The sequence below is a fragment of the Gopherus evgoodei genome, chromosome 4, assembly GCF_007399415.2.
Source record: "Gopherus evgoodei ecotype Sinaloan lineage chromosome 4, rGopEvg1_v1.p, whole genome shotgun sequence".
In the NCBI taxonomy this organism is placed as follows: Eukaryota; Metazoa; Chordata; order Testudines; family Testudinidae; genus Gopherus; species Gopherus evgoodei.
Window position 1 is genome coordinate 21,219,910 of NC_044325.1, and position 72,089 is coordinate 21,291,998.

A 72,089-nucleotide genomic window follows, 5' to 3' on the forward strand; every position below is an offset into this window, starting at 1 on the left:
GCTATCACAGGTCAGACTGTCTGTCCCTCATTTTCAGATGGTGAGAGCCACATTACCCACATCTGATGATGCAATTCAAGTGCTTGTGCATCCAAGTACCCGATGGTGTGTGTGCAAATGTAGGTTTTACCAATGCAAATGGTGCACAGTAACAACCAAATGTGAAATTTTAGAGCCTCATATTTGAATATGTGGCCTCTGACCTTTGAGACTGAACTGTGAGAAAAAGGATTTTCATTTCATTGCATATTTTCAGGAAAAAAAAATATTTTTCTTTAACAATTTTCAATTCCAATTAAAATATCAGCAATCTGAGTCAAGTGCCTTTATTCTTCAAGCAGGAGTGTTCACAGATTTGCTAGCTTTACAAGTAAAAGAATGGTACTGTATATCTGACCACTCATTTGTGAATGATTATAATTTGTATTACAATAGCACCAAGGAGCCCCAGCTGAGGCCAGGATCCCATTGTACTAGTCACTCTATACATACATAGGAAGAGGCAATCCTTGCCCCAAAGATCTTATCATCTAAACAAGGGTGGCTCTAGAAAAAGAGGTGAAGTGATTTGGCAAAGGTCATTCAATATGTCAGTAGAAGAGGCAAAATATAAACTGCAGGTCTCCTGAGACCCAGTCCTGTTCCCTACTATCTGGACCACAGTGCATGTTTGTGAGAAGTGCAGATGCCTCTCTTTAGAGGAGGATCTGTCTTTCAAAATATTCAGCAAGATATATCCAGGTTCTACATCTGCCACCCACTGCATTGCAGCTTTGAAATTCCTATCCAAATGGTGACTGTGTTGTCAAAGATACATGTCAGAACTAGTGGGTGGATCAGCTCCTGTTATCTCACTGCAATGGCTGAGAAAATGTGCTGTTGGCATGCCCTCATGTTATCTGGTGTTGACAACCATTGCACCATCGTAAGGGAGAGGGCAGCAGGTGTTCCAGTCCAAGCCTGTCCAATGGGCCAGTGGTTTTACCCACACTCATGGCCGAATCTTTGTATTCCTTGAGCACAAGCAGTCCAATTGTGGCTGGTGCATCCTTTGCGGGCGCAAAGAGTAAGAGGATCCTTGTGTCTGTTCCCTCCTTGGAACAACTGTGAGGTGACCAGGCAAAACATGGTCCTTTGTCTCACATGACTGTCCATCACTAAGGTCTAAAAAGCATAATCCCCAAACCCTCATAAGTCTCCTGTCCACTGCATAGCCCCGGCAAAGACTGCCAGGATCCCATCTTTAAGCTGCATTGTCTCTGTACTCCACCGACCAGCCCAGCACCATCTGCACCGTTGAATGGGATTTCTCCTAGTGATTAAATAAGTGTCTTTACCTAGAGTGTGCACCATAAATACCCAAAGCAAGGACTGTACACTGACAATGCCATATTTCATACACTACTGGATTATCCTTGGCTTCTTAATATTCTATAGATGATAAAGGATCTAGATAGCTTTAAAACTGTAATCTGTCTTTGGAGCAGAGATTCTTATTTAGTTAGTGTCTGTACAGTGCCTACACGGTATTGGCTTTGTGATCAAGAACCTTCTGGTCAACCACTTGACTGAGCTCCCCATCAGCATCGACGAGTGCCTTACAACACTCCGCATCCAATTGGTCAATAAGTCATTTGCCACTATCATTAATGCATGTGCACCAACACTTGATGCTGAAGATGAACAGAAAGAATCCTTCTACACTGACCTGGATAAAATTTTGTCATCCATTCCAAAAGAAGATAAGATAATCCTCTTAGGGGACTTTAACACAAGAGTTGGCTGAAATTCTAATATATGGAGTAGAACCATTGGGAAGGAAGGAGTGGGCAAGACCAATTCCAGTGGCATCCTTCTACTCAACAAATGTGCAGAGCATGACCTTGTGATCATAAACACAATCTTCAGACAAACCAACAAATACAAAACCACTTGGAAACACCTCCGCTCAAAACAGTGGCACTTCCAAGACTATGTCATTGTAAGAACACAGGATCTAAGAGATGTCCAAATCAGCCTTTTCATGAGAGGAGCCGATGATTGCTGGACTGACTACCACCTGGTGAGGTCAGTCATGTCCATCAGGATTGCACCAAAACATAGAAAGCAATCCAAATCACGCAGATGGCAATACAAAATCCAAAGATTTCAATCCTCAGTGCACCAAGAGATCTTCAAAATACTTCTCAGTGAAAAACTGACCATATGCAGGCCTGGAAATGACAACACATGTGTCGAAGAAGACTGGGAAGCCCTAAATCAGACCATCCATCAGCTCTGCTACCCGCTGCCATCAGGTAGCACTAGTTCAGGGGTCGGCAACCTTTCAGAAGCGGGGTGCCGAGTCTTCATTTATTCATTCTAATTTAAGGCCAGTAACATTTTGAGAAGGCCTCTTTCTATAATTCTATAATGTATAACCAAACTATTGTTGTATGTAAAGTAAATAAGGTTTTTAAAAGTTTAAGAAGCTTCATTTAAAATTAAATTAAAATGCAGAGCTCCCTGGACCGGAGGCCAGGACCCAGGCAGTGTGAGTGCCACTGAAAATCAGCTTGACAGCCCTAATTTTATTAAAGGCCATTGGGAAAATGTGCCACCTTCGGCACGCATGCCCTAGGTTGCTTACCCCTGCACTAGTTTGACAACAACAACATTGAGATTACAGCCCCTTTGGACAGAAGAGAAAAGCTTTCTGTGACTGGCAAAACCAACCACTATCCGGTCAGAAGCAGAGCTCTTTCCATTAGCTCAAAGCTGAAGTTCAAAGGAGGATCCAAGAAATCAAAAACAAATGGTAGGAAGACAAAGCAAAAGAAATCCACACTTTCGCCAACCCACCAACACCTGAGGAAGTCTGCAAAGCAATTAAACAAATGAAGAACAATAAAGCACCAGGTCCTGGTGACATACCAGATGAAGTACTTAAAGTTGGGGGGAGAAACACTGACTAACAAGCTTCATTTGCTGCTCCTCAAAATCTGGCGCACCAAAGAAATCCCTGCTGACTTATGTTACATCGTCACCATTTTCAGAAAGGGACACAGGGCTGACTGTGGCAACTATCGAGGCATAGTCTTCCTCTCCATTGCTGGGAAGATTCTTGCTAGAATCTTACTGAATCACCTGCTCCCTCTTGCAGAGGAAGTATTTCCAGAGTCCCTGTGTGGCTTTAGACCAGGGATCGGCAACCTTTGGCACACGGCCCATCAGGAAAAGTCACTGGCAGGCCGGGATAGTTTGTTTACCTGCTGTGTCTGCAGGTTCAGCTGAACACAGTTCCCACTGGCTGCGGTTCGCCATCCCAGGCAAATGGGGGCTGTGGGAAGAGGCATGGACCCAGGGATGTGCTGGCCACTGCTTCACACAGCCCCCATTGGCCTGGGACAGTGAACTGCGGCCAGTGGGAGCTGCAGTCAGCTGAACTTGTGGACACTGCAGGTAAACACACCGTCCCGGCCCACCAGTGGTTTTCTCTGATGGGCCACGTGCCAAAGGTTGCCAATCCCTGCTTTAGACCATCAGAAGGCACCACCACCATGATTTTCACCGGCAGGAAGATCCAGGGAAAATGTCAAGAACACCACCATGATCTGTATATGGCCTTTATCGATCTGACCAAAGTCTTCAACTCTGTGAGGCTCTGTGGAAAATCATGTCAAAGTCTGGCTGCCCAAGCAAATTTATCATCATTGTAAGACTCCTCCACGACCAGATGACTGCCTCCATCCTGTGCAGTGGCTCTATCCCTGAGCCCTTTGTCATCCGAACTGGTGTAAAACAAGGTTGCGTGCTGGCACCCACCCTTTTCTCCATTTTCTTAGCAGCTATGAAAACTCTATCCCAAGACCATCTACCACAGGGCATTGGCATCCAATAGCAGACTGACAGCAACCTCTTCAACCTTTCTTGTCTCCGTGCCAGAACTAAAGTAATATCAGCAACAATAACTGTACTCCAATATGGAGATGATTGTGCTGCAGTTGCGCACTCAAAGGAGGATCTACAAACAGTCCTTAATTCCTCCTCTGGAGCTTACAAAAGCCTAGGGCTAACTCTGAACATTGGCAAAACAAAATCTCTCCACCAGGTCAATCATCAGACCCAGCAAGGAAAATCTATATCGACAAAGAAGAACTGGAAAATGTAGACTACTTTGCCTATCTTGGCAGCCATCTCTCATAGAGGGAAGTCAAATGTTGAGATTCAGCACAGAATCCTTTGCACCAGCCTTGCCTTTGGCAGACTGTCTAGCCAGGTGTTAACAATCACAGCATCAGAACACATACAAGACTTTTAGTTTATAAAGCAGTGGTAATCCCATCTCTCCTCTCCATGGCTGTGAGACTTGGGTGACTTACAGAAAACACCTGAAAAACGTGGAACGCCATCACCAGCACTTTCTTCAGAAGATCCTCAACACTAATGTCAGTGTTCCCACAGAGGCCAACATCTTCAGTACGGAGGCCCTGATTATCCAGCACCAGCTGCGGTGGAGCGAGCATTGTGTGCGCATGCCTTACATACGCTTACCAGAACAATTGATGTATGCCCAATTCACTAAGGGAAAAAGGAAATGGGGAGGCCAAAAGAAATGCTTTAAAGATACCCTCAAGAGATGTGGCATTGATACTGGGAGACAGCAGCCTAGGATAGGGATAACTGGCAAAGACTTGTCAGAGAGGGAACATCCACTTTTGAGGAAAATTACCTTGCCCTGGTCACAGAAAAATACCACAAAAGAAAGAAAGGACAATTGTCATGCAGCAATCATGGCCCAACCTGCCTTCCCACACCACCTGCAATGTCTGCCAATAAGCCTGTGGCTCAATGATCAGACTTCTCAGTCACCAAAGGACCAATGAAAAATAAAACCCGTGAAAGAGATCATCCTCAACCTCGAGGGATCGCTGATGGTATAGTGCCTAGGAAAATGGGGCTCTGATCTCTGTTGGGACCTCTAGGTGCTACCACACTATGTGTGCTAACTAATAATAAGAAAGAAAGGGGACTATCGAAAACACACGCACTAAACCTGTAGGCAGATTAATACTTCCTATAGTGCTCATCGCTCTCTGCTAGAGCTATAGATTCAGAGCAGCCTGCCCCTGTGCCAGGTCAAGCATGAGATATAGTGTCTGAGCAGGTGGAATTCCATCCCTTGGTATGCTTGAGCGATCCTATGAGCAGTACAAAGCCCTAAATGACTCCCAATATTGCAGCAGGGTGATGGGCAAATGCCACTCTGTAGCTGCCACCTGTTCAGTGGAGTCTTGCGGAAAGCTTGACACTTGGGAGGGTCTTTGAATTGTTTTTCTTTCATTTCCTCAATCACTGTGATTGAAGCTCACCTTTAGTTTTAATCCGGTAATGCCAATAAATGCCCTTGGGCAGTAGGATTCCAGACACTGCTCCTCTCACCTTTGCTGCCTCTGGGTTATTACTCCCTACAATGGCAATTATTGGTGCTGAGGAAGTAACAGTGGAGTCCACCAGCAGAATCCTCAGTGAAAGAAAGCGATGCTGCATCCACTCCTTGTTTCTTTTCCCTTAACAACGGGCCTTTTGTGGCTTTGAGCCTGTTTCATTCCCTAATTTTAATTACTTCACCCTTTTTTTCCTCAGGAGCTTTTTCCAACTTGTTTTCAGGGATATTTTCCTACCCAGTTCACCTGGCCTCCGATAAAGAAAATGAGTCAGGCCCAGAAAGGATGTCAGGAAGTGTGACAATTTCACAGACTCATTTGTTTTTGTTTTTTGTTTTCAGTATTCAGCCAGCTCAGGGCCACTTTGACATTAGTAAGACAATATCTTAACTCGTTAAACACATGCCAGTTTTACACCATTTGCAGACATGCTACATTTATTTTTGTTCCACATGGGAATTCAGTCCACACAGAACCCTATTTTATCAGGCCAGTCCCATAGGACTTGAATTTGGAGGTGGGTGAAAGAGGGGGAGAAACCACAGCTCTTCTTGAATTAAATTGATTGATCCAACACCATCTATGGAGGGAAGGAGAGGAAAGCTACCTTTGTTCAATGATGAGGTCTGGGTTTTCCAGCTGAAGCCTGGGTTTTCTGTTGCAAATAGTTTGGGTTGTCTTTAGGTTGAGTTTTTTGCATAATTATTTTGCATTAATACGTTGATCAGTGCTTTCATGCTGTGGCTGCAGGGTATTTGGTTTAAATTGTAATAACCGGCTTCCTTCTTTTTCACTTATCTAAATCTTCCTCTTTTCTTCCCTGGGAATAACCAGATTTAGCTGTCACTGTGTGTTTCTATCCAGCAACACAGGAGCTCTCATCAGCTCTGCCTGTCTGCCCTGAAACCTGCACACAGAATGCCATGAGCTGCCGCCGACTGCAGTTACATGCCTCAGAAAGTGCTTTTCTCTACAGTCAATCTGCAGTGCCCTCAGGATTGGTTTTCTTCTAAATTCACTTTGGCAAAGAGAAATATCATCTGCTGTCATAATGAGACACTCTGGTGCATCAGCAATTCTGGCTTGGAAAAAAAGTAACGAATAGTGACATTTAAAACAGTGGTTGGAAAAGCAAATGCCAGTGTCTTCATTTGCCTAAGTATTAGTTGTTTGATGGGATGGTTAGTTAATAAGAATTGGCTGTAAGTGTGTATTTAGGAAAGGTCTGGAATATTCATTAACCTGGGAGGTAATATGTCCGATCCTTTGGGATTGGTAGAACCTTTTTCATATGATGAATAAGATTTTCAGTAATCTTCATCATTTTGACTTGAGTCCGAGGCTGGGTTACTTTAAGGGAATTGTGGTGTTGACTTCTGAGCAACCTGTGAGGTATATTAGAAGCTGTTTTGTGCTGGCTTGATAAATCTAAGTATTGGAATATCCACTAGCTTTGGGGATTGTCTGCCTCATTCTTTGCAGTTCACCCTAACAGTGACTCAGATGGCTCCCCTGGAATTCCAGTCACAAGCTGTCACACTGTATGTCTTCTGAGGTACATTTGAGACTCTCCCCTTCATTAAATAACTTCAGTCAATTATGAATATAAGTTTTCCTAAATGCACCTCGTACCTTTGTAAAATGAGATGTGAGATTTCAAGAGCAAGATCATTTTGTGTAGAGGGGTGTTCATCTCTCCCTTCCTCTTGCTCTCTCTCAAATACAATGTTAAAAGACAGGAAGGATCAGGAGCATCAGTGCAAGTAGCAACAAGGTCATCAGGGTTTCCCCCCACCAACCCAGCCACAACAGGTTTGCTTTCAACTAACCATCCATTTAGTTCTAGCAGCAGGATTTCCTCTGCCCCCTCAATGGGTATCTATTCCCTCATAGAGTTTTCATTTTAGACTTGCACTAAGAAAAAGAGAACCAGAGCCACTCTATTGCCAAGTTGGTTTTGCTAACAATAAAGACAACTGCTCCAAGTTAATCTATCACATATCATCTCTCTGCTCATTGTGAAAGTCTTTCATTCATATTAAGACAGAGCATTTATTGATAATTTGTTTGCATCTGAGCAGGCAAAGCCCTGCAATTAAATGCCAGGGTTTGTTTTCTTGGAATGCACCAGTTTGATTCATTTTTTAAAAATGTTCTATATGATTAGCTATCTCTGGAGGAAGTATCAGAAATGTCCCCTTTCGCTATCAGTCACCAGTAATGAGTATGTACTGCAAAAAAAGGTCATTAAGCATTTGCTGGTGTTTTAAAATGTTTGTACTCCTCTATGTGTTTGCTTTTCACAAACATTTGAGCAATTCTGCAACTTGTGGGTAGACCCTGGTGCCCTGGTGAAGCCATAGAAGTTCCACACACAGGCCAATGGGTCCATCCAAGTGGTACAAGTTTCAGATCAGGGGTCTTATTGCCATGAATATTCAGAGAGAGCAAGTTTCAAAGTATCATGTGTGTGAATTCAGGGAAACTGAATTTTAAATTTGCACTTACAAGTTTTTGCAATGTTAATGCATATGTACCCAGAGAAACAATACCATGTGACTTACCTAACCAATCACATCTAAGAAATACAGTTTGAATTTAGAATATCAAATACTGAATACGTCAGTAATACATGGAGTTAAAAACTGTGGGAAAAACCATCAAATTCTATCAACATAAACTTGAGGAAACCATAATCTGCTTACATATATTCAGCAAGCAGAAAAAGAGGCTAAGGACCCAGTGAAGTAAATGAGAGTCATTCCACTGATTTCAATGGGTTTTGGATCAAACCCTAAATTCATTGGATAAACTATTTGTTTGAGAACTGTTCTTTCATCTCTAATAGGAACACACCATAATATAGACATAATAAACCAGGCAGAAAAAAGACCCATATTCTTCCCTGAAAGCATGGGACTCAATCCTTAGGTGCATCAAAACTGTGATGAGTGCTGCTTGGGTAGGCATGGTGAAAAGTAGCCCCTCAGTAGACTGTATGGTTGGACTTATAATGAAGATGTCTGGTTTTACAGATTGCCAGATGTGAAGAAAGGTTCAAATAAAAGCTTCTAAACTCTAAAATATGTCTCTATATAATTTATTGCAGGTATGGTATGGTATGGTATGGTATGGTATAAAGATGTTATTGGCATTAATTTGGGATGATCCAGGTAACTGACTCATGGTTTTCACTACTGATAAGATTTAGCAGAACCACTCTCTTTTCCAGACAACTATTTGCTGTCCAAAAGGTTTGGGTTAAGCAATGTGTGTGACATACTGAACACAACTCAGTGTGCCATGTTAGCCGAAGAATACAACCATCCGACATGCTAGCCCTTTGGAGATGGCTGACATGTATACGATTCGTTCTCTTAAGCATTCGTTTGGGGCCAGGCTGTTCCACCCTTGTGTACATAGAGTCGTATTTTACTCCATAATTAGAGTTATTGTTTTCTATGATGCTTCTCCCAAGGTAAAGCAATGCGCTACATAATTAAAGGTAGGGCACATATATTTTAATTTGATATTATATATATATATATAGAGAGAGAGAGAGAGAGAGATTCTGAGGTCACAACAGTGACACTCAGGAATAACTGTTATTAACATTAATATAACATTAGTATAAAATCAATATTAGTGAGATAAGAATCAACCTGTATATGTTTTAATAACCAAAACGCTCTCCATTTTTCCTCGGCGACATTCCTTGGTGATGTTCTAGCGCAAACTAGGTCAAAATGGGCCAGGTTTCTGAGCCCATAAGCATCTGTAAACTGGAAGAGCTACATACACAGAGCATGCTGCTCTTCTCCTCTTCAAAAGTTTAATTCAGTGGTAACAATCAAAGAAAGAGGCCTTTTTTAATGAACAGCCCCTCTGCCTGCATATGAGAATTTTAATTTTTCTCATTTCCACCAGATGCTGCAAATCATTTCTATACTGTTCCCCAGTGGGTAGAAGCAAGCTCTGTATCTGGATCCTTGCACATTCCTATTGTATGCAAAAAGATTGATGGGATCAGTAGAAGACTTATCCAGGGGAAAAGAAGGTAGCATTAGTAAAACTCTCTCCTTCTCTACCTCCACCATTAAGGCATTTACTGGGAATGCATATACATAGCTTGTGGAATTGTCACTAACACCAGAAATTAATGAGTCCAGCATCAAACACCTTGCTTCAAATCAATCTCACTAACTCCCCCTAGCATATGTCTTACACTTGTATTATTCCAGCTTCTCTTCCGCTGGCTGTTTGGGGACATTTAAATAACAGCTGAGGCATTTATTGAGGACTTTTGTTTTAAACTTCTGACAGGGGGTTTACCAGAAACAGTCATGCAACTCTTAGCAGATGAAACAGTACGTTTAAAAGTAAACCAAAACTGGAAATATACACGAACTATGGGAGAAATAATAAATAAACCATTTCATAAATGGCTACCAATGCTTACTGTGCAATGCGGAGCTACTCAGCTCACAGCTAAGATTTCATCATACTCTTCACTTCTGAATACCAAGATCATAAATTATGTTAGAGATCACTAAACACCCCAGCATTACTAGTCAAGGGCTACAACTGGCATCAGATTAGCCCATAGCCTGGTCTTTTATTATTATCCAGAACTATTATGAGCAATTGACAAAAGAGTGTTCAAATGGAAATTATGCTGCCATTCCCTATATAATAATTAACCGTGTATCTAGTATAGGGGTGGCTTGGAAACAAAAAAATCTGTTCTGTGAAAAATGTCAACGTTTCAACAACTGTTTTCATTCCTCATCAGAATGAAAACTAGACTTCTCCAAAAATTGTCATGAAAAAACATGAGAGAGAGCGAACGTGCATACACCATTCCAGAATAGCCAATAGCTCAGTGGCTTGGACCCTCATCCAGGAGGTGGGAGGCCCAGGTTTACGTCACTTTACCTGATTCAGAGCAGGGATTTCAACCTGGGTCTCTCATACCCAGGTAAGGTGGCCTAACCACTGGGCTATGGGCTATTCTGGAGTGTCAAGCTCTCTCATTCCAGAAATTCCATCCTGGACCTAAGAAACCATTTTAATGAAAGTTTTGTCAAAATAGACATGTTTCCATTAAGTTTCAGTTTCAACTAATCAGTATTTTCCGACTAAAAAACATTTAAGCAAAAAATTCCTGACCTGCTCTAATCCAGTAATTGTACATTTACAAAGAAACTCCCTGTTCATTGCTTATCTTTTCTCCATCAGTCTGACTCCATATAGTCTAAATGGAAGTCTCACAGCATCTGAGCAAGGTTAGCTGGTTCCAAATATTAAATGATCAACCAGAACATATCGCTAGCAGGAGCTCTGTCACATTTGCCCAGCAGCATGTGACAGTAAGGTGATGACAAGCCAACATTCCCACATTTGAGTGTCAAACTCTGACAAATCCAAATGGGCTGGATTAGCACAATCCGGGTTTTCATCACATCACAGCTGCAACTCCTATGAGAATGTTTAGAAATTCTCCGAGTATCAGTGTTGAACTGGTGTAGCTCCGGTGGCAATCGCAATAGTGGGGCCATTAATGCAGACCAGTCACAGGTATTTTTACCACCACATTGTCTAACTCTACTCAGTGTAGGTCATGGTCTTTGCAAACACTCCTGCTACGCGGCATTGATGGAGCTGCATTTTTCCTGCCCATCTAATATGTGAAAATCTATCCCACATTCTCACATGGACAGATGCTCACTATGAAAGGGGATTTGGCTAGATACTGGAGGTTTTAATCAGTCTCCATAGAAATTTTACACTTGGGTGGTTTTATGGTGATACATTTCATATTTTTGTTCATTTGCTTCCAGTAATTTCCTATTCATGAATAATAAGCAACTCAAACCAATCCAATGTTTCTATAATTAATATTTCAAAATATTTCCCAGTTTGAGCTTATCTAGTTCAATTTTAACTACAATGAACTCCAATTAACAAAAAAGTGACAAATAGTGAAATCAAATTTATTTTCTGATGCTTATCCAGACAGAAAAGCAACCCCCCTAAATATTTATCAGAAAAGTATTTAAAAGCATCATCAGTGGCCCAAATTTTAAGGTCTTTAATGATAAAGTATCTGATAGAAAGAAAATGTTCTCAGGTCACTTTTCTTTTCCACAATTCCTATGTATGTGAGTCAGATGTGTAATTCCTTTCTAGTTCACAAAGAAAAACATATCCTCATTTAGTTATAAATGTAATCGTCATTCAAGGCATGTGGATGATACATCTGAATTCTATTGATATGCTGGCATGATGATTCTTTTTCTCAGAACAAATTCCGGCACACCTCTTAATGATTTATTCAAAATATCTATTAATTCAGCAGTAAGAATTCCAAATGCAGTGAAAAACAAAAAGCCTCAAATCTCTTAGGTGCCAATAAAGCCAAAGTAAAATTAAGCAAACCTTGCATTACCCATGTAACCATACATACTGCAATATTTAAAGCTGGAAAATGAAGGGAGTAGGAAAAAAGAATTTTGCAGAAGAGAAAGTAAACCTAAGGGCCTAGTCCAAACTCCGCGAAAGGCAAAGGAATTTTTAAGAAGCAAAGATCTAGTACAGTGCAAATAGGCTTAGCCAGTTTTCATTCACCCGTCACAGTAGCTATGAAAAATACGGCTTTACCTAAAGTGCCAGGCTCAGACATTTAAGGTACAAGACAATGTGAAATGTCTGTATCTGTTGGTTAACATGGCCTGCTCCTACCCATAGTTCAGCTCTTGTCTCCATCTACTCCCCTTCGCTAGAGCCCAAGGAGGGCTCTGTACTGATTCATTCCTCCCTTTATTTCTTCCTCCCATTCCTGACTCAGGCTACATCTACACTGCAGCTGGGGATGTGATTTGCAGTCATGTAGATATACCCATGCTAGCTTTAATCTAGGTAGCTCACCAAAAGTGTTGGCACAGTCTTGCAATGCGAGGCTGACACTTTTGGTGAGCTAGCTAGAGTAAAACTAGCATCATGGGTCGTCCACACAAGCTGCATGTTAAACCTCCACTTGCAGTGTAGAAGCAGCTTCAGTTCAGGGGTGGCTCTATGTGTTTTGCTGCCCCAAGCATGGCAGTCAGGCAGACTTCAGCAGCATTTATGCGGGAGGTCCGCCCCAGTCACGCGGATTCGGTGGCAGTTCTGTGGGAGGTCCGCTGGACCCACGCCTTCACCATATCCACTGCCGAATTACCACCAAAGCCGCGGGACCGGCAGACCTCCCACAGAAACGCTGCCGAAGGTGGCCTGATTGCTGCCCTCACAGCGACCAGCAGCCCGCCCCCCCCACGGCTTGCTGCCCCAGGCACATGCTTGCTGCGCTGGTGCCTGGAGCCACCTCTGCTTCAGTTCCTTGTTTTACTCTGTCTTGTATAATTGGAGCAGTGTCCTCTCTGCTTCAAATCATATGCACAGACACCCCAGCATTCCACCTATAAAGATTGCACCCTCCTCTATTCTGCATTGCATTGCTCTGTACCCTTCATGCCTTCAGCTTATAAGGTCCTTAGGGCAAGGATTTTACTGTTATTTCTCACATTTCAGCCACTGCCCAATGCTTAATAACTTGAACGGCAGCTGAGGCCAATATATAGATTTATTATCAATTACAAAACAATTTTTCATGCCCCAGCCTCAAAAATTACAAAAAGGATGTTCCATGCAATAAAGGGTAGAGCTAGACAAAAATGTTCATGTGAAATGTTTTACCATCACAAAATGCTGCTTCATTAAAATCAAAACATTCCAGTGGGAAGGTGTCTATTTTGATTAAACCTTTGATGGGAATCAGAGGGTTCTACAGTGGAGCCAGGACCCAGCTGTTCTCAGTAGCTGCTGCAGAGCTAGGAAGCCCAGGAAGATGAGACCGGAAATTTTTGAAAAATTTTGTTTCAAATCTTCCAAAATGAATTTTTTTTAAAATGTCATTCCTAAGGAAAATGTTGCATATCTGACTTTTCATTCCAGTTCAGAACAAAATCTTTTTTCCTTCTTTCAGAAATACAAAATTGTCCGTGGGAGGGACATTCCATTTCCAACAACTCTAGTAAAGAGTAAAGCAAAAAGCTTCTCGAAACAGTTCCCTCTGTTGGCGAATTCTGGTGAACAGACCCCTTAAAGCCAGCCTCTTACACGTGTTCATTTTCTCGCTTCTCTTTGCAGTCCCATAATCTTACCATATTTTTCTCCCAGAAAATGCTTCTGTATCAGGGCCCTGATTCAGTGACTTAAGCATGTGCCTAATTTTCAGCATTTGAGCGACTTCAGTGGGTATACTAAAAGTCAGGCACAAGCTTACGTACTTTGCTGAATTAGGACCCAGATACCAGCAGAATTACTAATGCATATATTCTCAGACAGAGCCCCCTCTACAAAAAAGGTACAAGAAAAGCTTTGTGCTTTACGTTTCCTGTTCTTTTTGGTAAAAGGTGTCCCATAATTATTGCTGGGCATGCAAATAGCATAGGACACTATAAGTAATGGTTGCTGAGGCAATACTTTTGATTCAGGTCTTTTCTTTGGTATTATTTATTGCTGTCTTTAAAAGTTGCCATTAACATTAATTAGGCCAACAGAGCTGCTGACTGATACACACAGTATGGTAATGATCCAAGTGAAATCACTGCTTCAGGAGTTCTTTCCAATATTTTTTTTCTTTTGGAGTATGCAAGACAGGCCAGGGCAGGCGTACAGGTTGTATGAGAGAAACCAGTGGCCCAAATGTGCAATCTTTCCTCACTCTGGTAAGCAGTAGTGCTTTCAAGAGGGCTAGTTGTATTAGTAAATGCTCACAAATGGGAGGGTGGGAACAGAACAGCATGGGTTTTGCTGATGTTCCAGGTAGCACATTTAAATACTTCTTATTCTTAAACAGAATCCAAAAGGCGACTGACAAAAACCTGGACTTAATCACACAGACACTTTACATTTTCTCAACAATAATTCCAGATACCAAACAAGGAAGAGAGCTGGTGTGCATGTGTGTGTATACTGAGCCACAAAGTAACCCTATGAAATAGTGGGTTTGCAGAAAAACTTTTAATTTTTATTCATTATTACCTCCAGATCCCCCAAGACCATTTACTTGGGCTTTGCAAGGGACTATGTTGAAGCAATCGTGCCCCTGTGAGGAGCTATGGGAATTTTAAAGCTGTGACATCGTGATCCATATGTTTAGTTTTATAAGAATCTAAACAAGCAATGAAAGAAATGTACAGGATCTGTTTCCTGATAGAAATGGACTCTTCACAGTTATCTACTATGAAGAGTTCCATATGGTCCATCATTTAAATGGACCATATTGGAACTTGCTGAAGGAAGAAAGGCTGGCATAGGTGCCGGAATCTTGGTGCGGATCCTGGTGGTTCTGCTGCACCCCCTGGCTTGAAGTGGTCTCCATCATATACAGGGTTTACAGTTTGGTTCAATTACTCTCAGCACCCCCATTATATAGATTGTTCCAGCACCCCGGAAGAATGGTACCCTTCTGTTTATCTGCTCTGCCTCTTAGCTGCCTCCAGCAGACTTCAAAGGCCACAATTCTGGGTCCTTCTCCCCAGCTCCTCATGACATGAGAGTATAACTTCTTCTACCAGATACCGATATTGCCATCCACACACATTCAAAAAACACGAGTCAGCCTCCAAACACAAGATTGAAGATCGGTTGACTTTTAAACCAAAAATAGTAAATTTGGGGATTTTTTTAATTATTTGGCTTTCTGGCTTTTGAGCCTTTCAGGTGCACTCAGGTAATATTTTCAAACTTTTCTCCACAAGCATCAGAGCTAAAAAACTTACTTTTTTTTAAAAAACGAAAGCTGACATTTTCAGTTGTTACTTGACTCCATGAGCTGTGGCTTTAAGAAAAATACTCCATATCATGAGACTCATGCTACAGTCATGAGTTGGCAACACCGATCCTAAGCATTCCCTGGCCCAGGTGTATGTGATACATGGTTACAACAATCCCGCTCTTCTTAGTGAGCTTTCATCCTACCAGCATCCCCATGACCTCTACTTCCACACTCTCAACACCTAGCTGTACTGTTTGTTACTTTATAAAAACAATTTGATTGTATTTTATCTCTTGGGGACTGCTCTTCACCCTGTCCCCAGTCTCACTTGACAATAAACAGAAACTTTTCATGTATAACTAAGTACCATCCTCCATTCGCTTTGATTGCCAGAGCAAATGACATGTTTGCACTTCACAGGACTTTGGGGATGTGAGGTAAAGTGTGAGGTAATAAAAACCTCTGTATATCACACTCCTCATCTCACCCATCTGGTCAATCTCTAAGCTTTTTGATCCAGCTACTGCCCATACCAATCACACATCTGTTGCACCAAGGATACAACTCTAAGGTTCTTGATGTTTCATACCAGGAATACAAGCTCATTTAACAAAACAATTACTGATGCAGGGACTGATTCTGCTCCCTATGTCAGGGAGATGAATTCAACAGGAGCTGCAAGCAGTTCTTTCTATTGAAAAACTCCAACTACAGGGGCTGAGTGATGGAAAACTTCTTTTCAGACATGAACAAAACTCACTTAGGAAATGGGCAGATTTCCAGAGGAACACTCAGAAGGCGACAAGATTCCGCATCAAACAGACTTCTAATGCAGCCTTCTCAGTCGGGGTGGAAGGCAGGAGCACTCACTATCTGATGAAAACAGTAGCTCTTGGCTTATCAATGAGCTGTGAACCACTCAGATTGTTACCAATTTAATTACACTCCTGGTTGCTAATAGCACAATTTTCAGCACAAAATTATTTTGCAATTATTTTGTCATCAAAAAGCATCTCATGCAAACCCCCTCGTTTGGCTAATGATGAGGCAGCAAGTGACTCTGCGTATGACAACGCCAGGATTGGTTTCTTTTGTAAATGAGAAGATTCCTCCCTCCCAGGTGATTCCCCTTTCCAGACAAAGACTCTGACAAATGTTCAATTGCAGAGGGATATATATTGCCATTAATGTTATGACAATAACTCTGTATCAGAGCTTGATCATTTTTGCTCAAAATAGTCAATAAATTATTTAGTTTGCAAAATGTCATTATGTGTGGGGTTTACTTAATTGAATAGAATAATTTATGGTAAAGCCTAGAAAAAAGATCAATGCAGATGGCATGCAAGAATGATTGAGTTTCAGCGAAGGCAATTTGATTTTTATCCCTCATTATAATAATGTTAAAGGGAAAGCATCAACTTTGGGAAAAATCAATATTTGATGAGTGCCTAGGCCATGAATTTTAACTAGAGGTAGCACTGAGGTAGTAGTAGGTGTGAATAATTAATAACTTCCATAGCCTGAACAAATAACTGTTTTGTTTTGGTACAAATGTCTATTACCCAGAGATTCTTCTGCACTCATAAAAGATAATTTGGTAACAAGTTCTTGGCTTGTAAAATTTTATTTTTTTAATTATCTAATGTGATCCATGAAGAAGTTTTGTTCCATGTTTTCTACAGACTTTTACAGGAGACAGAAGAGGCCCTCCCCCCCAAAAAATCTTGATTTGCTGAGCAAAAGGAAACATGCTTCTCATATTTCAGGTTTCCCTTGTGAAGAGGAAATTTTACCTGTTTTGCAGACAAGAGATAAGCAGGGTGCACAGAGGCTGAAAGCAAAAAAATGTTACATCTTTAATGAAAAAAGAAAAAAAATGTAAATTCACTCTGTCCACAGACTTGTACATGGAACTGCAATTTTTAGTCAGAATTGTGCCATAAACTCCACAGCCCTGCAGCAAAACAGCAACTGTAAAACAGAGAACATACACAACAACTTATTGTGCTTTATTGAAAGAAAATATGAGTAAAGTCAATATGAATCTGTTGAGGGGGTAGGGACATCTTCATTTTTGCTATGAAAAATGTTTTACCCCATAAACCAAAACCTAAAAAATAAGTTATTGCCGGTAGATTTATGTCCCTTCCTTACACCAGATATCACTTAACTTTAGGAGAATCCAAGGAATGGATTTTTGTTTCAAGGAAATACACTGAAGGCTCCGTTCTCTCCACCATGCATGGCCTCCTTTAGGGCTTGATATCCATAATGCCTCAAAATATGGACCAGATCCTGGCCTCTAACTCTGTCCCATCCTTTTGTGCCATGCTGAGAACATAAAGGAGATGGAGAGCTGCCTTAAAAGGGTTGCCAAGAATTCCCCTGATGTAGGCCAGGGTATTGAACCTGCCCCAGCACTCACTACCCTCAATAATCTACACTGATTCTCTTGCTCCTTCTTACACTAGCTGGGGTAAGTGAGGTGATGTGCCTTCGCAGATAAAAATCTTTCTAGGATTATTATAAAGAAGATTACAAAGGGTCTAATGCTTCACATTATACCAATAAGCTCCTGCATTCCTTTTACACTGTAAAACAGGTACAATATGGTATACTGCTTCTCAGTTAAACTAAGCATGAAGAAGTTAGACTATCACAGGAGGTACAATGAACAAAGTACATTTCAACACCATTTTTAAACTGCAGAAAGAAAGGGTAGGATCCTCAGCTGGAGTAAAATACAGCATCTGAGGCTCTCGTCCATACAGTCTAAAATGACTGGCCTGGTTGATTTACTGGAGAAGCACTAGGGCATAAACAGTGTGTTTCTACTAACCGGAACTAACCACAGCTCTTGACAGTTTTCTACATACATGATTTCATGGGTCACATACCACTAATATTCATTAGACATGTGTGCCTACCAAAGGATCCAGTACTAGAGAATGTCACACACAAAACACAACCCTGACATTCTTACACAGATTTTCAGCAAAGTAACAATTTCCTTGACCTACAGATTCAACAGGTCACTGATTTTTTCCATTAAGCCTTTGGTTCAGGGTGAAGACACTGACTGCAGCTTTTCAAAATGTCATATTAACATCAGCTGGTGCAACATATTAGGCCTGTAAATACTAAACAGAGATAACAAAAGAGGGAAAGATTACTTGAAATGAGCTCAGGAGGCGTGTAGCTGTCCTCACTGCAGACTTTATGTACAATTCCTCTATGTGACATACACTAAAAATGTTTACAATCAACTTGTTAAAGTTTCCTCTTATCACAGAGAACTATCCCATATGTGGGCTTGATAGGAAGCATTCTTCACAGCCAAAATGTATAGGTTGGAACAATAAAGCAATTTCCCACAACGTTTGTGAACCTTCTTTTCCATGGTCTGAGCCTCCTGGTTGTCATTTACTTCTAACTGTCATATATAGCCCCTTTAAACACTCAGCCTTTCCTTCCCAACCTCAAACCCTTTCTCTCTGTGTAGCTGGATCTGAAAGAGGATTGATTCAGGTACAGCAATGTTTAAAAGGGTAACTCAGTTAAAAACTCTATTTACCCATTTGTTAAACCCCATGTCATTACTTTTTCCTACTGTTAGTTTTCACTTTTCCCTCTAACTCTGAAAAGTCTGTTAGAATTACCTCTACTGCCACTTCATTCAGGGACACCATTCCTTATTCTCTGTAAGTACTTCCATTAAAATCAACTGGACCACTAGCAGAATAGGGTGCTACTCAATACAAGGGAATTTGGCACGTGGGCTAAAGTGAATTCTATGAGACACATTATATTCTCAATTAGATGGGATTAAATTCAGAGTAACTCTATTTAAATCAATTTGCACTTGCGTTATTGACAGCAGAATTGGTTCCAGAATTGAAAAAATGAAGGCGGATACTTGAACAGGAGAAAATGGAAGTGAAAGATATGTTAACATGTAAATTCACACTTCTATTGATTATGGGCCAGATCCAAGGCTCATAAAAGTCAGCGAGAGTCTTTACATTGATCTCAGTGAACATTGCATTAGAATCTGTTACAAAATTCACTGTCCCAGAGCACCTCTTCACTACACAGTGGGGCATTTCTGCAGTTTTGCCTCAGTTTTCCCTTACTCCATCCAATGCCTTCAGGACTGTTTCACTGACTTAGCCCTCTGGCTAAGTCATATTTAGTACCATCCCATCCCGGGTACCCATGTACAGAGGCCTTACACTCATACCTGTAAATGCTTCTTCCTCCCCTATATCAGGCCACACCACATTCCTTCTTCCCTTTGATTCCAAGGATCTGCTACAGCCCTCTCACCAGAGAGCATTTTGGATCCCCCACACCTTAGGTCTAGGAGTTCACAATAGTCCAAGGCAAACCCTGGTCCTCTCAATGGCTTCTAGCTCTAGGCTCACACAGTCTCCTTCCCCAGGCCTTTGCCAGAAGAGACCTAATATCTGTTGTCCCTCAGGTCTTCCACTGGAGAGACTCCCTGCTCCACCCAGTCACTTCTCAGCCAGCCCTCGACAACTGGCTCTGGCTCTCAGGAAGGAGCAATCAGTCCACAGTCCTTTCACAATCATCTGCCTACTGCTGGGCTTTCTTCCCTTTATATTCCACACCTTATCCAAGTATCAGCCCCAGACCACCCGAGCCTTAAAGGGGCAAGCCTTCCAGTCACAGGCCTGGTTGAGGGGGAAGGACAAAAATGTACCAGAATGTTCCAGACTTCTCCAAAATCTTCAGTTACAAATCAGCACAGCATCACTGAAGTCATTATCTTATATCTAAATGGGCAACACTATCTACCCAGGCGCCAAACAATACTAGTGTTGAGAGCAAAGACCCTACTTCATAGTTATCAGACCTCTGAGATTTTTGTTTGGTTATTGACAGGGCTGGATCTAGGTTTTTTGCTGCCTCAAGCAAAAAAAAATTTTGGCTGCCCCCCCACCCCAGCCCTGGGCCCTCCTCAACCCGCACCCCTTGCCACCCCAGCCCTAGGCTCTCTCTTCCCCCCACCCCACAACCACACCCTCTGCCACCCCAGCACTGGGCTCTCCCCCCTACCCCAGCCCACCCGCACCCTCTGCCGTCCCAGCCCTGGGCTCCCCACGACCAGTGCTGACTCCACCCGCTTCCCCATTGCTTCCAGCCAGTCCAGCACTGGCAGGGTCATGGTAAGCAGCAGGGCTCCCAGGCCGCGCCTCAGCCCAGGGTCCCACCAGCCAGGGCTCCTATCTCCAGGACCGGCCAGAACTCGAGAGGGCAGAGCCGGGGGACTGCTCCAGCAGGGTGCTGAGAAGCCAGGGCAGGGTAGCCCCAGAGGGAGCAGAGTCCCGGAGAGCGGGATGCAGGCCCCGCACGGCAGCGTCCTGCTCTCTATGGCCCCACTGCTGCTGCTGCTGGCCGCCCTGCTGCAGTCCCTGGACAGCTCGGGCCGCTTCGCTCAGCCCCAGCTGTAGCGCTGTGGAACGGCCGCCCTGCAGCCCCAGCCCGAGTGTCCCCAGCTCGGAGCCTGCCCGGCCCAGCCACAAGGTGTGGGCGCTGCTCCCCTGTGGCACAAACCACAGCAGTCCCAGGGTGCCCCCCACACATGACCGCTGCTGCTGCCAGGGCCACCCAAACCAAAAAAAAAATTTTTTTTTAAATGGCCAGAATGCCGCCCCTGAAAATGTGCCACCTCAAGCATGTGCTTGGTTTGCTGGTGCCTAGAGCCGACCCTGCTTATTGAAAGAATAAAGAAAGCTCTGCCAGCTCATGACATTCTCCTGCCTCCATCCCCTTTTCTTCTGCAATAGCCACAGTGCCTCTCAGTATGCCCCTTTCAGCTTCCTGTGGATCCAGGTGTACTGGATCTTCTCCTCAGCAGCTCTGAGTCTTTGGGGAAACATCAGTGCATTGCTTCTCACTCCTACTTTGTTTTCTTGCCACTGATATTCAGAATATTAGGTTTCCTGTTCAGTTGTACCCAGACTTATTTCTTTTGGCCCCAAGCTCCCGTGTAATTTTATACCAGTGTAAGTCCTTGAATGTCATTAGAGTTACACTGGCTGTAAACCAGTATAATAGAGTGGAGAATTAGGCCACCTGAAGCCAAATTCTTGCCTCTGCCCCAACTGCTTTGGACCTTCCAGTGGAGGGAAAAAAACAGAAAGCTTGTGTAGGGGACTCTCCAAGTGGCATATGCAGGGCCAGCTCCAGGGTTTTTGCCACCCCAAGCAGCAAAAAAAAAAAAAAAAAAATACAAGCCACGATCACGATCTGCAGCTCTACCGCTGCTGCTTCAGTCTTCAGTGGCAATTTGGTGAGCAGGCCCTGGGCATATGGCCAGAATTGCAGCTCCTACACCACAACCCTGCCAGCCTTCAACCTGATGTGTATGGCCAGGGAGAAGAGTACACTGTCTGGACAATCTCTTGCTGCAGCGGGCATAAGAGCTTAACAAAGAGCAGGATTGGTGGTGCGCAAGAGTGGCGTGAACCTCTCTCCTCTTGTTCTGAGCCAAGAATAGCTTGGCAGGAGCAGAGAATCTGGTCCTCTGTCCTGCAAGATGGCTGCATGTGCAAGGCTGTCCCACTGACAGTAATTGAACTTTCTGTCTTTGATTGATCCATGGAAAGGAAGGTAGGGAGTCAGCCTTGGAAATAACATTTGTCTTGTGAGGCCTTAGACTAGCACAACATAAGCCTAAAACCTGAAAACAGGTCTAAGCCTGAAATATTTTTTAGAGAACCTAAAGAAATGTGAATCTCTGTTGATCAGCTCACACTTTCATTAAATGCATCTATTCTGTCTCTCACACACTGTGCCTGTCTCTCTCTGTGAGACATTTCTAATGCGCCAATCACCTGGGTATGTATGTGTCAATCATACAAATATTAACAGATTTCCTCTCAAATGGAAGATTATAAACTCTTACTTCTTCCTAAAAAAAGCCTGAAGATTAATTATATCTATTTTGCTCTTTGGTGAGGATGAAAGACAAATGTTTGACTTATTTGCTTAAGAATTCAGAAAGGAAAGTGGATGTATATCTATATTTGAGGGGAAGGGTAGCTTTTTCTGCAAGGAAGCTGAAGTGTGTAAGGCTATTGGGAGTTCCAATAGCCTGTTTCCCTATCACAATACTGATCGTGACGCCTGCAGCATTTTAATAGTTACTGACGCTTCATAGGATCAGTTTTAACTTTAGAATTACTTCAACTTTGGGTAAAAAAAGTATTTTCCATCATGCTCATCACAAAACTCCATGTACAGAGGGCCCAAGTATTAAGGTACTGTGATGGGGCAAGGCCAGATGGCTACAGTAAAGCAGTAAGGAACAGGTATGTTAGCCCCAGGCTAACCAAATCCCTAGTACCATGATAACCAAATGGCAGTTGCTCCAGGTTAATCAAGACACCTGGGGCCAATTAAGATCTTTCCAGAAGGCAGTGGAGATAGCTACACTGATTGGGCCACCTGAAGCCAACCAAGGGCTGGCTGGAACTAGTTAAACGCCTCCCAGTTAGTCAGTGAGATTCGCGTGTGAGGAGCTGGGAGCAAGAGGCGCAAGGGGCTGTGAGTGAGTGAGTGAACGAACGAACGAACTGCTGGAGGATTGAGGAGGACAAGCACTATCAGACACCAGGAGGAAGGTCCTGCGGTGAGGATAAAGAAGGTGTTTGGAGGAGGCCATGGGGAAGTAGCCCAGGGAGTTGTAGCTGTCATGCAGCTGTTACAGGAGGCACTACAGACAGCTGCGATCCACAGGGCCCTGGGCTGAAACCTGGAGTAGAGGGCGGGCCTGGGTCCCCCCCAAACCTCCCAACTCCTGATCAGACATAGGAGGAGTTGACCCAGACTTCCACCAGAGGGGAAGATCACTGAGGTGAGCAAATCTGCCAATAAGCGCAGGACCCACCAAGGTAGAGGAGGAACTTTGTCACAGTACCAAAAGATGTAATTAGGCATCTAATAGGATTTTTCAGATTTCAATGGGAGTTAGGAAACTAGGTACTTCTGAAAATCCCACTAGGCGCCTATCTATATGATAAGATTCCAAGATTGTCACTCTGTAGCCTAGAATGTCTTTTTAGTCAGTAGGAAGTGGTGAAAACAGCTACAAGTATGGTTGAGAGCTTTTTTTGATTGACTCTGGTGATATTCTAAACATCGCTGGGATTTGCAGTTTGTTACCGTCCAATTTTGAAGGTCTCAGCCATTTTGATTTACGAATTACACACTTGTGACAGTAAGGTATGTGTCTATGCCATGCCAAGAGTCCTAGACCATTGTGATATCAGAGGTTCCTCAACCAATCGTGACTCTTACCCTAAAGGCAGTTTGCAAATGCATACAACAATTTTCATTGGTTGTAATGAGTCAGTGATATGAGGGAGATTGCACAAATGGTGGATTTGGCCCAACTGCCACAGTTCTTAAATAGTGATTCACCACCTGTACAACTCAATACAAGCTCCCCAATGCAACCCACACATCCACCCAAAAAAAAATCTATACAAAATCTCTCAGCACAACCCCCAGACACAAATCAGCACAACAACCTACACAATAATATAACCAATACACACAATAACCCAAACATGCATAGCTCCTGCTCCTTGCCACAGCACACCTCATTCACCACGTGCACAAATCAAGAAAAATCGACCACCACAATACACTCACTCCCCTATCTACCAAAACTGTAAACTTGAGTGGCAACATGCAAGTTCTCAGGCATTTCAACTTTACAAATTATGCCCATACAACAGAACGGGCTTTCAGCTACTAGTATACTTTTAAAAATATGGCCCAAAATACTTTTTCCCAACCCCTTGCCCGACAGGCTCTTACAACTTTTCAATGATCAGTGGTCCACTTTTCTCTTATAATTCAACCTCCACCCATACTTGTGAGCCTTCCAAGTAAAATCTGAAATGGATTCACAAATTTTCATATGCCTAGTCTGCAAACCTGAAAACTCAGCATCACTTGACTAATTTGATTCCCCACCCCACCACCATATAGCTTCATCTCGTTGCAAATCCATATTCAAGCTTGATGGGTTTATGCACATTCTACACAGGTTCACACTGGATTTCCAAGAAGTGCAACTATTGGCCATATCTGAAAATACAGTGTGACTACCTCTTCATGTCATTTATCCCAGTGAAACCAGATGAAACTCAAATGCACCATGAATGGTACCACTCCTCCCCCAAAAAAACCCTCAGATATCTAGAAAGTACACACATAAAATATCCCAAAGGCATTAAAAGCTCTAATAACTAACTGCTGGTTCACATCCACAGATCAAACACAAACCAATAAGTACATTTTAATTTTGTGCAGAAATTATCAGACATCTCTAATGTAGACTATCAGAGGCAACATAATGGCAAAACCTCACATTTACTTCCCCCATTTCTTCTGCTTTTGCTGATCATTTGTTTTAAATGGATCTTCATTCCTTAACAGTAGTATAGGTGTTCATTGCTTTTCTTTACTTTTCTTTTTTTTTTTAAATAACTGACACTTATGAGCAACCTGCCAAAAGCCTGGGTATATCTTAAAGAATAATCCAAATCATAGCCCTCTTCAAAATAATACCATGTTTTACCCCAAGCAATACTGCATGCAAAAGCGGACATCTGATTGACAACCATATTAATTTTTAATGCTTGTTTTGTGGTTTTAGCTCTTGCACAAGACATTTTGATTATAATATAGTGTTCAGTAAAGGCACCTGTCAGTCAAAGGGACAGGAAAACACAAAAAAGATGGAGTAGGTGTACTGGAAACACTGAGGACTCAAAATAAAGCAGCCTCATTTTGGCTTTCAATATGGATCACCACAAAGGCCAAGCAATAGAAGTGAACCTGCAAGATGGCTATAGCCTGTCTGCAAGAAAAATCAAGGTTTCATATTTGTTGAAATGAAAGACACAGAAGCAGCTTCTTTTAGAAGCAGAGGAGACCTATGTAACAATGTAGAGCTAATATGATAGCCAGACCCTGGCACTCACACTTTTATAAAAAAAAATACAACATTAGGCATAATGAACCATGACATTTGGAAATGAGTATTTACAATGGACCCGAATATTCAGCCAAGGTGCAGTTTGGCCAATGGTTACCTCTGTTACAATCCAGAAGTGCTCTGTAGATGTCATTAATATATGCATTAGCTCAGGGGTCCCCATCCATCGAAATGCCGCCAACAAGCTGTGTCATTGACAGGCATATCCACCAAAATGTCACCGATTTTCGGTGGCAACGCCTCTGGATGATGCTATTTCTTGGTGGCATTTCAGCAGCGACACCTATTGATGTTGCCACTTGTCGGCAGAATTTCAGCAGATTCGGTCCTCCGTGGCTCATTGTCTGGCACCCACCAGACGAAAAAGTTTGCAGACCACGGCATTAGCGAAACACAACTTATGCTTTAGTCAAACAATATTGGGCTCGAAATGGGGTAAACGGGTGAAATTCTATGGTCTGTGTTATACAGAAGGTCATACTAGATGATCTAATGGTCCCTTCTAGCCTTAAACTCTATGAATCTATGAAAACCAGTCACCTATTTTTATTAAAAAAAATATTTCTTCACCTAGCATCAATTTAAAAGGGCTCTGATGTCATATGAAATGCATTTTAGTTGAGTGGACACAAATATATTAATCCATCATTTCTGTGCTTTAAGACAAATAGGCAGACCTCCAGTTCAGGGTGAGATTTTCAGACAGATTTGAAAACTAGAGCCTTAGTTTTCTGTTGTGATTTGCCTTTCACTCTCCTGGGATTGTATTTCATAAAAAGTTGTTCTAAATCTTATTGCTTAGTAGGTTACAATAAAGTTAAGGCTGAGCCATTGTGATATTTTGGGGATCACTCAGACCAGTAAAGGGTTTTGTCACCATCTTGGGTGTCTTAATGCTATGTTACTATGGCTCAAATACCTGGCACCAGTAGCCAGTCTAAAGGCTTCACCCTAGCTTTCACCAGCCTACATACTCCCTGCAGGGTGACCTCAACAGCCCTCCCAGTCCCGAGTTTCCCCAGATCCGTCTACTCCAAGTTCATAACTACCAAACACTTGGACTGTTCCACTCTGCTTCGTCACAACCCACGCCCAGTTATCAGTTCATTTTGGCACATATGCTCCACCCAGTTTGCATAACAGAGACTGGTGTTGACTAAAAATAAACAAAAGGTTTATTTAAAGGAAAAATCAGAAATTCAAAGATGAAATAGTAAGGAACAGCAAAACAATAAACAAAGGTGCAACTTCAGGCTTTACACTTCTATATTAATGACATTCCTTTTTCTAAAGTAAGTTATCTATTGCCTTTGAACATTTTCTCAGTGCACCCCTGTCACAGAAGGTTGCTTTGATACAACAAAGAAGATAAGCCAGTGAAGGAATTCAAAGAGAGAGGTGACCTGGTCAAAGTGACAGCATAGGAAAATGCTCTTTGTATTAGAATTCTGAATGCAGGGCTGGCTTTAGCAAGTGCAGGGCCCGATTCGTACTCACTCGGCGGCACTTCAGGTCTTCGGCGGCACTTTGGCAGCAGGTCCTTCACTCGCTCCGGGTCTTCGGCAACACTCAAGGACCCGCCGCCAAAATATCGCTGAAGACCTGGAGCAAATGAAGGGCCCGCCACCAAAATGCCACCGAAGACCCGGAGCACCACCAGGTAAGTAAAAATTAAAAAGGCGCCGGCATGGGGCCTTCTTAGGTGTGGGACCCGATTTCGGGGAATCGGCCTAAAGTTGGCCCTGTCTGAATGGATATCAGCAGGGCAAAATGGCATTTGTCGAGGTCAGGACGTTGGAGTAATAGAAATGCAAGACGATGTGAGGCTGAACAAGAGACAAGATTTTTAGCTGCGTGGGTGACAGGAAAGGCTTTATATTAGAGAAGTTACGCAGAGAGAACCTGCAAGGCTTCGGCTTTGGCTATACTAGAACCTGAACAACAAAAGTTCATGGGTTTGGGGGGAAAAAAAAAACACACCCCGAACGACAAAAGTTTTGCTGACAAAAAGCACCAGTGTGTCAGCAGGAGCGCTCTCCTGCCAACAAAGCCGCCACCGCTCGCTGGGGGTGGAAGTTTTTGTTGGCGGGAGAGCTCTCTCCTGCTGACAAACAGTGGCTACACTGTGTGCCTTTCAGCAGTGCGGTTGTAGCGGCACAGCCATGTCGCTAAAAGGTGCGTAGTATAGACATAGCCTTAGACATAGCCTGGATGTAAGGACCTCGCGAAAGGTCAGAGTTGAAGATGACACCCAGGTTATGAGCCTGAGTGACAGGCAGGATGGTGGTGGTGTCCACCATGACTGAGAAAGAAGATGAGGGGAGGCTACAGTGAGGGAAGATTAATAGCTTTGTTTTGGCCATATTGAGCTTGAGTTGAAGGCTAGACACCCAATTAAAGGAGTTCTTCTTCGAGTGATTGCTCATATCCATTCCAGTTAGGTGTGTACACGCCGCGTGCACATTCGTCGGAGAAACTTTTACCCTAGCAACCCAGGCGGGTCGGCTGGGCACCCCCTGGAGTGGCGCCGCTATGGCGCCCCATATATATCCCAGCAGACCCGGCCACCCTTCAGTTCCTTCTTACCGCCCGTGTCGGTCGTTGGAACTGTGGAGCGTGGCTTCGCTGACCTCCACACTCTCTAGCAACTCATTTCGCTTCATTGTATATAGTAGTTATAGTTAATCGTTGTAAATATATATATATAATTATTAGTCAGTTAGTTAGTTAGTGTTATTAGTGTAATTATTAGTCGTAGCTTGAGGGGATCGGGGACCCCTCCCTTCCCCGCACCGGGAGCCGGGGCTCATGCCCGGTTCATCGGGTTTCAAGCAGTGCTCGGCTTGTCACAAGCCGATGCCAGTTGGAGACCCCCATGACTCCTGCTTGAAGTGCCTCGGGGAGTCGCACTTATCGGCTAAGTGCTCGATCTGCAAGTCTTTCAAGCCGAGAACCAAGAAGGAGCAAGACATTAGATTAAGACAGCTCCTTATGGAAGCGGCCCTGACACCTCCACCCTCGGCACCGAGCACAAGTCAGCCGGTAAGCAAGGGCACCGCCACGGCACCGAGCGCTGCCAACAAGGCCGGTACCGAAACCGGCTTCGAGCCGCTCCCTCTCCCCGAGGTCGAAGACGGCGAAGGCGCAAACCATCCCGACAGCAGCTGCCTCGCAGCCAGAGCCTGCGCCAAAGACGGACCGCCCGGCACCGATACCTGCCGCGGCACCGTCTAAGCCGGTACCGTTAACTCCGACCCCATGAGGGCCGTCGAGTCCGGCACCTGGCGGCTCCCCGGTGCCCACCGCGGTAGAGCCTGCTTCACCATCTACCCCGGAAACATTTGCCACAGCGAGGGATCTGATCGCGATCATCGATGCACCACTGCCCTTACCCCCGGCACCGCCGGTGCGGGTACTACACTCAATGGGCAAACCGACCCTGACCAGACCAGCTTCGGTCAGCGTAGCAGACCGGCACCGCTCCAGATCGCGGTCCCGCGGATGCTCTGCATCAAGGCGTCGCTCATATTCTCAGCGCCGATCTCGGTCTCGGCACCGGTCAGACTCCCGGCACCGATCACCTCGGCACCGTTCAGACTCCTGGCACTGATCACCTCGGCACCGCTCACGCTCCTGGCACCGGTCAGGCTCCAGGCACCAGTCGATGTCTCGAGCGTCAACCCGTTACTCGCGGTACCGCTCCAGCTCACGGCACCACAGTGGGTGCCGCACCTCCAGGAGCCGATCGAGACAGAGGGACTCGAGATCTCGGTCGACCTCCCGGCACCGAGCCGGTCACAGGTCCCGGTCTCGCTCCCGACATCATCACCAATACCGACACCGGTCACCACAACCCAGAGGTGTAAGGTCTGTCGGTACCTCGGCGCCAACTTTCGCCACTCCACCTTGGCCGTCTAGAGGCACGTCGGCATCCTCCCAGGCGGGTAGCTACTACGAACAGGACCAGGATCCCGAAGTACCGCTGGGAGTGTTCCAGGACCCCCGCCTGCAGAACGTGGGTGCCCAACAGTGGGGTTTTTGGACACCCTGGGCATATCATCAGACCCAGGGTGGCCCCGTACCCCAGACCCATTCTACCACCTCAGAACATCAGGTACCAGAGGCCACTGTCTCCCGCCCCCCCGTGGTTGAGTCGGATAAACAGCTGCCACCGGACTCCCCGGGCCAACTCGAGCAGGAACCAGTCCAGGAGCAGGAGACCGCACAGGATGCCCTCATCCTCCTCCTCCTCGCCAGATGAGGCCGTGGCTGGGTCTTCGGCGTCAGGACCCCTGCCAATAGACCTCAGGGCCCACCAGGACCTCCTCCGTAGAGTGGCCCTTAACATCAACCTACCTGTGGAGGAAGTCCCAGAGGTTGAGGACCCGGTAGTGAGCATCCTCTCTGCGGATGCACCTACCCGAGTAGCCCTCCCATTCATAAAGACTATCCAGTCCACCGCCGATAACCTGTGGCAGTCGCCAGCCTCCATCCCGCCAACAGCTGAGGTAGTGGAAAGGAAGTACATGGTACCCTCTCGGGGGTACGAGTACCTATACATCCACCCTCCTCCCTCCTCCCTAGTTGTCCAGTCTGTCAACGACAGGGAACGGCACGGCCAACAGGCACCGGCCCCCAAAGCCAAGAAAGCTAGGCGAATGGACATCATGGGTCGCAAGGTGTACTCAGCTGGGGCCTTGCAACTCCGTGTGGCCAACCAACAGGCCCTATTGGGCCGTTATAACTATAATATATGGGCGGAGGTGGGTAAGTTCTCTGGGCTTCTACCCCAGGACTCACGCCCGGAATTTAACGCATTTTTGGAGGAGGGTAAGAAGGTGGCCAGGACCTCTCTACAGGCCTCCCTCGACGCGGCCGACTCAGCAGCCAGAACCTTGGCCTCGGGAATCACCATGAGGCGCATTTCCTGGCTTCAGGCCTCCACCCTACCCCCGGAACTACAATATACCATCCAGGACTTGCCCTTTGACGGGAAGGGTTTGTTCTCGGACAAAACGGACTCCAAATTGCAGAACCTTAAGGACAATAGAGTCATCATACGCTCGCTGGGGATGCATACACCTTCCACCCAGCGTAGACCCTTCAGGCCCCAAGCAAGACGCACATACTTCCCACCCCGCCAGAGGCAGGACTTCAGTAGAAGGCGTGGCCAGGGGGGCCGCAGACACCAATCCAGCTCCCAGGGAGGCCAAAACCAAGGGCCCTCCAAGGCACCACCGGGCCCCAAGTCCGGCTTTTGAAGGTGCGCCCGAGGACGGCGTACCAAACTCAAGACAGGATCCTTCCCCTACCTTCTCAAACCGCCTCTCCCACTTCCTCCCAGCGTGGTCCCGCTTAACTTCAGACTGCTGGGTGCTACGCACGGTGAAGCAAGGATACCACCTGCAATTTGCTTCCTCCCCCCCCTTCCCGCCCCCTTTCCCAGTCCCTCTTCAGGGACCCCTCTCACGAGCAAGCTCTCCTGCAAGAGGTTCGTTCTCTCCTTGCAGCAGGAGCTATAGAGGAGGTACCTCTAGACGAGAGAGGAAAGGGGTTCTACTCTCGATATTTTCTGATCCCCAAATCCAAGGGAGGTCTCAGACCCATCCTAGACCTGCGGGGCCTCAACAAATGGATGCTCAAGCTGAAGTTCCACATGATCTCCCTGGGAACCATTATCCCATCCCTGGATCCTGGAGACTGGTATGCTGCCCTCGACATGAGGGACGCGTACTTCCATATTGCCATCTTTCCACCGCACAGGAAGTACCTTCGCTTCACGGTCAAACATCAGCACTTACAATTCACAGTCCTACCCTTCGGCCTCTCCACAGCCCCGAGGGTGTTTACCAAGTGCATGACCGTTGTGGCCGCCCATCTCCGTCGGCAGAAAATCCACGTGTTTCCGTACCTCGACGACTGGCTCCTAAAGGGGTCCTCCCAGTCGCAGGTGCGGCAACATGTCGAGGTGGTTACAGACCTCTTCTCCCAGCTAGGCCTGTTTCTCAATGCCGAGAAGTCCACCCTGGTCCCCACACAGAGGCTGGACTTAGTAGGCGCAACCCTGGACTCTACTCAAGCCAGGGCTTACTTACCTCAGCCCCGCTTCCAGGTTATCGCCTTGCTCATAAGGAACTTGCAGGCCTCCACAGTCACCTCAGCTCGCACCTGCCTCACACTACTGGGGCATATGGCCGCATGTACTTACGTAACGAAGTATGCCAGGCTCCGAATGAGGCCCTTCCAAACGTGGCTTCATTCCGTATTCCGCCCGGGCAGGGACCTCCTAGATGTATTGGTGACGGTCCCCTCAGACCCTCTCCGCTCCCTCGACTGGTGGCTGACCCTATCCCTAGTGTGCGCGGGGATGCCGTTCCATCCAGAGCCACCGTCAATGACTCTAACAACCGATGCATCATCCCTGGGGTGGGGGGCCCACCTAGGGCACCTATGTACCCAGAGCCTCTGGTCGTCCCAAGAGCTGTCACTCCACATAAACATCCGGGAGTTGAGGGCAGTCCGCCTCGCCTGCCAGACGTTTCACCGACGTCTGCACGGCCGTTGTGTTTCCGTACTCACGGACAACACAACGGCCATGTACTACATCAACAAACGGGGGGGAACCCGTTCGTCTCCCCTATGTCAGGAAGCCATTCGACTCTGGGACTTCTGCATAGCCCAATCGATAGATCTGGTGGCATCCTTCCTCCCAGGAGTCAGGAACACACTGGCAGACAGACTCAGCCGATCCTTCCTATGCCATGAATGGTCGATCAGACCGGATGTCATCCATTCCATCTTCCAGAGGTGGGGATTTCCCCGCATAGACCTCTTCGCGACCAAGTCCAACAGGAAGTGCCAGGAGTTTTGCTCCTTTCAAGGTCTCTCTCCCGGGTCGATCACGGACGCATTCCTCCTGCCATGGACCCACCACCTATTGTATGCCTTCCCTCCGTTCCCTCTGGTGCACAAGGTCCTGTTGAAACTACGCAGGGACAAGGCACATCTAATCCTGATCGCTCCTGCGTGGCCAAGACAGCACTGGTTCACTGCCTTGCTGGACCTGTCTGTGGACCCTCCAATCCCCCTCCCTCTCCACCCAAACCTGATCACTCAGGATCACGGCAGGCTCTGTCACCTGGACCTACAAGCCCTCCACCTCACGGCATGGCTCCTGCATGGCTGAATGCGGCGAAGCTCAGCTGCTCCGCACCGGTCCAACATATCCTCCTTAACAGCAGGAAGCCGTCCACTCGCTCAACGTACAAGGCCAAGTGGAAACGCTTCTCTTGCTGGTGTGCTACTCAGGGGGTGAACCCTACGCAGGCCCCGATTCCCACGGTCCTAGACTACCTCTGGTACCTTAAGCAGCAGGGCCTGGCGACATCCTCCTTAAAGGTGCACTTAGCGGCCATATCCGCCTTTCGACCAGGAGAGGGTGGCCGCTCCATATTCTCCCACCCCCTAGTCACTAGATTTGTTAAAGGCCTGGAGCGTCTCTACCTCCCCGCACGCCGCCCTGCTCCCACCTGGGACCTTAACTTGGTCCTAAACAGACTCACGCTTCCACCATTTGAGCCACTGGCGACTTGCTCGCTCACGTACCTGTCATGGAAGACGGCCTTCTTGGTGGCCATTACATCGGCCAGGCGGGTCTCCGAGCTGAGAGCTCTCACAGTGGACCCACCCTACACTGTTTTCCATAAGGACAAAGTACACCTGAGACCCCACCCGGCGTTCCTCCCTAAGGTTGTGTCTACCTTCCACACTAACCAGGACATCTTCCTCCCGGTCTTCTTCCTGAAGCCTCACTCCTCTCGGAGGGACCAGCAGCTACATTCCTTAGACATACGCAGAGCGCTCGCTTTCTACATTGAGCGAACAAAGCCGTTCCGGAAGTCTCCTCAGCTCTTTGTGGCGGTCGCAGAACGGATGAGGGGCCTACCAATCTCCTCCCAGAGGATTTCCTCCTGGGTGACTGCATGCATTCACGCATGCTACGATCTAGCTCGTGTCCCCTCTGGCCACCTCACGGCACATTCCACGAGAGCTCAAGCATCGGCGGCGGCCTTCCTGGCGCACGTGCCTATCCAGGAGATATGCCGTGCAGCGACCTGGTCATCGGTCCACACATTCACCGCACACTATGCACTAGTCCGTCAATCAAGAGATGATGTGGCCTTTGGCGTAGCAGTTTTAAATACTGCCACATCTCTCTCCGACCCCTCCGCCTAGGTAAGGCTTGGGAATCACCTAACTGGAATGGATATGAGCAATCACTCAAAGAAGAAAAGACGGTTACTCACCTTTGTAACTGTTGTTCTTCGAGATGTGTTGCTCATATCCATTCCAAACCCACCCTCCTTCCCCACTGTCGGAGTAGCCGGCAAGAAGGAACTGAAGGGTGGCCGGGTCGGCTGGGATATATATGGGACACCATAGCGGCGCCACTCCAGGGGGCGCCCAGCCGACCCGCCTGGGTTGCTAGGGTAAAAGTTTCTCCGACGAACGTGCACGCAGCGCGTACACACCTAACTGGAATGGATATGAGCAACACATTTCGAAGAACAACAGTTACAAAGGTGAGTAACCGTCTTTTCTTAGCAAATGTCCCTATTAAAAGATTGGGCTTTTTTTACTTTTGTAGCAGCTCTCCCCAGATTAAATGTGTTCCTCTGCCAATGGGTGTTTGTATTTAAATACGTCATCAGAAACAGTGTTCATCTTATTTATGCCAAACAAAATAAACAATATAACAATCTAATCAAAGTACTAAAATGACAGCCTGATTATATCCTATAAATCATAATGTAATTAGAACCAAATTTTCCATTAGCATGGAATTAAAACTAATTTCCCCTTGCAGTATTTACTCCAATATTCCCCAGATGCAAATTCAGCCTCAGAAAACATTTAGTAAAGAATGGTTTCTAATTGTTTCCTGATTTTGTACGTTACATCATCAGCTGTATTCATCCTTCTAAACAATTATTCTAAACAATGTCTGACTATATGACAAATGTATTAAAGATTGGGAGAGCCAAAGAAACACTGCTGAAATTATTTAGGTGCTCAGATACCTTGGACAGAGAGTCAGAACTTTTTCCTTTCAGCATCTCATTTGGGGGGCCAGATTCTTTGCTAATGTAAATATGTTTAGCTCCATTGACTTCATTTAAACCAGCTAAGGAACTGGTCTTTCCTTTCCCAGTAAAGCCTGCTCCTGACTTCATCTCAATTGGTGTTACACTCAGGGCTGGTCTATACTATGGGGGGAAATCGATCTTAGATACGCAACTTCAGCTACGTGAATAATGTAGCTGAAGTCGAATATCTAAGATCGGATTACTCACCCATCCTCACCGCGCAGGATCGATGTTCGCGGCTCCCCCTGTCGATTCCAGAACTCTGTTGGGGTTGATGGAGTTCCGGAATCGATATAAGCGCGCTCGGGGATCGATATATCGCGTCTAGATGAGACGCGATATATCGATCCCCGAGCAATTGATTTTAACCTGCCGATACGGCGGGTAGTCTGGTCGTAGCCTCAGACTGACAGACAGCAAAAGGTGGCGGAAGCTCTATGTTCAATTTATCTTAAAGAAACAGGCTAGCAAAGTAGCTCTGTCGCCAAAGGAAATTCCTCTGTCATTCTTCAGCCTATTAACAGTTTCTTCATTCAGTGTCACATCCACTGCCCTAGGCGCTTCCTTCCCCTTTTCCTATTGAAAAAGTTCCTGAATTCCTGCAGCATATGGCAGCATGCACATTGGGAAATTGAGCAGTGAGACACTACCTCACTCAAGCCCAGACACAATCAGATTTTCTTGGACTATAATTTCATTTGCTACAAAGGTTTTCTTAATCAGGAATGAATGTTTCTATCCAACCAAGACTTTGTCAGCATAATATGCTCTTGACCTTGAGCATTAATTGAGTCTATTTGACCAATGACCATCCTCAGTGAGTTTCCATGCTTTGAAATGAAGGTAATGAACAAAGAATTTAATATACATGTTTTTTTAAAAATCACCTAATTATATTAAGAGAAATAAATTATAGAATTATTATACCACAACTTTAATCACCACATTTCCTTTCTAGGAAGGATGTTACTTTGAGCCAACAAAAAGGTAATTATACAGAAAGCAACACTAAGAGACTAAATGGGACATGATTTTGCATAACACTAAATGCCTGTCTGAATCCTTTTGTGTTCAGAAAGAAAATGCTGGACTTGAAAGCGAAAGTCATTCTTACAGCTCCTGCTCACTCTCTTTCAGAAGATATGGTCTCTTTAGCTACAGAAGACAACCAGATGACTTGCTAATATATATGAACAGTTATTTTCGTACCCTCTTTCTTACTTCTGAATGAGGGGTTTCCACCTCTTCCACACTGAAGATTTTTTCTTTATTGGAACAAACCACAAAAGAAACGTAAAATGTCCATTCTGGTTAGGGTTGTGAGGGAACACTCCCAGGGCAGATGCAGCTGTTGATTAAAACAGAAGGAAAATGCTCTTGTGGATAAGGCACTGGATTTTCAGCAGCCCTGGCCCCCACACTCCCCCACCCAGTCCCAGCTGCAGCGTTCCAGGCTGCCTACACACTTACCTGCCACTGAGCACCCCCTGCATAGGTGCCAGTGCTGGACCTATTGGCTCAGAGGCTGCTTCTGCAGCCAGGGAAGGAAAGGAGCCACCTGACCTGGGACTGGCTCCTCTCACAGGGCACTGGCATTGAAGTCATACTCATGCCCTGCAGCCAGAGCCCCTGGACAGGGGCCTATTGCTGTGGGTTGGTCACCCTGACCCATCCAGCCATGATCTCAGATTCATCCCGCCCCAGTTCTTTCCCTAGAAACTAGGGAGGGGGGGGGTGCCAGAGGGCACACCCATCTGCAGAGCCCGGGGCATGCCCTGCACAGAGATATGGAGTATCTACAGACAAAGAGGAGCTAGGGCACCTCTTTGTTGTGCCCTGGTTCAAGCCACAGACTATCTATGTGATCTTTTGGCAAATCATGCCAAAATTATGCCTCAGTTCTCTTTCTGCCAAATGAGGACAATCCTTCCTTTCTCCGATCCATTGTCTGGCTTGTCTATTTAGATTGTAAGCCTTTGGGGAAAGTGCTTTCCCTTACTCAATGATTCTAATGTCCCACTCAAACTTGCTTGAGTTTTGTTGGTGCTACCATAACTCACATAAATATCCGATATCATCATCTACTACTGCTATTTTCTCTCACGATTATAAATCATTATCTCATCTCACTTTCAGCAACATGCCTGTATTTTTAGCAGGTAATGAAAGATATTGTTTGCGAAATACAAGGGATAGTCAACCCAACACATACGGTAAAGAGATTTGGAATGGATAGAGTGGAGAAAATCTCCACCTTTCCTATTCTCTGCATTTTTCATCTGTCATGGACCCAATTCCCTCTAAAAGTGTCCTTGTGATAGGTCCCAACTAGAGAGGGTCAAGAAAGGATAAATGTTTTCTGATTTTTTTTCAAAATACTACAGCATAAAGAAAAAAACCAGAGTGTATCATGGGAGATGTAGTTGAGCTACAGAGCTAGGCCCACAGGAGAAAACAGGAACATAAAGGTCCCAGAACTCCAATTCCCATGAGGCATTACATTGGCTTAGGCAGATGCAGAGCTTAATATCAAAAGAAAATATTTTGTCTTTATTTTTCCAGTAGAAAATTCCACCTACAATTGATCTTTTCCCACAGAAACTCTTTATTTCAACAAAGCCCCATTTTTCAATGGCAAAATGTTTCATTCAAAAATTTTGACCAGCCCCAGAAATTCTTCAAAATATTTTTCATGTTTCCAAGTAATGGTTCCAAGCAACATTTTGTTTCCCTTTTTTAATGTTTTCCCCTTTTTCAAGCGGGGGGGGGGGGGGGCAATTTAAAAAGCCAGAGGGAGAGAACAAAGAGCATTACCAAATTTTTAAACAATTTTAATTAAAAATTTGTTACAATTTCTGTCTTGAAATTGTCACTAAACTAAATGAAAACATTTCAACAAATGAAATTTTTCAGAAAAAAAAAGTATCCTTGAAACAATCTTTTTCCAAACCAACTCTAGTTCCTACTTTAGTGATGGGTGAACATAAAAGGATCAGAGCCAACTGCTGCTATATACCCCTTTAACTTGAGAGGTACAGGCCCATACTTTTACAATCAGGTTCCATCCCCTCCGAAAGCCACTGTGCAGAGTAATTACTTGAGGAAGCATGTACAGGGGAGCAAGGAGTGAGAGAACAGATGGAGTGGGAATTGAAATGTAGAGCAAAATTAGATAGAGATTAACTTATTTCCTGGGAGATACAAATACTTATCACACTAGAGAGTTAGAAACAAGTACTTCTCATGTAAGCAGTTGCTGTTGTCAGGTAGGGCAGCATCTATGAGTCTCTCTCAACAAAATGAGCTCTAGGTTATAAAAAAGATTTTAGAACCCCTGATTTACACCGTTTTTGCTGTCTGGCATTGCATCAGATATTCTCAAACTGGGGGCATGCCCTCCTCATGGGGCACAGGATGTATTCAGCGGGGGTGGGGTGGATGAGAAGCCACTCTGCCTTCAGAGCTAGGTTGCCAGAAAGCAGCAGCTCCTGGTCAGCCACCTAGATCTGAAGGCAGTGCCCTACCAGCAGCAGAGGAGAAGTAAGGGTGGCAATGCCATACCATGCCATGCTTACTTCATCACCACTGCTGGTAGTGGAGCTGCCTTCAGAGCAGGGTGCCCGGCCAGCAGCCACTGCTCTTTGTTCTCCCTTCAGAACTGGGCAGCAGTATGTGTACTTGTGTGGCAGGAGCGGTAAATGACTAGAGACACAAAGAAGGGAGGCACGGTCAAATCAGTTTGACAACCATTACATTACATGACACGACATTCACTCCACAAGGCACAAATTCACACTTTTATGAATGGTACCTGAAATCAACACACTCAACCTTACGCCCATCTCGTCCCTTTTTCCCCAATCAGCAGAGTTGATTAATTAGCAGAATAAGAGGTTTTTTGCTCGTGTTATGGACAGTAACTCAGAGGGAAGGTTTCTTGAGCTATTGCCTAGCCTTAATGCTATTGCCTAGCCTTCTCCAGCTTGAAAAAAACCATATGGATCCTTTAGTTTTAATAGCCAGGTCTCCTCACCTGCCATGGAAAGCCCCTGGCATGTGTGTGTGTTTCACTGCAAAATGCCACCTAACTTCATATATTTGGCATTCAGCCATCCAAGTATTACACATTGCTCTGTATCATTGCAAATATTCTCAGGTTGAGGACACTGTTTTGTAAACCATCAGCTGAATGTTATTTACATTTAGCTTCTTTGCATTTACATGGAGAGGGTGGGGGAAGTGGGGGAGAAACAGATCAGTGTATTTTCTAAGCACGTTGTCCTTAACACCAAGTACATTAACATCCAGCACTGAAATCTGCAGCAAATTCTCTTTGTGAATAGGTTGAGTCTCAACCACACACATAGGCATAAAGCATTTTTAGTGAACTTGGTCCTGAAAAGAGGGATTGCCAATTTTAAAATATGTATTATGATCCAGCAATATAAAATAACATAGACGTCTTGGATAAATACTCCATCATTTAAAATCCCTTGACTATATTACCAGCTAATCATATACTCTAGTCCAGCTTTTACATCACATCTAGTGCATCATACCGCCTGCAGTTACTCATAGTGATTATCATAAAGATGCTATGTTTTCCTGAAACATATCATTAAAGGGAATTTCGGGACCAAGCTTTCAAAATTCATTGTTGCCAAGGAGTCGCAGGTTAGAATAATGTGTTGGAGAGTTAGTATATCATTCTGCAAGTTTTATTTTTTTAAACATGAAAAAAGTACAACAGGACAGATTATACTGTAGAAGGAAATCATAAGGAGTTCTGTATCACTGCATGCAAATAGAGATGGGCACATGGCAACCTATCATTGAGAGGGCATTTGAGTAAAAAGGTTGAAATTCTCAAAGACTCAGCTGACAGAACCTCATTACATTTACTCTCTAAACACATATTGCTCTGGTTACTGGCATTGCCACAGATTTCAGGACTGAACTTCCTTGTTCTGTTGTAACTTGCTTCTCTGAAGAGAGACAGATTCCATTTCTAAACTATCAGAAGGCACAAGAATACATTATCATGATAGTTGTTCCAGCTAACAGAACCTGCTTCTTACGAGGCACAGGCGCCTTCACACAACAGTGTAACACACAGGGCTCAGGTTCACACGACAACTTTGTTAGGTAGTTTTCTGAACAGAGTAAAGCTCTGTCATAAAAGATTATGATAAATGTGTTTGTGTCGCTGCCATCACCCAATGATTTTGAAGTGTTTATTATACACCAGATGTCTTTGCAAGGATTTGGGTTTCAAAGAGACATGGGAGGTAACAGAACAGCATGAATTCTAGGACAACATATTGTGTGACTCTTTCTCTATCTGTCACAGTAATGATAAGGAAGAGCAGGAATGCAGAGGTATTTGCTCCTCTCCAAATATAATCATGGTGCTCTGAAATACCTAAATAACAGCTTTGAGTCTTTGTGGCTTTGAGAATCTTGTTGAGATGAAGGAAAATGATAATCCTTGACTGGCCTAAATTAGCTCAAGACCACAATGTAACAAACCTGTCAGCGACAAAGCTTATGTCTTGTGACCTCAGTGATGTTCTTCTCATCTTACATATCCATCATCTCAGGTGCCTCTCTATGTGCTGAGCAACAACTCAGCAGAACAACAATGAATGCACATCTCAGCCTCCCTCTAAAACTACAGAGTGATGAAGAATTTAAGGCTACATTGTGTAAGGAGAAAGACTCATAGCAAAGCACAAACTGTGTGAAATTAGTAAATTATGAAAGTCAGTGAGAAAAAAACACTTTAATCTGGAGACTTTCCAGGAAGTCCAGGTGAATTGTTTAATTTGCACAACCTAATACTTTCCTAGGTCAGGGAAGCCATAAAAGAAATTAGCAGAAACTGCTTGAGGTCTCCCTCTTGGAAAATGACAGAGATCAAAGCCACTCCGTCTATTTTCTCTTCAAAAAATGAAAATGAACTGCTTGAATTCACATACAGTTTATGCTGTTTGTGACTTTACTAGTTGAGCCATTTGCCTTGACTGACAGATGCTTTTAGGATGGTAACATAAATGGCTGGCCTAATATCCCATGTCAGGGTCTATTTTAATTGGTAAAAAGCAATCATCATCTTTGCTGTGGTCAGGTCATTGCCTGAATGTCAGATATCAAATTAACACATATATTAAAGTCCCCATCAAAAAAGTTGTGTCTTTACAGCCTATAAAAAATAAAGTAGGGTGTAAAATTTACTGAGATTCAAGGGTAAAATCAATTCATAATGAGGACAATTGTATCTAAGTCCTGATCTGCAAAAAAAAAAAAAAATTGCAGGAAATAAAAACTACCTATTAAAGTTCAACACTGATCCACCTAAACCACAAAATCCTTGGATTTGATTGTACCCTTAATTAGATATTGCTGTGGCTGTCAACAACAGAAACAAATTTAAACAAGGCTAAGTGGTCTCTAGATTGGATGCCAATCCCCCACATTCATATCAATTAGTCACCCACCTGTGTTATAATGTGCAGAATTTTATTACCTTATAAAAAAGGCAAATGTAAAATGCCTTGGGCTGTTGCCTTTAATTCCCTTTTAAAAAAAAAAAAAAAAAGGAGGCAAAGGCTGTGCATACCTATTCCCAAAATGCTTTATGACTTGCTAATTAAGTCTTATGAATATGTAAATTCTAAATATTCCAGTGGATCTTTTGGCTTTCTTTTCAGCTCAGTGTGCTAATAGGACCAGTTATAAGAAGGCAAACGGTTCAGTGCCATTTCTTTTTATGATGATGAACAATGACAGTGCAGTATACCATTGGACTGACTACAACATGGCACAGTTAGTGCCTGGCAGTGTCTTCTCCTTCGTTAGCATTTTGCACAGTTTAAACAGAGCAAAGTCATCTCTAGGACTCTAGAACAGATAAAGCAAAGTAGGAATCTAACATTTCTAGGAACACAGGAATTGCCACACTGACTCATACCAGTGGCCCATTTAGTCCACGATCAAGTCTCTAACTATGGCTGGTAACCAGATTCTTCAAAGAAAGATGCAAGAACCATGCAGTCTATTCCCAAGTAAAGTTTCATCTTAAGCCCCTAGAGGTTGGTTTACAATGCAAAGCATGAGGGTTTGTGTCCCTTCCTAAATTATTATTTTAATATTTACTATTAAAACTATGGATGTTCTTGTTACCCACTTAAACATCACATACATTATATTAATCCTGATAAGTTTTTGGCCTCAGTGATATCCAGTCATGCATTATATTTCCTTAATTTTAAATTTGCTGCTTTTTTACTATCTCCCAAAAATATATAGCTGTCCATTACCCAGAGACACAGTGGTACGTAAGTGAGTCTACTAGATTAGCTTCAGGTTGTTTACAGTACCTTTGGATATAATGCTTCAATCAGTAGTGCCGCCTAGAGAAAAGTTTGATAAATAGAGAACATTAGAGATTTATGGATTATATCCATGCCTAATGTCAGGGAGTGAGGTGGAAAAAACAACATAATGATTAATTCTGAACACCGCAGAATAATTTCTGTCCAATTTTGAAATGCTGCCTGTATCCATATTCTACCTGGAGAGTGTGAAATCAATATACGGATGTTGCTGTAAAATTAATGACCTCTTCAGTATGTTGTTTTGATATTTTTATTGTGGAATATCTGATTTGTCTTTTCCCGAATTACATTGAACATTGATATACAATGGTCAACTAGTTTGGACCCATAACAGAAGAAAAATCTAGAATCGGTATTGTCCCATGTACTGACTTCTATATAACATATTTTTCTTTTTCTCTAAGAAAATATATATCAAAATTAAGTACAGTGGCTTACTTCAGTTGCCATTGTGAGTTCTAGCGGGATACAAAATTAAGTCAGTATTAGTGAAAGTAGATCAGGTTAGGATTGGAGGCTAACATAATCATGTTGGTTTTGCAGATAAGGATTTAGAAGTGTTGCAATATTTTTCCCAAAGCTCCTAGAGGATATCTGCATCCATTTTCCCAGGCCATGCAAGGTTTTCAATACTACACGTTCTTGATTCTTACACTTTTGAGGCAGTTCCGCAGAGAGTATGGTATGTGTATCTCCAGGGCGGGAGGGGTGTTAAGTCCTGCATAGCTCAATAGATGACCACAGTGTAAAAGGAAGACTTACTTCTGAAGTGTCTGTATTAAAGGACTGTTTTAATAGTGTGGTACAGAGAAAGCATCACATACTATGTCCATAGGAATTTTGCTCTTGAGAGCTTCATATAGAAGGCATTTTATAGGACTAGATTCTCTCCAGTGAAGAGCTTCCCTCAGCACCAAAAAGCAGAGAGGAGGTATCTGGCTTCCCTGCTTCTCAATGCCAGACCCAGCTCCACCATGATTTAAAGCAGCCACTGGACTACTTTAAGTTGTGCCACTGGTGCAGGGTCCATAATGTGGCCCATCACCAGTGGAGGATTGTCATAGTGGAACTCTGTACTGCAATGTTGCCCAGATGCTCCAAACATACCTCTTATGCTAGGCACAGATACAGGACCTAGTTGCAGTACCTTTATACCAGCAGGAAGATCCTCTCCACCTGTGGAATTCTCTTCTGGGTATTTGCATTCAGATCACAGTCCCTTTACGATGCCTGAGCAATATAAGGGGTCCGCAACACAGTAGAGAATTTGTCCCATCAACTCAAAGTATATCCTATCATATTGATGACGGAGCATATCATAGTTAAAATATCTGTAATTCAGGAACCCTAAGCCTTACTGCATGGTGAATTTATTCCCTTACCAACTATTCTCTTAAAGCTGACCTGCAAAGGTGTTTTTAAAAATTGGGCTTGTGCTCTTTTATGATTTATAGCAAAGGCCTAAGAGGTTTCTTTAAAAAAACATTTTTTTTAAAAAGTGAGGGAGCTCTGCTCAGTTTTTGCCCAAGAAATATCATGTCTAGTATCCCTAGAGGATATTGTGAGCGCTCTGTCTAAAGCAAAGATATCTGAGTATCACCCAACACTCCTGGGAGGAAGGACAGTGCTATTATCCCCACTTTACAAATGCGGACCCGGTGCACAGAGAGGCTACATAACTAGGACGTGGTCAGATAGGAAGCCCAGGGTGAAGTGAGAAACTGAACCCAGAACTTTCAAGTCCCAGGCTAGCAACCAGCTGCTGGGCCATCCTTCTGACACCTAACCTGAAGGGTGGGGAGTACCAATTCTTTAATAAATATCTTTTCTCTAAAATGTTAATTGTTTTTCATAACACCATTTAATATCAGAAGGCCAGTCTATCTAGAAATCCCTTCCCCCACTCATTTGTTCAGCTTGTAATCAGTTCTCCCACTCTCCATTCATCATAGTCTTTACAAGGACAGAATGTCTGACGTAAAAAAACCACTATATCATACCTGCTTTACCTACTATTAATAAAACCAGAAAATGGCACAAGATTTTTCCCTCCTTTGCGGACAACCTTAAAAAAAAATGTTTAGGCCTAAAATCTTGACCCCAGTACCTGGCTAAGTAGACAGGCCAGTCACTGGGGACATGTGCAAAGGCCAGGAAAGGAATCCTACACCCAAGTTAATGAGCAGCTGTGAGACTATTTAATAGAGGTTACTTCAGTCCAATAGCTTACATAGCCCATCCCCTCAGGAAACCAAGGTGATCTTCACAGCTGATCCCCTGCATCTGCCCATGCCCCACTTCCTAGACGTTGCCCTCAAAGTGCTTGCAACAACTGGGACTCTATGCCACACATCCACGCTTTGCAGAGATTCTCCCACTGGCTCTCCAGGGCCATGGAAAGGAAGAGAAATAAGTAAATGCTGTACTCAAGGAGGGGAATATGAAATAGGTTTGATATGAGACCTCAAGTCACTGTGAAATAAGTTTACAATACAAGAGAACTTGCTGCAAGTCAGGCATTTGCAGTTAATATCCCAGCACAGATATACTTGGAACGGTAACAGCGAAAGTTAAAGACTGCTTCCCCAGTCCTCTGTCAGTCCTTTTGGGGCTACAAAGAATTCCCTTGCTCAGGGAGTGAAGCAGTGCAACTCATGAGCAATATGCAGCAATGGAAGGGCTGTACTATGGGGGGTACCAGTGCCATCACACAAACTCACACTACAAGGACAGAAGAACTAAGCTGAAGCAGAAAGGCCTCTGCATGAAAACAGGATAAATGAAATTGCCTGAAATCAGATTTTAATCACAATTTGGATTGTCTGTTCATTTTTCCATTGTGCTACTTGCTTTCACAGGTAACATGAGCCCTTAAAACGTAGCAAGAAATCGGAAGTCTAACAACCCACTATAGATGTATTATGTTTGTACTGTAATGTGTACTATATGGCACAAAATATCTTCTGTGCAAGCCATTAATATGTACATTGTAAACGAACAACCGGGGTATCATGCTATTGAAAGTAAATTAAATAGTATGAACTAGGACATTTCAGTATACTGTATTTAAATGTGTTTACAGTAAGTTGTGTCATCTCATTTTAATTACTGGGAAAATGACTAATTTCAAAATAGACTATATTTAGTATACTGCCATATATCTTACTAGAAAGAGAGAGATGTTTATATTGCATTTAAATAGAGTGACCAAATAGCAAGTGTGAAAAGTTGGGATGGAGGTGGGAGGTAATAGGCACTAATATCGAGACTGTCCCTATAAAAAAAAAAATCGGAACATCTGGTCACCCTACATACAAATGAGCCAGATTCTCCTCTCAGTTATAAGGGTGCAATCCTATTGAGCTCCAGAATCTGCACTAGTGTAATTTATTTCATGAACTATAATGGATATTTGTGAGACAGATTACATTAAGTCACTTGCCCAAGGCCATTGGCAAGTTTTGAAAGGTGACTATTGTGCAAGGGCTTTCAAAGTTTGTGTTACTGGCACTGTAAATTTCACTATTAGACGTCTAGCTGCTGCATCAGAGGCTGGGAGACTGTCTATAATGGAGACATTTTCAAACTGGATTGAAAACCATTTCAGCTAAACCAACGTTAAAGACTTAGTGACCCAATTCCCAGGGCAAAGCCCAGCTCTGATGTAGTTTAAAGCTGCTGATACGCACCTTTACAATGTACAGCTAGGTTAGGTTCCTAAGATGCTAAGTGCAAGGTGGTCATGATAGCAGAGAGCTTCTCTGCTCTTCTGTGGCCCTTCCCCTACCTTGAGATGCCATCTCCCATCTCCAACGAGCTCCTTATGCTGGAAGGGAGAGATTAGAGGTGCAAAACCTGGAGTTGGCACAGCTGTGCCAGTGGGGAGTTCCCATCCAACAGAGGAATTCTCTGCTGGCCAGTTGCAGTCAGTTTCCAGCTTTTCACACCTCTTGAGTGGCACACAAAAAGCCAGAAACAGAGAGAATCCAGCCTATAGCATAAGCCTGTTTTAATGTGGTCTGACCCATTTTTACCAAGCTGGTTTTCATGCCATTTAAAGGTCCTAGAGACCCAGATGAAACTTCCCCCTGAATAGGCAGGGCCTTATGTGCCAGACTAAAATAAGGAAGCTTACGTTCAAGACAGGAAGGGTGCCAAGAAGAGTAATAAACAGAGCTACAATTCAAATCACTTTACAAAGCTTTACTAATAAACGTATAAAAGGTATCCAAGTTCTGCACATTTAACCACAAAAACAAATATCGTCATATGTTCACAAGAAATTAAATCAGTTATGCTATAGGTTCAGTCCTTGATGTGGCAGATAATCCTGTGTTGCTTGGGTATGAATTTTTCACATTCGTTCACAGTGAGATTGGAGTCTTTCTGATGCATAGATAAATTTGCACAACACTAACATAAAATGGTGATAACCTTGCTTCAAGCTGCTATTCTGTCTCAGAGCAATCAGTTCTGTTTTCCCAGCACATTGATTCAATCAGCTAATCCTCATTTTGGTATGGAAAAAGGCAAATCCTTACTTGAAGATGGAATTCTCCTGAAGACATTAACAAAAAAAAAAGATCCCGAACATAACTTGGCAGGGTCTCATCCCCAGAGAGTTCCACAGAACCAGCTGTGTGACTATATCCATCTCATTGACACATTAGGACAGGACTCTGTGGTACCGTTAAAGTCAAAGATCCTTTCAGGCACATTCACAAAGCAGTACTGATTCAATATTGTAGACATGCTATTGTTGTAAACCCACAGGTTCAAAAATCTTGATTTTGGGGGGTCTGACTCACAAAATTGGCCCAAAACTCATGACACTTTTCAGAAAAAGATTATGTTGTGGTTTTGGTCTGTCTCTTCAGATTTTTGAACTCCTGTCACACACAGTTAGTGTTGCTAATAATCTCAAATGTATTAAGATGATTTTGCCCTAGCTACAGGAACTCTCACCCTCACATCTGCCTGTCCTTCTGCCCTGCAATTAATTCTGCCCCTTTACTTCTACTCCCATTTAAATTTTGCCTGCCGCCCTCCCGACAACCGGCAGAGCACCTCCAGCGGGATGCCACCATGCTTGGGGCGGCGAAATGTCTAGGGCCGCCCCTGTCTCCACAGACCCTCATCAGTTCTGCTTCCCTCCCCAGTCACAGTTCTGTTCATCCTGCAGCTCTTCACCTCCACCTACTAGGCCTAAAGGGGATCCCCATCTCCCCCTTCCAGACTAGATGGAGGGAATCAACGGATTCTTCATCCCCCTCTGCCCTTTCCCAGGATGGATGTTGCAGGGATGGAGAAGGGATGGGAAGGAGCCAAGGAGACATCCTTATTTGTCTATAGGAAGGGAAAGGGAAGATGGGAGTAGAGGCTCCCTGAACTGCTGGGCTCTTTCTGCTTCTTCTTCCCGGTGCTGTAAGAACAGTGTCCGCTCCTCACAGGGAGGGCGAGACAGCTGTGCCTGCTACCTACAGAAGGTCTGATGGGCTGCTCTTCCCCAGGAGAGGGCAGTGGGGAAATCAGCCAATCAGACAGGGGTTTCCCTCAGGCAAAGCTGAAATTCATAAGAGGGTCACCACAAGACTGGCTCCCACCCCAGCCAAACTCATGAAACCTGCAAAAACAAATTGTGTCTAATTTGCAAAGAGTGTTGGTCCACCAGAAATTGCATTTTTTGGCAAATAAACTATTCATTTTAGATCTGGCCCAGCTAGTCTATGGAGCTACATTTTCACCTCCCTGCTATTCCATTCCCCTCCCGCACATCCTGTTTGTTTCATCAACTTGTTGTGTTGTAGGCAGGGACCAATCCTGACCCACAATGACATCAAAGGCATTGAACTGCATGGGGTTGGAATTTCACTCCTTGTCTTTCTTTATATTTGTAAAACACCTAGCCCAGTGGGGCCCTTATTTTGACTGAAACCTCTGGGCACTACAGAAATACAAATAACTATTAGTATCAGCTATGGTAAGACCAGGGCCAGCTCTAGCCATTTCGCCACCCCAAGCGCGTGCCTGCAGATGCTCCACCGGAGCCGCGGGACCAGAGGACCCTCCGCAGGCACGCCTGCGAGAGGTCCACCAGAGCTGCCTGCCGCCCTCCCGGCAACTGGCAGAGCGCCTCCTGCGGCATGCCACCCCAAGAACGCGCTTGGCACGCTGGGGCCTGGAGCTGGCCCTGGGTAAGACCAAAAGCCTTTCAAGCATAGGGACCTAAGGTTAGACACGTTACATATATATAAAGAGCCTGATTTTTGAAGTGCTTATGAGCCACAAACTCTACTGAATTCAGTGAAAGCTTCAAGTATTCAGCACCTCTAATATTCAGAACGCTTCTATGTAGGTGCTTAAATATGGATTCTAGTGCCTGAATACAATTCTTGGAGGGAGAAGTGTTCACCAAGCCTTATTTTCCCCAGCTTTTAGAGTGTTCATGTCCAGTTGAGTCTCTATATTAATCAGAGAGAAATCAATGCCTAACTTCCACCCTGCACCCGCTTTCACTTTAGTCAAAGATGCTTCTTTTTACATGCTCACTGTACAATGAACTTCAATCACTGTTAAATACCCTATGTAGTGTGTCACCCAATATTAAGGAATCTGCATTAATTCCCCATTATGTATAGCCAGAATATTAACGGATCTTAACATGCCAGAGTGTGCAGCAAGCTGCAAGTTGCAAGCAGAGTGAAGTGGTGACTCCTGAGTATTATTTAAAGTAGTGTATTGTACTACTAGAAAGCAAAGTGCAAATAGATTATTTTGGTTTGGTTTACTTTGAGGTAAAACGTCAAATGAAAAACTGGATGCAAAAACAACCTTTTGCCCTCAAAAAAGTAATTGTGAAGGGGCTCTGAAACTATGTTACCAATCATCCCCACTAACATTTTACAACTTTACGCTTGGATTCCTTAATATTAGAGAGGTACAAGATCTAGTATTTCAGATACCTGGGTAAGAAAAAAAAAGATTCTTTATATATTTATGGAAAACCTCATAACTACTGAAAGAAAGAAAGAAAGAAAGAAAGAAAGAAAGAAAGAAAGAAAGAAAGAAAGAAAGAAAGAAAGAAAGGAAAATAAATGGAAAGCGCTCATTGGAAGATTTAGGAGAAGAATTTCATTCCTCATCCGAAAGGTTCTGGATTCAAATTTTGGCAAAGTTCATGGAATTATTATATTTTGTATGTGTCACACAAACAACTGAGTGCCAAGACATCTAATGAAGATTGGGTCACCATTGTTCTAGATCAGAGGTTTTCAAACTCTCATGGGGTTGTGAGGTTATCACATGGCGGCGGGGTCACGAGCTGTCAGCCTCCACACCAAACCTTGCTTTGCATCCAACATTTATAATGGAGTTAAATATATTAAAAAAGGGTTTTTAATGTATGGGGCGGGTCGTACTCAAAGGCTTGCTATGTGAAAGGGGTCACCAGTACAAAAGTTTGAGAACCACTGTTCTAGGTGTTGTACACACACTGAGTAAGAGAGATCAAGCCCCAAACCACTTACAGTGTAACTAGACAATACAGACAAAGGAAGTATTATTAGAGCTGGGAGAACTTTTCTGGACAAATAGTTTATTCACCAAAACCAGCATCTTTAGGTTGACTGAAGCTATTTGTGAAGTCATGTCAAATTTGCCTAAGCCCCAAAATTACTTCTAGTTTTAACCTCCAAAATTGTTTTTGGGCTAGATTCTCAAAGGGACTTAGGTTCAAAACCAGCTTAAAGGTTAGGAAGTTTACCTGGGAGAGGGGATACCTGTCTTCCAGTCACTGCTCCAATGAACAGTTAAGTATTTATATAAAATAGAACAGCTTCAACAGGAGAGATTGAGAGAATCCCCATCCTGGAATAGTGTATGATCCCAATGGTTAGGGTACTCACCTGCAATGTGAAAATCCCCAGTTCAAATCCTTGCTTGAATCAGGCAAAGTGGGGTTTAAACCAGGTCTCCCATACCTCAGGTCAGTGCTCTAGTCATGGGGCTATAGGACATGAGAGGAGCACCTGTTTTGGAATGGGATTGCCAAAATTTCCTTCAATATAATTTTAAAAATCTGATAAAATGCCTGAAATCAAAATAAAGTGTTTTGTTTTAGGTTGAACAAAACATTTCACTTGACCCAAAGTCAAAATTTTCAACTTTTTGTTTCACCAAAAATCTGAAAAAAAAATGTGATTTGTTCAGTCTGAAAGGATATTTTTTCGTTCAGCCCCAAAACAAACAAACAAAAACATTGTATTCACACAGCTCTAACCAGATCCTTATTGGATGTCTGTTGGTGTAGTGCTACTGAAGTCAATGGAGCTATGCTGACTGCAGAGCTGGCTTGCTGTGTGCACAGTTTTGCAGGTTCCAAGTCAATGTTGTATAGCTAAAAAAAAGTCAAACACAAAGTATTAATGATACTAGTAATCCCTACAGGTGCTTGCCCAGACATTGTCTAGTGAGTTGCACACAAGATCTATACATATCTTAATGTCAGGATACCTCAGTCTAACTGACAGAACATTTCCTGTTGTGAATTTCATACAAACTATCTGGGAAAAGCTTACTAACAATCTAATCTAAATCAAGATAAAAGCACTATATCAATAGGGTTGGCCTATTTTTATTGTCATGTACATTATACATGGTGAAGATCGACACAATTTTCCCACGTAACTTCAACAAAAACTGAGTGTCAATGAGACGTAACTTTGAACATGAAAAGGGCCCTTTTTAGAATACACAGCATACAGTTTAATATACTGTATGCAGACATCAACAGTACAAAGCACGACTAGTACATTGACAAGCTTGTGGAGGAGTGATGTTCTTTGCACTCATCATTACATAGTTGAGCAGGGTATAAATATTTTATATTCATGCTGTCATATTGCAAGTTGAGCTGTTTATACTAGAAAGGAGTAGGTGCAATGCCGCTATTCACGTTTACATCTACGTGCAAAGTCAGCAAAATGTTTGCCTGTTGTATGCATTGCCCCGGCCCCATTCAGACATAAGAATTATTCAAAAGGAGCCCATGGCAGCCACTTGAAAGCTGATGGAAATGGCATCTGTGTGTCTGATCCTGAGAGGAGCTGAACTACTGGGTCTTAAAACAACATCCATTGAAGTCAACGGGAATCCTGACATGTACTGCAACAGACGTTGGATCAGGCCCCTACTGAGCATCCACATCTTCCAGTGGGGTTGCAAGTGTGCAGCCCCTTTCAGGTTCAGGTTCTGAGTTTGTGCAACCTGGAATATGTCCACAGAGCAAAAAGAAGAATGTAGAAAGGAGGGTAAATGACAACAATCCAGTTGTCCTTGAAGGGGGTCATTGGAATGACCTATGCATCACACTTCTGGTGGTAGAAAAGTGTCTACACATATAGGAGCAGATATCAAAAGAGATGACATCACACTCAATGGGTGTTTGGTACTGATGAATACCTTCATATGAAGCAATATTTTTGTAATGATCATGGAACTGCTTGACAGAAATATCAGCAAGACCTGACACATCAGGATTTTTTTTTATTTTTTACAAGTTCTTTGATAGCTCACTAATCACTTCCTTCCAAGAGAAATGGAAGTGAAGATTCCACAGCATGCAGTGTTGGGCACTAATTTGTACAAGCTGTACATCTTCCCTGAAGGGCACTGAAGCCTTCTAATGAAATCAATTAGAAGTTTAATACTTGCATGGCTTTCTTTCAAACACTGGATCATGTGGCAAGCTGAAACTTCTCATTAAGTGGTCAGCCAGATTTCCAGACATCCTGAAGCACTGAGAGGGACTCAGTGGGATGACATCCCAATTGTTCTCAGTTATATTCCTTTGTAAACCACAAACTTTGGACTTCAGTCGTCCCCATGACCTTATTAAGTGTTAAAAGGAAGGATTCTGGTTTATTCAGTCAGCCAGAGCTTAAGGTATCATACAACTACTCACCCTGGTACAAAGGCTGTCTCATTTTTACAAATACACACAAGTTGCAGAGAACATCTTTGTATTGCTATTAATTTCCATACTCTGTATTGCCTTCCAATTGATCACAATCTAAGCTGTAGTGTAACTCACATCTCCAGCTCTTCCTCAGCACAGACTGTGTATTTTACACATCTGCAAGCCTCTGAGCACAATAACAGGTCTTCATTTTCACCAACATATTTATTTGAATTTATATTTACTAGGCAAGTATTCTTCTCTTTGGGGTCAGCATTTGGACACAGTCTTTTAAGATTAAAACTTGTTTCTAGTACTTCCTCCAGTTCTGAGCCACTGAAAAAGCTTTTGACTGAAACCATACAAGTTTTTGGCTTCTGTTGTAGGGCTCTGATTGGGCTTCTGCTGACACCTGCATAGAAATCAGCTTCCAGCACTCTGATTTAGTCAGCACTTGAATTTTTCAGAGGCAAGACTGCAGACTATAGTGTCACTACCATTCAAGCACCTGACTTGAGTGGATTTTCCTAATGACTCATTTTTTAACTGGTCCATTTTATGGAACAGAATTTTAGTGTTTATTAAATGGTTCAGAATAAGGCAAGCCATCAGATAATGGAGAACTCACCATGATCTGGTGACAGTGGTAGTGACATACGAAAAGCTAAATGTAGCAGGTGCAGGGAAAGCATATACCCACACACCGTGCTGCACATTCCTACACTCATTGAAATCTACTAATAGGTTTAACCTTTGTGCATAACTTTGTATGCAACTTAAAGGGAAAAATGGAGAGATTTCTGTTTTTTCTTCAAATATCTTTTCTTACGTCATAAGCAGCTCAAGTACTGCATCATTCTTCTCAGATAATATGTACTGGACAATAGGAAGCAAAGTCTCCTCTCTGCTATAGCAAATTTACACCACTGCAAGCGTACTGGTTTAACTGGATTCAGAGTGGTAGCCGTGTTAGTTTGTATCAGCAAAAAGAACAAGGAGTACTTATGGCACCTTAGAGTCTAACAAATTTATTTGGGCCTAAGCTTTTGTGGGCTAAAACCCACTTCATCGGATGCATGCAGTGGAAAATACAGTAGGAAGATATATATACACAGAGAACATGAAAAAATGGGTATTGCCATACCAACTCTAATGAGACTAACAGAAGTTACTCCTGATTTCCAGTCAAGCACAAGTGAGAGGAGGATCAGACCCTTGGTATTTCCAAATAATTAACAAGAAGAAAAGACCATATATGTTGGGAGCACTATGCAACTTGAACACTAGAGAGGCTATTATTGATTTTACCATGAGATTAACAGATTTTATAATGGGCATTTATTTTGTTTATAACCATTATGTTATCTTCACGGCATGGCTTATAAACCAGCTCACCAAGTTTAGACTTGAGGGATCCTACACACCTCTACTGCATCCATTTTTCTTTCATACATGACTATTAGACAAGATTAATTTAATTTACACTGCTTTGATGTCATTAGTACTTCTGTCCTGAATAATTTCTACTGTCTGAAGAGCTGGATTCTCTCTTGTGCTGGAGGATAATGAAATTAAAAGCAGCTCTGAGATTGAGTCCATTCACCACAGCTGCACCTCCTTGTGGCTGGGAATTAGCTATCACCCCATCTGGTGCCCCCTTCCATCAGTTGCTTGCACTATGGCTATTCTCACTCTCTGGGACTCAGGGTGCTCCCTTTTCATGACTCAGCCCTCCAACCAGCTCATTATATAGTACCCCCTCTTTCAGGGAAACAGAATCCCACTGGTTAAACTGTGTGGACAATCTCTCAGAGTGTCTTCATTTCCAAGTCTCCAGCCATTTTCTCCATGGCTAGGAGGGGAATATGGGCCTTCTCACTACTCCAGCCCAGGGACCCTATGACTAGAAATCCAGGTCTGCTCAGTCTCATACCCCATTGCTGTTCCCTGGATTCCTTCCTACCCCACCTCTCTATCTCCTTGCCTATATCTGGGTTTACCACTGGTGATTCTTCTACTCCCCATGGTTACTTCACCATTCTCAGCCTCTTGCCAGACTCCATAGTCCAAGGTAGGCCCCCAGGACTTAGCTTCTCCTTGCTCTCCTCCTTGTCTCTGACCACTCCCTTTTCCTCTAGGGAGTGACTGCAGCCCCCACTCACCACTCTCACTTCCTCTTTTATAATCCTATCCCAGCTTCTCCCTCAGATGGGCTTCAGCTGCCATAACACTGATCAATCCCTAGTTTCCCTCCAGGCAGGGCTGGCTATAGGTACCAGTAAACGAAGCATGTGCTTGAGGTGGCACATTTTCAGGGGTGGCATTCTGACTGTTTTGGTTTGGTTTTTTTTTGCTTTGGGCAGCAAAGGCCTCGAGCCGGCACTGGCAGAAGCAGCAGTCTTACGCGGGGGGCACTCTGGCAATGGGCAGCTCTATGTATTTTGCCATCCCAAGCACGGCAGTCAGGCGGCTTTCGGCGGCATGCCTGTGGGAAGTTCGCTGGTAACGCGCCTTCGGCGTACCCGCCGCCAAAACCGCGGGATTGGAAGACCTCCCACAGGCATGCCGCCAAAGGCAGTCTGACTGCCGCCCTTATGAAGACCAGCAGGCTGCCCCCAACAGCTTGCCGCCCCAGGCACGACCTTGGTCCACTGGTGCCTGGAGCAACACCTGACCCTGGGGCCACTGCAGTTCGTGCCATGGGAGAGTAGCACCCACACCTTGTGGCTGGGCCGGGCAGGCTCCGAGCAGGGTACACTCGGGCTGCGGGCTGCCCCGGGGGGACACACAGAGCTGCCTGCAGGTGCCACTGGGCAGCCACCCCCGAGCACCACAGCCGAGGCTGAGTGAAGTGGTCCGAGCTGCCCAGGGACTGCAGCAGGGTGGCAAGAAGCAGCATCAGCTGTGGCCATAGAGGATGAGGCGCTAACTGTGTGGGGCCTGCATCCCACTCTCCGGGGCTCTGCTCCCTCTGGGGCTGCCCTACCCCGGCTCCTCAGCCCCCTGCCGGGGAGGACCCCCAGCTCTGCCCTCCTGGGTCCCAGATGGTCCTGGAGGTGGGAATCCTGGCTGGTGGGACCCTGGGCTGAGGCACGGCCTGACAGCCCCACTGCTTACCCCGACCCTACCAGTTCCAAACCGGCTGGAGGCAAGGGGGGAGCAGGTGGAGTCAGCACTAGTGGCGGGGAACCCAGGTCTGGGGTGGCAGGGGGTGCGGGTGGGTTGGTGTGGGAGGGAGAGCCCAGAGCTGGGGCAGTGGTGGGGGTGAGAGAGAGCCCAGGGCTGGGGTGGAAGGAGGTGCAGGTGGAGGAGAGCCCTGGGCTGGGGTGGGGAGCAGCTCAAAAATTTTTTTGCTTGGGGTGGCAAAAAGCCTAGAGCCACCCTGCTTCCAGGTCTAACATATACGGTTAACTGGCCCCTTCAAATCCACATTAACACACTCAGGGCTTGTGCAAGGTGGACACCCCATCACACGTTCCCTTATATTGTTTACACCGATCCCTGTAATGAACCAAAAGGGGACTCCATAGTGCCCAAGCCAGTGCCCACCGAAGTCAATGGGAGTCTTTCCACTGACTTCAATGGCCACAGGATCAGACCACTTCTTTAATCAGGTGTTCTTCATTACTTCTTTGCGTAAGTCCTCTAAAATCTGCAATATTAGTGGGCTGATATTTTCACTTGAGGAGCACGTACTGTCTGAAAACATACACTAGGATCACATCAGCCTCTTTAGTGAGTCACACAATAGAGTAGTTCCTTTGGATGGTACTAATTACTCTGAAACCTATAATTATCTAAGGCACTATAACATAGATCTAAGGTACAGTAGATGTTGTTCAGAGGGTTTCCTTTGGTTCCCCTCTCAGATGGGCTTTCTACTCCCTTATATAGATGAACATTCAATAAATGAGAGATTTCTATGACCTGCATACAACTGTTTGTTGTTAAATACTCTTTCGCGTTTTCCCTGGTATTGCTCTTTGGTGACTGATACAGCCCATAAAGCCATCTGTTAGGAAAGCACAGTCAAAATTTTAATTCCCATAGCCTAAAACCAGTCCTAAATAAACAAACAATACCAGAAGGCTTAGCAAGAAATTCTGGGAAGCTATATACACATAAAATACACAGGGCAAATAAATCTACCTGGAAGTCCCTGCATGCAGTTAAGAATGGACTTGATAAATCACTTCATTTACATAATCCTGCTGAACAGGCCTCTAAATGACTAGAATACAGGATTGGTGGGGAATGTTGCATGTAGAACTCAGTGTTGCCACTGCTTGGGATTTTATTATGAGTCTCTCAACATTTAGTGTTTTAATTAAAGTCCAAGCTCCTGGATTCATGTTATTATGTGAGATTCTCAGCTTTCATTTAAAAAAATGAAAGTAAATTTCTACACACCATGGTTCCAGTTCATTAGGAACTGGGGAAACTTTTGGGATGGGAGGAGCCTGTACAGGAAAGATGGCCTCCACCTAAACCAAAGTGGAACCAGGCTGCTGGCACTACACATTAAAAAGGTTATAGAGCAGTTTTTAAACTAGGAGATGGGGGAAAGCCGACTGCTGCAGAGGAGCATGTGGATCGGACACAAACTTCTCTTAGGGGAGAGTCTGATGATAGAAAATCTCCAAGTTATAGTCAGGAACAAAGGACAGAAGAGGATAATGTAAGGGCCGGATCAGATGATAAACAGTCACATAAAAAAGAATCTGGCACATCAGAAAAGGGCAGACAAATAAACAAGGACAAGTTTTTAAAGTGCTTGTACTCAAATGCTAGAAGTCTAAATAATAAGATGGGTGAACTAGAGTGCCTTGTGATAAAGGAGGATATTGATATAATAGGCATCACAGAAACCTGGTGGACTGAGAGCAATCAATGAAACACAATCTTTCCAGGATACAAAATATATCGGAAGGACAGAACAGGTCATGCAGGCGGAGGAGTGGCACTATATGTGAAAGAAAATGTAAATTCAAATGAAGTAAAAATCTTAAGCGAATCCACATGTTCCATAGAATCGCTATGGATAGAAATTTCATGCTCTAATAAAAATATAACATTAGGGATCTATTATCGACCAACTGAACAGGACAGTAATAGTGATGATGAAATGCTAAGGGAAATTGGAGAGGCTATCAAAATTAAGAACCCAATAATAGTGGAGGATTTCAAATATCCCCATATTGACTGGGAACATTTCACTTCAGGACGAAATGCAGAGATGAAATTTCTCGATACTTTAAATGACTGCTTCTTGGAGCAGCTGGTACCAGAACCCACAAGGGGAGAGGCAACTCTAGATTTAATCCTGAGTGGGAGCTGGTCTAAGAGGTAACTATAGCAGGACCGCTTGGAAACAGTGACTATAATACAACAACATTCAACATCCTTGTGGTGGGAAGAACACCTCAACAGCCCAACACTGTAGCATTTAATTTCAAAAGGGGGAACTATACAAAAATGAGGGGGTTAGTTAAACAGAAGTTAAAAGGTACAGTGACTAAAGTGAAATCCCTGCAAGTTGCATGGGCCCTTTTTAAAGGCACCATAATAGAGGCCCAACTTCAATGTATACCCCAAATTAAGAAACACAGTAAAAGAACTAAAAAAGAGCCACCATGGCTTAACAACCATGTAAAAGAAGCAGTGAGAGATAAAAAGACTTCCTTTAAAAAGTGGAAGTCAAATCCTAGTGAGGCAAATAGAAAGGAGCACAAACACTGCCAGCTTAAGTGCAAGAGTGTAATAAGAAAAGCCAAAGAGGAGTTTGAAGAACAGCTAGCCAAAAACTCCAAAGGTAATAACAAAATGTTTTTTAAGTACATCAGAAGCAGGAAGCCTGCTAAACAACCATTGGGACCCCTTGACAATCAAAATACAAACAGGTGCGCTTAAAGACGATAAAGGCATTGTGGAGAAACTAAATGGATTCTTTGTTTCAGACTTCACGGCTGAGGATGTTAGGGAGATTCCCAAACCTGAACTGGCTTTTGTAGGTGACAAATCTGAGGAACTGTCACAGACTGAAGTGTCACTAGAGGAGGTTTTGGAATTAATTGATAAACTCAGCATTAACAAGTCACCGGGACCAGATGGCATTCACCCAAGAGTTCTGAAAGAACTCAAATATGAAGTTGCAGAACTATTAACTAAGGTTTGTAATCTGTCCTTTAAATCGGCTTCGGTACCCAATGACTGGAAGTTAGCTAATGTAATGCCAATATTTAAAAAGGGCTCTAGAGGTGATCCCAGCTATTAGAGACCGGTAAGTATAACGTCGGTACCGGGCAAATTAGTCGAAACAATAGTTAAGAATAAAATTGTCAGACACATAGAAAAACAAACTGTTGAGCAATAGTCAACATGGTTTCCATAAAGGGAAATTATGCCTTACTAATCTATTAGAGTTCTTTGAAGGGGTCAACAAAACATGTGGACAAGGGGGATCCAGTGGACATAGTGTACCTAGATTTCCAGAAAGCCTTCGACAAGGTCCCTCGCCAAAGGCTCTTAGGTAAATTAAGCTGTCATGGGATAAAAGGGAAGGTCCTTTCATGGATTGAGAACTGGCTAAAAGACAGGGAACAAAGGGTAGGAATTAATGGTAAATTCTCAGAATGGAGAGCGGTAACTAGTGATGTTCCCCAAGGATCAGTCCTAGGACCAATCCTATTCAATTTATTCATAAATGATCTGGAGAAAGGGGTAAACAGTGAAGTGGCAAAGTTTGCAGATGATACTAAACTACTCAAGATAGTTAAGACCAAAGCAGATTGTGAAGAACTTCAAAAAGATCTCACAAAACTAAGTAATTGGCAAATGAAATTTAATGTGGATGAATGTAAAGTGATGCACATTGGAAAAAATAACCCCAACTATACATACAATATGATGGGGGCTAACTTAGCTACAACGAGTCAGGAAAAAGATCTTGGTGTCATCGTGGATAGTTTTCTGAAGATGTCCACGCAGTATGCAGAGGCAGTCAAAAAAGCAAACAAGATGTTAGGAATCATTAAAAAGGGGATAGAGAATAAGACTGAGAATATATTATTGCCCTTATATAAATCCATGGTACGCCCACATCTCGAATACTGTGTACAGATGTGGGCTCCTCACTTCAAAAAAGATATTCTAGCACTAGAAAAGGTTCAGAAAAGGGCAACTAAAATGATAAGGGGTTTGGAGAGGGTCCTATATGAGGAAAGATTAAAGAGGCTAGGCCTCTTCAGCTTGGAAAAGAGGAGACTAAGGGGGGATATGATAGAGGTATATAAAATCATGAGTGATGTGGAGAAAGTGGATAAGGAAAAGTTATTTACTTATTCCCATAATACAAGAACTAGGGGTCACCAAATGAAATTAATAGGTAGCAGGTTTAAAACAAATAAAAGGAAGTTCTTCACACAGCGCACAGTCAACTTGTGGAACTTCTCACCTGAGGAGGTTGTGAAGACTGGGACTATAACAATGTTTAAAAGGGAACTGGATAAATTCACGGTGGCTAAGTCCATCAATGCCTATTAGCCAGGAAGGATAAAGAATGGTGTCCCTAGCCTCTGTTCATCAGCGAATGGAGATGGATGGCAGGAGAGAGATCACTTGATCATTGCCTGTTAGCTTCACTCCCTCTGGGGCACCTGGCATTGGTCACTGTTGGTAGACAGATACTGGACTAGATGGACCTTTGGTCTGACCCGGTACGGCCGTTCTTATGTTCTTAAGCTTGAAAACATGACCTATGTCTATCCCAATGACTCAAAAACCATACATCAAAGAAAAACAACCCAACATTTTTACTTATTTCAAATCTCATTATTTAGGAAGCCTGATTCATGATTTTTGAATACTTCAGGTTGGCAATATTGAGAACTGCAATGCAGCCCCACCAGCATCACTATTCCAGCCAAATCCTTTGAATAGCAGTCACAGTAACCACATACCAGTTGTGTGGTGTTTGTCACTGGATTTATGTAAATTTGGTCCCTTGAGCCTCTCATGCCACATCCCACCTCTTTGACTGCATCTGTCCCCAGTGGCCCATGGCTGGTGTGGAGACCCTTTCTGCAGCACACATGGCTACAGAGAAAAAAAGGAACTAATAAGACAGAAGTAGCTCAGGAGAATGTGTTCTAGGATCCAGAGCAGCACATCAGCCACAAGCAGAGGGTAAAGCTAACTTTTCTGAAGAGGAAGCTGCCTGATTTAGAGCCAGCATTGATGATCCCCCAAAGGGATTGCTATACAGGATCCTTTAGCCATATGTTAGTAGCCATGCTTCAAAGTTTCATGGAAGAAAAGTTGAAGGGAAAAATTCTAGACTCAGCCTGGAGTGCAAAGAGGAAACAGGAAACAAATTATAAAGAGGATATTAAAAAATCCTCTCTCTCTCTGTGCAACACTCAGAGTAACAAAAGGGGAACATGCTCCTGTTGTCAAGGTACAGGACTATGATTTAGAAGAACTTGATTCACTTCTTGGTTCTGCCACAGAGTTCCTGTGTAAACGTGGATAAACTAGTTATCGCTCTGTGCCGCAGTTTCCCATTGATTAAATGAAGATAACAATCCCTTCGGTTGTCCGCCTTGTAAGCTTTTGGGGACAATACTGTCTCTTAGATGGGTTTGTACAGTGCCTAGCACAATGGACCCACTCTACATACTACTATATTTTCAAAAGTGTAATATTCACTGTGTGGGAGATGGGGAGAGAAAATGTTGCTGCCAGTGTCAGAAAAGTTCAAGAAAGCAATAATCAACTTCCCTCAATGACATCTAATGCCTCTGAATTTCCTTTTAGCTATCTCAATCTTCCCATTGCCAACAAGATATTTTCTTATGTTCTCCAGCATACTGACTGAGCCATTTATATACTGGCCTCTATTTTAGACCAAACACATGCACAAATCTTTGCCTGCCAGGCAGTTGAATCCTTCTGCTGCAAGCAGCAGTGTTTCTCTGTAACTGGAATGCTTTATGTGAAACGTTGTTGATAGATAGCCACCAGCATTAGGAATTCCCGCCTTCCCTGTATTTATCCCACCTGTTCCACAGAGGTTCCTTTGTGAATCTGGGTCAAGCCCCATATCCTCTCAGGAAAGCTATAAAGTGCATTTTTCACCTACTGCCATGCAACAGGTTTCCTTTGAGAGCAAGGAGACTCAATAGATCAGTATTTTCTAAATTACATATGTCGGAAGATATTCCAGGCACTCTATAATTAGCCAACAAGGAAAAGCATTTCTGATTCATTAGGTCAACTTTAATGGTTTCCTCATTAAAAGTTTTTGCTGTTAAGCTGACAGAAGCTAGAATTTAATAGTAGCTTCCAGCACTTTCTTTATTAGCCGATCTCTATTGAATCAGTTTTATCACCTGAAGAGAGATTTTAAATGGAAATTCCTCAGCCCCGAGCAACCTAGATTGACCAAGGGCATGGAGATTGTTCTGCCCCTGCTTTAATAAACTGAGTGTATATATTGCTGCAAAGGTCAGTCCTCATTAGTGATGGTCAGGCAAGTTTTAATGGATTCTATTCCAGTGCCCACCCATGTCCTCTTCGATATTAAATGGACATTATATATTTGGGAGTTTATAAACATGGATGTCCTCACTAAGCAGGGTTTTTACTAGCACTTCAAATCACTCCAGCAAATGACCAAAAAAACCCCACATTTTCATTAATGCACATGATATTTTTCTCTTTATACCCCAGCAATCACTTTCCCCCATTCATAAATGAGCCATACTGCACATGACATGGTATCAATCTCCTATGTCTTTACCCATTCATTCTCCTTGCCCCATTGACAAACTAGTTTTTGTAATCTGGCAAAGCATTCCAATAAATTCCTGATTGATTTAAATCGGGATTTAAGGAGAGCAAGAGACGTGGCATCCACACCTGTAGATAGAACACTTTTGTCATTAGACCCTAAATGATTGTGGGTAGTATCTCGCCCAAATCAAATCAGACCTCATTCTAATGTTGGTGTGCATATGGGTGGATGGGAGTGTTTTTAAATGGTCTGTTTCCACTTCTCAATAACAAACAACTATACAAAAAACCACACTTATTAGACAGGGGGCTCTCTCTTAAGAAAGAAGGCTAAGTCTCTTTATATACTGAGCCTGATGTAACACCCTGGTGTTATAACTGGTTTACACTGGTGTGACTCCATCTTTTTGAACAGAGTGACACCAGTATAAAGCTGGAGTAATGTGGTAGAGTATCTGACCTATTGAGTACAATGCTGCTTCATCTTTATTAAAAGAATTGCCTCCATAGAACAACCAAAGGATTGATTCCCTCAGTGGTTCCTTAAAACAGGCCTACTGTAGTTAGTGCTTATGTAGCACTTTACAGAGGAAGGTTGGTCTTGTGATTAAGACACTGAACAGGGACTCAGGAAATAGGGGTTCACTACTTGGATTTACTTACAAGGATTTCCTGGGTGAGGCTGATTATGTGATTAAATTTCTCAGTGCCTCAGCTCCCCATATGCAAAAAGGGGATAATTTCTGCCTTGTTTAGACTGCAAACTCTTTGTTGGCTGGGACTGTCATTCACTATGTGTGTGTGACGTGCCCAGCACACTAGGATCTTGATCATATTTGATCAGAGCACTAATGTGAATACAAATGAAAAATAATAGTTAATATGTTCTAAGTGTCATATGAATACTAACCGCACTGGGCCACAACTAAGTATTATTTTTCTACACTTTTAGACGAGGAAACAGAGGCAGAAAGGTGAAGTGACTTACACCAGGCCATACAGGAGGGTGGTGACTCCCATCTCTGTGCTCATTTCTTGGCCCCAGGCTGCCTTACATTCTAATTGTGTTAATTTGGAACTGAAAGGGCAGTTCACTAGGAAATCTTCAATTACACACCTTGAAAATGAGAAGAGAGGAGGACTTTGCCTTAGCCATGGCACCTGACCTTTCAGTCTGCAGTTGCTTCAGTAGAACCATTATGGGAAAGGACTGAGGAGCTTTGCTGGCAGTTGTACCACATCTGTTAATCTCCTGGTGGGATACACACTACAATATTGACAAGCTCAGCATGGAGAGGCCATATATGAGCCATCTTGCTGGCACAGAAATGACCTTGGCATCCTTCATCAGCTCCTCATGATGCTAAATGAGGATTAATATGGAGGAGGAGGGACAGAAAGAGAGGGCAGGGTGGAGAAAATGTGTGGGTAGTAAACTAGCAATAATCTTTAGAACTCTTTCCCAGACTCCCGTGCCATAAAAGATGGCCATTGTTCTCAGTAACCTGGCTGAAATAACTCACCATGATGGCATTTTACAGACTTAGCATAAAAATCTCATTTTAATGATGAATGATGAAAGCAATGAGTTACGGTTTATCAAGCTCTAGAGTAGCCCTGATGGGTGGACACCTTTGCTGCTTCTCAAGCAGCCTCTCTGGTACTATCCTATTAGCTCTCAGGCTTTCTGCTGTTACACAAGAGCTGTAATCTTGATCTCTCCATGAGGAATTAATTGTGTTGCATGATCAGAGCCACTCCAACAGATTTTTGGAAGCCACAGCAGTGTCAGACTGAAGCAGGGCTTTACTTTGAATGAAAGGCTGCAAAGCCACAGATTATTCATACCACATTTTTAAACACCGCATCCAGTCCTAGACCCTTTCCTGTTTATGCAATGGAACATTAGCCAGGCCTAGATAAGCTGCTGAATGGCATATTTCAGGCTGAACCTAGATCTCAAGAATAGGGAGTGGGGAAAAGGGACTGGGACCACATGGAATCAATTAGAAATGGCATGTTTGCAGGGATGGGTTGTAATCTGAATCATCTATTAAAGTATCCGAAAGAAGCTTTTCTGAAATTCCATCTTGCATGGTGTTGCATAAATCTGGCTGAAATGTGTTTAAATGTTTCTTCACTATTTTATTTATTGTTTCTTCATCATTCATAGCAAGCACCAGAGCTGACATGAGCCGAGACCCTGCACACCATTAACACCTGCATACAGGGGCCAGGAGCGGAGCAGTCACCTATGCACCCAGGCACCCTATTTAGTCAAGAAAGGAAGTCTGCGATGGGCCTACGGGAGGGTCATCCGTGTTTATGCAAATCCACCCCATGCAACTGCCCCAGAGGGTTTATGCCTGCTGTTCCAGCCTAAAACTCTGTTCTCTAGGGGTGTTGCAAAGCAGCCCTGATGCCTGGCACTGGGCCTTCTGCCTTCCACCTGCCTGGAGCTCAAGTGCTCCTGTTTTATGCAGATTCAGTGGATTTCACCCTAAAAGAATAACAACCAATCACTCTTTAACATCAGACATGCAAAACAAATTTAGCTAAGCTGATTACTGTTATGTAGTAGCCGAGAGCACTGTTCAAATTGACATGGGAGATGGAACACCTTTGATGCCTTTAATACAACTAGCTGTCTATTTTTGTGGAGTATCACGTTTCCTAATTATCTTAATACCTTAAGGATTAGGTAATACCAATGTTTAGTCACTCACACAGGGCTGAGTTCAGTGTCTCCCAAGTATTACAAAATACTTACAGGGAATGCTAATCTGATACCAAAGTCTGACTGCAATAGAAATAGCAGCAGGCATTGTTTCTTTTGATTATGCCCATTAGGAGCACGTGGGTAAAAGGCAGTGTGGGGCAACTGGAGATAGAAAACATCCTGTCCCTGTGTAGTGTGGAGGCCACTTTAACATTGCCTTTAGGATGCTATGAACCCACAGATGTGGAGATGAAGCAGTCCCTGTGCTCACCTATGTGCACAGACTGCAATTCTGCTTGGTCCTTATATGGGCCAACAAGTGAAGGAAGACTCCTGGTATCCCCCTTCCCTGGCACCTCCCTCCACAATATATGCACTGCACATCCTGCAGAATCCAGCCCTTCCATGTAGAGTACAAACTAATTATTGCAAGTTTGCTAATGCTCTGATTTAACCAACCAAAGCAAATTCCCAGAGAAGGTTAACATGCCATTTATTCACCCTATTACCATATGTCTAGGTCTGGAAGAGCAATTGGCAGGTGGGGTTACACATCAGATACAGCATATGCTGCAATACTTTAACATGCCAGGGCTGGTTAAGGATTAAAACTGAGGCCTTGACTCTAACCTCATTTGAGCTTCAAACCCAGATTTTTTCTGGGCATGTTTACATGCAGGGTTTAAAGAGGAAAACAAAGAACCCTAGATGTGATCTTCCTATAGTCCCTAATCCGTGTAGGTCAGAGTAAAAAAGCATGTAACGCTGATGAGTGTGGCAACATGCAGTGTAAGACACTAAGCAAGGTCGGTTGATAAGCAGTTACTTCTATCTCTTTGCTGAAAAGACTGGACCTGATTCTCTGCTCAGTTTACACTGATGACTTATTCCTAGTTTAATCTAGTGAGGTGGGGATGGGGGATCAGCCCCCATGTGTGACATGAACATAATCACAGCTGAGATTCAAATTTGGACCCTCGGGAGAGCAGAAAGTTAGATTGCGAGGAACTGTGCTAAACTTGTCTCAGATATAAATCGCTCTTCTGTGCATCACACTTACAATTAGAGTTTCCTTAATCCCTGGATTATTGATAGAATAGATTGTAGCTGCTTCAGTCCAAAAGAGTCATTAAGCTTTGTCACTTCAATGGGAATTTGCATACTTAAAGTATCTGGGTATTGTACAGTCCATCTGTGTAACACGCACAGTCCATACGCTCAACTGCAGTAATTAACAGTGTTAAACTTCCTCACAACACATTGCTATCATGTATACATACTACTATTTTGGCAACATTTTGTCTTTATAAAAAAAGATCTAAGGCATTAAAGCACTCTATGAATTAAAGTCCAACAAATTTTTCTTATCCATAATCGTAAGTGCAGAAAAGCACCTGAAACCACACAAAAGCGTTAACTGCATAATGAAATCCTAAACATTTAAAACATCTAAAGCAATTTAGATCATATTAGGTAAATCATTGCTCCCAGGCTGAGCCTACATATACCAAGTTTTCACCTCCAGCACATTTGTATAATCACAATTTCAATCCTTAAAAAAGAAAATCTTATAAATAAAGCCCAGACAGACCTCTAACTATCAAATCAGTGGGTGATTCTAGAATCATGAATTGTGTTCTCCAGTTAAAAAGTGCAACAAGAATGCCTCTTCACTGTATCTCTTCAGCTCCAAGAAGGAAGAGGTATTTCAAGGTTGAATTTTAGTAAACAGGATGCTAATTAAAGTAAATCATGCTACCTGAAGCAATGAGTGCATTAGATTTTACAGACTAAGCAGAGTGAAGTAGCACTGATCCAAAAAAAAATTTCAAAATGTCTGTTCCTTGGAAAATTCCAAGAAATTAGGTCCCAGATGAGGGTAAGAAGCCAAAATATCAATTTTTTCACAAAATTAGAGTCTTTAAAAAATTTTGATGCAGAAACCTCTAAACATTTAATGTTTGCAGTATTGTTGTAGCTGGACTGAAGAGAGATAGGAGAGGGACAAGGTGGCTGAGGTAATATCTTTTATTGGGCCAACTTCTGCTGGTGGAAGGAGCAAGTTTTCAAGCTTCACAAAGCTCTTCTTCAGGTCTGGGGAAGGTAAATCCAAGGTGGGACAGATTGGTAAGCATAACGGATTCATTCTGGGTACCTTCCCTAGTCCTAAAGAAGAGCACTGTGAAGCTTGAAAGCTTGTCCCTCCTGTCAACACAAGTTGGTCCAATCTCACTCACCTTCTTCTTTAAACATTTCAGTTCAACATTGAATTGTGTTCATATTGAGCACCTTGATGTTTTAAGCGAGTTGCAATTTGGATGCCTCATGCCCTTATTCTCCTCTATGGGCCATGCTTCCTGGTTGGACAATCCCTCCAGTGAAGCATCATAGCAGTTGAGCCAGAGGGAGACCCTAGTGTATTATGGGAGATGTAGCCCAGCTAGGGAGTGAAGCCCATAGATGATAATGGAGTCACGAGGCATCCAGACTACAATTCCCATGAGGCACCATGGCCAGTTAGGGGGAAACAGATTCACACTGAATTGAGGTGATATATTGCAATATTATCTGATAAAATGTTTTTATTCTCGTTGACCCAACATAAAATATTTTGTTTTCATTTTCCTGACAGAAAAATAAATATACTTCTGCAAATATCAAAATTTTCCCATCAAAAATTTTGATTTTGCAGAAAACATTCCAACATGGGTAATTTATATTCTATCTAACTTCCCTTTGTAATTTCAACTGGATCTGGTAGTCCTCATGTCATGTCATGTCCTGTCATCTAACGTTTTTTATGCTGTAATCATTGCTGCAATTCAGCCCAGCAGTGGCTACACTTCAATTACTAGTGTATATTAAATTTGCACAATCAGTTGGAAATTGCTTTGAGGCCCATCTGAAAACTCATGTAAGATCATAAATACTATACTGATACTTAGGTAAGAAAAACCAAATGCACGAATTCAGAATGGGGATAACTGGTTTGGCAGCAGTACTGCTGAGAAGGATGTGGGAGTTGTGGTGGGTCACAACCTCAACATGAGTCAACAATGTGATGCTGTTGCAAAAAAAGCAAATGCAATTTTTAGGTTGCATTAACAAAGGCATAGCATGCAAGTCACAGGAGGTAATTGTACCACTCAGTGCTGGTTAGGCCTCAGCTGGAATACTATGTCTAATTTTGGTCACCAATGTATAGAAAAGAAGTGGAGAAAGTGGAAAGGAACCAGAGGACAGCAACAAAGATGATCCAAGGGATGGAATGCAAGCCATACATGCAACGGCTGAAGGATTTGGGTATGTTTAGTTTGGAAAAGAGGAGACTGAGGGGGGACATGATAGCAGTTTTCAAATACTTGAAAGGCTGCCATAAAAAAGATGGAGAAAAGTTGTTCTCTCTTGCCACAGAGGGCAGGACAAGAGACAATGGATTCAAACTATAGCATAGCAGATTTAGATTAAACCTCAGGAAAAACTTCCTAACTATAAGAAAAGTAGGACAATGGAACAGACGCCTAGGGAGGTTGGGGAAGCTCCTTTGCTGGAGGCTTTCAAAAGGAGGCTGGATAGCCATCTGTCTTGAATGGTTTAGACACAACAAATCCTGCATTTTGGCAGGGGGTTGGATTAGATGACCCTTGCAGTCCCTTCTAACCCTATGATTCTATAGATATCACACCCAGGGTAGATGCGTTTGGAGAAAAAACAAAACACCAAGGTAAAGAGAATTAATTTGATTCCTACTTTGTTACAAACCTGATTGCTGGCTTTATATTTAGTGTAAGAATGCCATAGAATCAGAAGTGTAGGACTTGGAAGGGACCTCAATAGGTCATCTAGTCCAGTCCCCTGCACTCAAGGCAGGACTAAGCAATAACTAGACCATTCCTGACAGGTGTTTGTCTAACCTGTTCTTTAAAACCTCCAGTAAAGAAGATTCCACAACATCCCTAGGCAATTTGTTCCAGTGCTTAACCACCCTGACAAGAAGTTTTTCCTAAATTCCAACCTAAAACTCCCTTGGTACAGTTTAAGCCCATTGCTTCTTGTCCTATTCTCAGAAGTTAATGAGAACAATTGTTAAACCTCCTTCTTGTAACTACCTTTTATGTACTTGTAAACAGCGATTGTGTCCCCTCTCAGTCTTCTTTTCTCCAGACTAAACAAACCCATTTTTTTCAGTCATTACTGGTTCTGAACACCCAGCTCATAACACTTCACAAACACGTGGGAAATAATGACTAGAAAGCAACAGAAACATTTCCACTCTGACACAGGCTTAATGTTGTCAAGACGTTTAAATTGTTTTGATGCTTTATAGGTACAATGCTTTACCTATTTATTGTGTGACTCCACTGGATCTGAATCAACACAGTATTCATTCCAGCTGTGAATACTTCAGATCAAAGGCACCAATCAAGATTTATAACTGACATTTTGAACTGTGAAGTGTTACAGCACAGATGGGTTTCGTGAATTTTCCCACCAGTGTTTTCTTCTTAATAGGGTGACCAGACAGCAAATGTGAAGAATCGGGACAGGGGGTGAGGGGTGATAGGAGCCTACATAAGAAAAAGATCCAAAAATCGGGACTGTCCCTATAAAATCAGAACATCTGGTCACCCTAATTCTTAACCAACCTATGCTGAAGAATTTCAGTCTACATATTGTAGAGGGGATGCAGAAGTCAATGTAAGGCCAGCTTACTCTGAAAGCTTACCACATGATAAAAAAAGGTAGGAATAAAAACAGTGCTGTACAAAATGAAGAAGGTGGCTTATCGCAAACATGGAAACAAAACTTGATCTTGGAAGAGAAGTAAAATCTTAAAGAACCAAGAGGAGGTGCTTAGGCAAAGCAGACATCTTGCAAAGCAGTTGGTGAAGAGAGAGACAGATTTCTGCATAGTAAACAAGCTACAAAGTTCTCCCCATGAAGAGTCAACAAGCCACTTTGAACTACTGCTATGTTTAAAGCACTTCTACTCCATTCTGTATTTTAAATCTTATTTTCCTGTCCGTGTTTTTACAGAAAGAAAGGATAGAAGTTTACCCATTTGGGGGAGATCTACTTTGAAGTGCAATGCCAGAACTAGACATGTGAAATTGTAGCAAGTTTTCCTGGATAATAATAATATCGTTCTCGCTGTCCATGAAACATAGCAAAAGGTCTCTAAAACAAGGACGTCTGTGAGGAGAATTTATTTTGAAAATGACTAAATGATAGTACTACTCAATTTGCAAAAAAACTTACAAGAAGCTTTGTTGTAACCCAGGGCTCTGAAGTGGGAGTGGTGAGAAAGATTTGTCCATGAAAAACCTGCATTGACAATATACCATAGAGATCCTGGGACAACATGACAGACTTATGATAGCCCCAGGCTGTATTTTATCCTCTGTATTACACCAACTGCTGGTTGAGCTTCTTGCTGATGCAGGCGTCCTCACACACCAGGGTTGCAATCTTTCATCCTTCCCCGCCCACACAACTTATAGCTACCTATGTTCTCCATATATCAGTGTGTATGTCATTGACAGAGCAAACAAAATCTATATGTAATTTTTAGTGCAGGAGAAATCTAGCTTCTGCCATCACAGCCGCAGAGTAACCTTGGCAGAGGTATCTAATTCCATTGTGCAGAGAAAGAGCCAGCTGTGATGATGCCATTCAGGGACCTGGGCAGACGAGGACTGGGGAAAGAGCGGGGCCAAATCATTTGCTTGCTGCATAGATCCTCCAGTCTTTGCTGCACAGATCCTCTGCCAACACCTCCTGACATGACATCTGTTGGATACACTAAGGTCACAAAGCTGACGTGATCTCTGTGGAGAAGATCTGCAGCTTCTCTGCAGCCTAAAAAGGAGGATGTCTCCTCACATCATTTCCTTGTAGCTCTGGACCTCTAGCTTAGAGACCCAGTTGTATATTCCTTCCCTAATTACTTGGAGTTGGCATTTTGGACAGGCAAACAACATAGAATTATACCAGAGAAAAGGAGGGAGACGCTATCACAGTCTTATACTCAGGCATCGAAGTCAATGATGAATGGGAAACAGTCTCACATGTCATGCCTAATTCTGAACCTAATGGGTTAAATTAAACGTTTAATTAAACCTCCGTCATTACTGGAAGTGCAGCATCCTTAGGAGAGAGAATGAAAAACCAGAAAAGATTGTAGGAGAGGGATACAAAACTTCCAATAAAAAGATACATAGAGCCCTTTGACAGTATTGGGTTTATTTAACATCTACATAAAGCATCAGGTGGCTGCACAGATGAGCCTCGTGTAGAGTGACCAGATGTCCCGATTTTATAGGGACAGTCCTGATTTTTGGGTCTTTTTCTTATATAGACTCCTATTACCCTCCACCCCCTGTCCTGATTTTTCACATTTGTTGTCTGGTCACCCTTGCCTTGTGGTTACAAAGAAAGCAATGGGTTTGCTTGACAATAATATTATCACTGGTGCTTAGTGTATTAAAATTACATCACTGTTAAGGAGATACCACAGCAATTAGGAATGCAATGAAAGAGCATGAAGATCCTTATTCTGTTACAACACCCTGGTTCTTTGACCAATGCTAAACAAGCCACAGGGCTATTATCATATACCTGAATAAATGTGTTACTGTTTTGCAACAGCCATTGTTGCAAAATCATAGTATTAGGGCTGGTCCAGACTGGGGGGGGGAAAATCGATCTTAGATACTCAACTTCAGCTACGTGAATAACGTAGCTTAAGTCGAATATCTAAGATCGGATTACTCACCTGTCCAGATGGCGCGGGATCGATGTTCGCGGCTCTCCGTGTCAATTCCGGAACTCCGTTGGGGTTGATGGAGTTCCGGAATCGATATAAGCGCGCTCGGGGATTGATATGTCGCGTCTAGATTAGACGCGATATATCGATCCCCGAGCAATCGATTTTAACCCGCCGATACGGCGGGTAGTCTGGACATACCCCCAGAGGGACACATAAGGACCTGTCCTTTGCAGCAAGATCTCACACTCTGAGGTGAAACTTTTCAAAGTAAACTTGACAAATAGTTTTTGCAGTTAATCTTGAATTACTCACTGTTACTGCTGGGAGACTGGCAGCTGCTGTTGTTTTGGTCATGCTCCAACTGGCACTTCATCTCCCAGACACACAAAATCATTTATGCCCACTGATTCGGACAGCAAACAAACTGCCAAATAAAACAGAGTGTTAAAAAAAGAGGAGAACTTTAAATTTAGACTACATGTAGGGTCTGTTACCAAATAATCTCAGGGTGTATTGATTCATAAACTGTGTGAGTGGAGCAGAGGTGATAAATTTTATGTGCTTACCAAGGGCCATATTTTTTGTTGATTTTTATTTTTGCTGGAAGGCGATTAACAAATTGCATTTTTTAAAATATGATGCAGGCAGGACTAAATCTCTTCGGTTTGTATTAGCATAATGCAAAATATGTAAATACTGTGGTAAATGAAAATGGTTTTTATTGCGCTTTGGAGGGGTTTGGGGGTTTTCTTAGATGAAGACTAATTATGAGTGGTTTGCTTCTTAATTTGAAATGTATAGCAGGGGGAATGGCCACCATAGATTCCACACTGGGCCTAATCCTGCATTCCTTTTTCCTCAGGCACCATTTCCATAGAAGTCATTGGGAGTTTTGCCTGAGCAAGGACTGCAGAATTTGGCCTGTTAGAGTGACAGGTAGATTAGACTGCATTAGCACGACAGTGCTGCTGTGCAGTCACCAACAAATAAAAGCAACTCATATCTAGACATTTCACACATATACTG